At 41.6% G+C, this 62,024-nt stretch overlaps 1 protein-coding gene across 1 annotated transcript; it reads right to left on the bottom strand.

The window, feature by feature from the left end:
* Positions 1–6,398: 6,398 nt before the first annotated feature.
* IL11 (interleukin 11) lies at positions 6,399–29,782 on the bottom strand. The gene is made up of 5 exons (XM_069948797.1): positions 29,729–29,782; positions 14,885–15,048; positions 14,361–14,447; positions 7,756–7,914; positions 6,399–6,566 (listed from the first exon to the last, which is right to left on the bottom strand). The coding sequence occupies exons 1-5, from the start codon at positions 29,733–29,735 to the stop codon at positions 6,399–6,401; spliced, it is 585 nt and encodes a 194-aa protein (XP_069804898.1). The 5' UTR covers positions 29,736–29,782.
* Between the last annotated feature and the right edge of the window lie 32,242 nt (positions 29,783–62,024).

The raw sequence follows: 62,024 nt of genomic DNA, 5'->3' as shown, positions 1-62,024 counted from the left end.
CCAATCAACCCTTAAGGCCAATTTCAATTTTTGCGGTTTCGTTTTTTGCTTGTGTTTAAAAGGCCATAGCACTTGCATTTTTTTTTCACCTAGAAACCCACATGAGCCCTTATTTTTTGTGCCACTAATTGTACTTTGCAATGACAGGCTGTATTTTTTTTATAAAGTATACTGCAGAAGCAGGGAAAAATTCAATGTGTGGTGAAATTGAAAAAAAAAACAATTTTTTTTTATTTGGGGGATTTTGTTATTACGCCGTTTGCCCTGGGGTAATACTGTCTTGTTATATACTGTATGTTCCTCAAGTCGTTACGATTACAACAATATGTAACTTGTATAACTTTTATTTTATTTGATGGCTTGTAAAAAAATCAAACCATTGTTAATAAATATATGTTTCTTAAAGCGACTCTGTACCCCCAATCTGACCCCCTCAAACCACTTGTACCGTCAGATAGCTGCTTTTAATTCCAAGATCTGTCCTGCGGTCTGTTTGCCAGGTGATGCAGTTATTGTGCTAAAAAACTACTTTTAAACTGGCAGCCCCGTGCCCTACGGGAGTATCTGTGCCCTAACTTTGCACCACCCCTCCGTCCCTCCTCCCCACCCTCTTCATCATTAGGAATGCCACTGGAACATTTTCTCCATGCTGAACATTTGCACTGGTGTCTTAACGATCCAGCCCATGTTCCGGGCTTACGAATAGGAGGCAATCTGATTCCTAATTCCTAATGATGAGGAGGTTGGGGAGGAGGGACAGAGAGGTGGTGCCAGCCTAATGCATACACAGTGTAGGCCACTCCCGTAGGGCACGGAGCTGCCAGTTTAAAAGTGGTTTTTAGCGCAATAACTGCATCACCTGCCGAACGGACCCCAGGACAGATCTTGGATTAAAAGCAGCTATCTGAAGGTACAAGATGCTGAGAAATCTGGGTGACCTCCATTATTCTGACTACTATACAAGATGCTAGGAAAGCTGGGGGACCTCCCTTATTCTGACTACTATACTAAATGCTAGGAAAGCTGGGGGACCTCCATTATACTGACTACTATACAAGATGCTAGGAAAGCTGGGTGACCTCCATATACTGACTACTATACAAGATGCTAGGAAAGCTGGGTGACCTCCATATACTGACTACTATACAAGATGCTAGGAAAGCTGGGGGACCTCCATTATACTCACATACTAACATACATTATACAAGATGCTAGGAAAGTTGGATTATCTCCATTATTCTTACTACTATACTACTATATATTATACCTTCTATACAAGATGCTAGGGAAGCTGAGTGACCCCATTATACAAGATGCTAGGAAAGCTGAATGACCTCTTTATGCTTACTATACAAGAGGCTGGGTGACCTCCAACTGGCAGTGCCTTCCTGCTGTATAGCCCCCTTTCTCAACCTCAGGCCCTGTATCGTCAGGCTAATCCTACACCCACGGTCGATGCCCGGGGGCGTGTCGGGTGGGGGCAGGGCTTATCAGGACATACAGAGGGCCTTAATTTGCCGGTACAGTTCCAGCAAAACTGGGAACTGGGGGTGGAAGGCTTCACTCCACTGAGGTCTGGTTAACCGAGTAAGCCAGGTGCTGACGCCGGCCCTGTGTGTATATATATATATATATATATATATATATATATATACATATATACCGGAGATGTGACAGGTAAACTGCTGGAGGAGGTGCACTTCTCACCCAGGCTGCAAGACTGGATGAGGTGGTAAACTCTAGGAAAGTTGTATGGCTCAGCAGAGCTTTTCTGACCTTGTATTTTATTAGAATGGGGAAAGGTTGGCAGTGGGACCTGACATTCCCTCCCATTCCAGTAGGACTCTTGTCCACAGGTGTAATCACAAGCTAATTGCTTTAGTTTAAAAGTCCACAGAGAGGGCAGATTAGTGGTAATAACCTGAAAGCCACAGAAGTCTGCTGTAGATAAGCGAATTTCTAGTAATAACAAAGCGAATCGCTTCATTAGCTCAGCAATCAGCTTATCAGACCCGCTGCCTTTAAACTCTGCTGCTGCTCTGTGCCACTCCTCCCCGCGTGCCTGAAAAAGCTGGATCCAGTCCTGAGAAACATTTTCCCACTTTCCTAGGACTGGATCCAGCTTTTCCAATGCATACCGAATGCATATACAAGTCATAACGTCCGACTCTTATCAGAAAAAGGAAATCCTATTGACACATTACCTTTAAGTGATAGCTTTCCTACCAACAGGAGAAGTAAGTTTTTATATATGACAAGTTCGAATCATGTTGTCACGTTCTTTCCTCCTCACTATACAATTTAAAGGGATTATCCAGAATTAGATAAAAACTGTACGTAACAGCAAAAACATGACTTTTCTACTGTTCACATGACATACTTTTTCACCACAAATTTGGCCACAGTGAATCTAGTGCAAAGTCGGTATGTGTTACATGGATTTTGGATGCAGATTTGTATGGGGATTTGCCTCAGATGTGATGCAGATATAATGGTGAGTTTACAAAGAGAGATTTATCTGACAGATTTTGGAAGCCAAAGCCAGGAATGGATTTGAAAAGAGGAGAAATCTCAGTCTTTCCTTTATGACATGTTCCCTGTTTATAGCCCCTTCCTGGCTTTGGCTTCCAAAATCTGTCAGATAAATCTATCTGTGTAAACGCACCATAAGCCTTTGCAATGAAAGCTTGAAAACCACAAGTCAGCACCATGTAACACTAGCCTTCTTGCAGCCACAAAAAAAACAGTAAAAAATGACACTGTATCTGAATCTACCATAAATCTCTGTCATGTACCTGTATATATAATATTGTGATAAATAAAATGTATTACATGTTACTGTCTGATAAATAACAATGATAACCGTAGTGCTCAGCAAATGATTTTGGAATAGTTTTATTTAATAAGATATAAAAATTACAAAATACAAATTAATAAATAACTAGAATACAAAATATAATAAATAAATAATTTACAAAAGAATACAAAATGTTCAAATTTAAACACCCTTCCTGTTTTGGTGTATAGGAGTCCTGGTTATTTGCTCAAATGAAAACTTCCAAAATCCACATACCCATTAATTTAACACAGTTAAACTCAGAAAACACAATTTTAAAGCTATAAAAAAAAGTTGGTTGACATTCAGGCGTAAGCAAGTCAAATACGTAGAGAAAATTATAAAATAACTGTAGAATACAATAAATAGTATAGTGCTGAGTGATTGGATTTAGAGCTTTTCATATTAAATAAGCCTTTGGTCTTTACAGTAAATTTTGATGTGGCCACAAATTACACAAAACCTCTAAATCCTTATTCTAGTAAACATGGAATAGTAGACAACATAACCATATAAATAAACAAGTGAACTCATGTCAAAATAGGGAGACGGACCAGACCTTAAAATGTTGATTTTTAGTCATGTAGGTGGTATGGATGAAATATGTATTACATAAATAAATAGATAAATAAAATAAAATGGGGGACATGATATAAATATCTAATGCAAGAGAGGTATAAAGGAATTAAAATGACATTTCCCACACCTCAGGTTAGTTTATAAATAAAGTTGTAAATAACATGACTGAATGAGAACATTAAATATAAAAAAAAAAACAATGTGTGTGCAAACATTTTAAACAGTCTATAGACCTGTATTTTGCATTCAAATACCATATTTTCAAAGTACTATCACTGAAATGTAGTGGATTTGCATTGATGTAACAGTATTATAAATACCTCTTTATTTAACTTGACACAACCTATAAATGACATCATTGTTTGGTGAATTGCTTGGTGAGAAAATTACTGTGCATTCTGATTTTAGAAAGTTATCAAAGAAGCTACTTTGCAGAAACCACATATCTAAGGCCTAACCTAAGCCAGAGCCTGAAGGGTCAGCATTTACTATAGATACACTAATGTTATTCTCACATGGGTCTAGAAGAGTTGATTGTTGTTGCTGTTTTAGGTTCTATGTGACACAGAACTTACTACCTACTAATGCAAGTCTACTGATTAGGGCCAAAAAAGGGGGGGCATTTTAGTAACAAAGGAAGATTTAGACCCAAATAACGTTCTCTACCTTTACCTATGTTGAAAAATTAACCTAAATCACCCGCAGTAAAATAACAAATTTGCCACATATGTACCTTCCCCTACTTTCCTGTACTGCAACTGCCATACCGTACACCGCATCTGTGTTGCTTCTGTTCTTCCTTCTTCTGATGACATCCAGCAACTCGCTCGGCCAATCACAGAGCAGTGAGGGAGCAGGAAATCATCGTAAGAAGGAAGACACCACAGCTGCAGCACCGAGGGAGGTAAGTTTGCAGGTATTTTTATAGTACACAGGGAGCACGGGGGTAACTTTTCTCCTGGAAAACGTCTTTAACCTACAAGCATTTGCAATACATAATTGTGAAGTTACAAATGCAACCACTAGGGGTCCCTAAAACCTAATGAATTAGTGTTTGTACTGTAGCTATGTCATCCAGTCTAGTCAAGAAAAGCCAGTTTGTTATAACAAGACATAATATTTCTGCACATCTCTGAGTGGAAGGAGTGAGTGCTGGGATCCTTGGCGTGTCACACCCTTTCAGAACAGTCCACAAATGAGAAGGTGAACGAAAACAAGAGGAAAATCATAGAAATGCTGTGAACCAAATGTTAGGAGAATCATACAAGCATAAATATTAAAAATACTTTATGTAATGAACACTGAAATGTTGTATTGTACTGCACGGCATATTTTCCAGTAACCTGAGATTTATGTTTTAAACATGATTTAAAGGAACAGTAGAGACAAGTCATACTACTCAGTATAAAAGATGCTAAATTTCTACCACACTCGTCATCTTCGTACCTGGCTCAAACCCAAAAAATGCCATATGTAGCCTGTTTATACGTTTTATGGCAGAAACTAAAGTACATTGTTCCAGGTACAAGCTGACTGCAGTATACACAACTGATCCTTAATCATGGCTGGCAAGGGGAATCCAAACCACTTTTTTTTATCTAGAAAATTCCTTTGAAAGCAACTCTGCACATCGCTACAATACTTGCATTCATTGTGGCCCTCAATTTTCACACATTGTTAATAAAACAAGATTTATCTAAAGTTGTTTTAAAGCAAATCTGCCGCCCTAAGCTTGTATTGTAAGGATCACAACAAAAGTAAACCTATCATACTTCTTTTAGTAGCAGCCGTGTCTCTATTTCACTAAACAATGCTGTTTTATCCTCATTTTAAGTGTCAAAGAGGTGGGGCCTATGTTTTCTGTTGGCTTTTAAGCTTCGAATCCCAACCATCCTGCGCTTGAGACAGACAGGACTCATTCTGGTTTTAAACGTGCAGTGAGATACTTAAGGGGTGGTCGGATTAGGTGCACGGAGGCATTTCTGCCCTAGGGCACCGAAGACCCTAAGTCCCTGTCTCCTTGACACCTAAACAGGAAAAAATCTAGTTGTTGTTTTTGTTGTTTTTTTTTTTTAGCAAAATAGAGACACTACCAGCAGAGGTACAATGTGTATACAATTATTCTGGTCTTTGTATCAGTGCTGGCAGTTCACAAAACAAGTTCATGTTGACAGGTTTGCTTCATATCAAAGTGAATTTTGTTACATTTAGATTGATATTAAGAAGAAACATTTTGACAAATCAATTTAAAACATACATATTGCTGTTCTAGAGATTAAAAAAAACCTAATCAAAATGTTTCAACACTTTGAGTTTCAAGTATTTGTGTGGGCCCCTTTCACATCACATTTGGAAGATTCGTTTTCCTGTACATCTTTTCTAAATCAAAAAGAAGGTCAGAGACGAGCACAAAGGAGACAGGTTTCCCTTTACCTTGTGTCGGAATCCGATCATCTTTTTTATTTTTTTCAATCTAAAAGGATATATGGGAGAGAAGACCTCCAGTATGTCTTGTGGAGGGGTCACAATATGGTAAAAAAAGAATAAAGTTAACGGAATAATATTAACCTCCCTTAAAAATACAGTTTCTGACCGTCAAAGCTGTTATGTTTCCGATGTAAACAAAATGGTATCCATTTTCTTTTTAAATAAGCAATAATCCATAATTAAATATAATAAGAAAAACAACACATTATTACAACAATCCGTCAGATCATATATTATATCGACTTAAAAAATTAAATATTAATAAGGAAAATAAATAAATAAATAAACATTATAAATAGATAGGAGACGTCAGTGTACCATGTATGAAAAAGTATACAGTCATTATGTACCTGCTCCATACTTCAGGTACAAAAAGGAGACGATTGATTGTTTTCTGAAGGATTTCTAAAACTTTCAGAATCAAGGAATGTCCATTTCTGTCTCATAAAGGCACTTTTTTTTTCTTCTTCGATTGTTTGAGAGTTGAGAGTCCATTTCACAACTTATTTTTCATCAGAACTACAAGTCGTGTAGTGTAATCCAAGAAGAGGTGAAAGTGATGGAAAATGGCATGACCAGTTTGCACTACACCCCACTGGGTTGTTGTGTTGGGAAGCTGTGGCAAAGGTGGATCACTTACACGGGCTATGTTCATCTTTGTCATCTGAAAACCAATAAAAATATGAATTAGGTAAGTATAAATAATGGATATATGTCTAGTTTATTATCCTAAACGTTTCCAAAGGGTATAATAAGCCTGACATATGCCAAGTGTATCCTTAAACTGTATATGAGCTTTGCACCAGGAGCAATGTACATAGCCGTATGCCATACAGTTACATATTCTTATCTACAGAATATAAGGTAACTAAACAATTATTATTTTATTATAACTGCTGGGACCACTACAATCACGAAAGCAGAGGCCTTGACACCTTGGTCAACGGAGCAAAGCACACATAATTGGTCTTAGCTCCATGCATGCTTTATGAGAATTCTGGACATAGCAGAGTACTAGACTATTTTAAAAAAGTTCTATACAGAGTGAATAAACCAGTGGCCGAGCATGCGCACAGCCGTTCTGTGTCCCTTGGAATGCAATCATATACTGTAAGAACTTAAAAAAACAACTGTTTTCACTCCCATTAAAAGTAACTCTGTTCTTGCAGTGGGGTAGGAGTTGAGTGTTGATGGGCTCACAGAGAACCCCATCCCTCTGTCTGATCACCAAGATGCCCAAATCACTATTATTTGCGATCTCTAGGGGTTCAAATGGGTTGGGGCTAACTCCAATTTTGCCAGTTTACAGTTATGACAGTTAAAGGGGTATTCTGTGAAAAATTAACTTTTCCCCTATCCACAGGTTCAACCTCTGAACTCCTCAGTGATCTCCATAGTGGGCCCCACCGGCTCTGTTATGAATAGAGCCCAGGGCCGGCACGTGAACCGCAGCTCTCTTAATTTCTATGGAGCAATGTAAAGGGCTGAGTACATCGATCTTACACCATACTCGGATCTTTCCATCACTCCGCGGGACTGAATTGAAGTGTGGGTCTCGTGCTGACTCGGGGCTCTATTTATAACAGAGCTGGCAGGGCCAGCTACGGAGATCACCAGGGGGTTCACAGGTCAGACCCCCGCGACTTCCTACTTTTCCCCTATACTGTGGATAGGGGAAAAGTTAATTTTTCCTGGAATACCCCTTTAAGGACGAATAACATCTCAAAAACTGATCCCACACCATCTGAGTGCTGTCATGATGTGCATTATAAAAACCTACTGAAAATAAATGTATATATTTCTTTAGTGTTATTGTATATTAAACCAGTTGACTGCTGTAAGTATGTACTTACCAAGAAGTCAATTTTTTTCACCAGCTTCTCAATACGATTATGAATGCTGTTAAAGTCGTGATCTAAGGGGCGGACAACATGTGCAGCTTTTTTGAGCCAATCAAAGTGCTTCTGATATATGAACAGTTCTGAACTGAGCTTTGTTAAACCAGCTGGAATCTAAAATAAAATGAGAAAATGAAGTTATTTATTTTATTGGCTGACTAAACAAATATGCAGATGGTAATATTTGCATGAATTTCATATTTATTTTCTTTGATATTGATATTTGATATTCATATAGATAAGAAAAAGACGTGAATCATGAATGACCACATAATCAAACAAGAGGAAACAAAAAAAAAAAGGGAAGAAAGGATAAAGGTCGGAAAAAGATTCATTGTGGCACCTTCATCAAAGTATCTAAGAACGGAAATTCTGGAGATAAATACAAGGCACAATTTATCCTGCAGCTTGGTTTCAGGAACGATCGCTGTACCGTTCATGCAGCCATTCAAATACAGTGGTACCTCTGTTCTCGAACCTAATTGGTTTCGGAAGGCAGTTTGAGAACCGAGCTGTTTTTCCATATTAAGTAATGTAATTGTGTTAAATTTGTTCCAGCACCTATGAATAATTACCTACAGTACTATTTTATTACATTGATATGTGCCCAGTTTAATCAGTGCAGTACAGTACAGAACACTACTATACTGTACAGTACATTATACACAAGGAATGTTCCACAAAACCAGCAATTACAGTACAGTAGTCAGTAACTTCTCACTCATCCTTACTGTATAGTGTCCCCCCACCCCAGCACTGTACAGGATGGGAGATGGTGGTGCACTGATTGTACTACTACTGTACTGAATATGCACTCCAGCAGTCTTATACAATAAAAGATTGGAGATGGTGGTGCACTGTCTGTACTACTAGTGTACTGTACAGTATATGCACTCCAGTAATCTTATAGAGTACAGTACTGTATGTAAAGGGCTAAACTCACCAGGTACAATCTACGGTTCAGGCTCGAGAAAACATTCGGATACCGAGCAAAGTTCAAAATTTTTATTTGAATACTTAACAGTTTGAATTCAGAAGTGTTTTAACACCGAGGTATTGCTGCACATCGTTAGTGGCAAGACGGTGAGCTCTGGAAATTATTTTTTTAGGATGAACAAAAGACTAAATTATCTAAAGAGTGTAGGTTTGCTCAATTGGCTGATGGCTCATTAATTAATGATAATGGGCCTGTGTAATAAGGCTCTGAGCACTTCTTGTTCCAGCACAGAGTTTCTGCTAGCGATCAAGGACTCTTATAGCATTGGGTTGCTGTGAATCCCAAGTCTTCTTTCTGAATGGCTGAGACGTTTCAGATTGTGAGACCTGAACCCCTTGATGATTCTCCAGGTTAATATTTTCTAGGTTATAATTGTAATTTGTATTTTGGCTTCATCTTAGCTTTGACTCTGGATCAATTTTGATCTTGCTAACTTTAATCTGTGATGGGAAGTGGATGATTTTTTTAAACTTTTGTTAAAAAAAAATATGTGTATGTGTGTGTGTATATATATATATATATATGTTACAGCTATTACTTTCTATTTACAGTTTGTATACAGCAGTTCACTCGAGGATCATAGCGGGTTAAAAGTTGTGTTAATAGAGTACAGTTTTCAACAAGCCAATGTGTGAAACAATTTTAAATGCATTAAAAGTGATTGAAGTCAAGTTCTAAAGGCAATAACGTCTGTGTATTCAGGGCACTTATGGAAATTAAGCTTAGACAGTCATACAGTCATTTGCTGCAAATGACAAAACTGCTGGCAAATGAAGGGTTACCTTGTTTCGAGGATGAAGGAGAGACTGACTCAATCACATGGAAAATCTTAAGGCACAGGGCCTTATTTGAAAAAAAAAAAAAAAAAGGTTTTTCATTTCTCCATTGCTTGAACTAATGTGGGAAAAAATGGCACAGAATAAACTACTAGCAGGGCAGGCACTCGAAATCTGTTTTGAGACATCTTTGTTAGGCTCACTGTTAGTAGATTTAATTATTTTAACTCTAAGACTGGGCAAGCAACCTAACTATGAAATCTTGCTAAAAATGAGACTTCTGTTCCAGGAAGGAAATTAAGTAAAATGGATTTAGAAAAAAAAAAGAAAGAAGACAAAGTTTAAATTGTTTGCTGGAGTGTTTACTGTCTGAGTGCTGCCAGCCATACTGTGTGCTCCTAACAGCAGTCTGCAGAAAGTTTTAATTGTCCAACTCTAAACTGTGGATTGCTCATCCTTTCTTTTCATTGAAGTTTTATGGCTTGCCCTGAATTCCTATGATATGGCACCTAATTGTCTGACAAACACTTTACTATATTGGAATGCTAATGTTAGTGTAGAGTTTTACTTCTTAAAAATACAGAAGTTAGCACCACTGTTTACGTCACTTGCAGTAGATCCCTTCTCCTTAGCCTGGTTTAGAATGGATCATGGCTCAAGGGAGATTCCTAAATGACGTTTCTCTTTCCCTTGAACCATTTTTCAAAACTCCGTCTCATCTCAGAACGACATTTGGGAGAGTAAATCCTCTCTATGAAATGTAAAAAGGCCTGATTTTTTATATTTTTTTTTGGAACGTTAATTCTTGCATGATCACGTATCGACACGTCCATTTCTGCACACTGTTTCGGCAGATGGACCTGCCGGTAGGTGACAGGTGCTCAGGTCCTGAAGGCCAAAATCAGTTCAGTCCTGAAGGGGTTAAGGAACAGGCATACTATTGTGGGAACATCTGTCCTTTCCTAAACAGTCTGAAATAGTTTTGAAACATTACTGTTGTGTTGCATGCATATTTGAGGCCAAACTAGAATCCAGTAAAAGGGACCATGAACACCTTTTGGCCCAATGAAATTGACGTAGCTGATGCCACAATGATGTAGTTGGGACTTGGCTGTAGTCAGGGGCGGATTAACTTTACCATAGGCCCCGGGCTGTTCACCAAGCCTGGGCCCCACCCCCCACCCCACTGTAACTATGGCGGCACTAGCCTGGCTTTCATAGTACAGGACAGATAATGTCATGATGTCCTGATTTGTGCAAAATTGCCATAAAAAAACAGTGATTTTTTGCAAATCATGGCGGAAGTGTAGCCAGGAGACAGTACACCACTGAAAGTATAAGTCTTTTTGGGTGGTCATGGGCCCCCCAGGAGCTCAGGGCCCCGGGCTACCGCCCGAAACGCCCCTGTTATAATCCACTACTGGCTGTAGTCCCGATTTGTCAATGACTTACAAACTTTTTTACTTAGGGGGAGATTTATCAAACTGGTGTAAAGTAGAATTGTCTTAGTTGCCCCTAGCAACCAATCAGATTCCACTTTTCATTCTGTACAGATTCTTTGAGAAATGAAATGTGGAATCTGATTGGTTGCTAGGGGCAAATAAGTCAATTCTACTTTACACCATGTTTGATAAATCTCCCCCTTAAACTCATTGAACCTCCATGATGCCTGGGATAAACATATATCTATCTTAACATAATAATAAAGGAAATAATAGAAGGGCAGACTTTTTCTGCTGACAATCTTCTATGGCGTATGAACAGAAAGCAGTATATATTCATTTAAAGGGGTTCTTAGTAACGCAGTAAATGTTACTAAAATAACAGAGTACATTGAATATATACTGTGTTAAAAATTTGGATGTAGTAAGCAGGTCTTACGGACTGTGGCCACAAATGGAATAAGAGGTGGTGGAATTATTTGTTTACACGTCTCTTTGGTACAGGCAGCTCTATGGACAGAATGCTTCCATTGCTGTTTATAGACGCGTTCCATGTATACCACTTTGATGATGTTGGACTGGGGGCCTTTGTACATCTTGAGCATCGGCATACAGTTTTTTTTTTGTGCTTTGCAAGGAAAGTATTCCTCTACACCAAGCCCTATCTCTGACGGAACAAACCGGGCCAGTGTTCTAGATTGTCATAGAGTCCACACACACACACATGAAGAGCAGTATTTATACCCAATGAAATACTTTAAATACTTTGAAATACTTGTTTTTGCTTTGACTTCTTTAGACAAAAGAATTACGTGTGCTTTACCATTCTTTCTTCTGGCCATTGGGTGTCAGCACAGTTCACTGTCTGGGGAGAGTTTTACAGCTGTGCGTGTGTAGACAAAGTTCACATATTTTTTTGACCGCACTCTCCTTTTTAGTTGGGGCTGTGTTGTTTTGACTATTTTCCTGTTGTGACTTTAGATGTGCATTTGCCTAATACATCCAGTTACGACAGTGAACCGAGGCAGGAAATGATTCCTACTTCACTGCTTGCTTGGATGAACATTGCTTATGATTGTGGGAGTTTTGCTAAGCATTGATTTCCTGGGGTCAGGAATTGCGCAGGAAGCCTCATGTTTGCTAGTTGTTTCCAAAAGATTCCAGCTGTCTGTGACATGAATCCCTTTGAATATTACATTCCATGTAACATAAAGCTGGTATTATATCACATGGCCAGGTGACATCATCTATTTAAAAGGAACACATTGCCCCTAATGACAATTTGTTGTTATTCTTCAATGACACAACTTAATCTGTGTTTTTTCATTCTCTTGGAACATGATATCATTTCATATACATAATATTGATAAAAATAGAACTGGCATTTACAGTTCATGATTAATTACCCTGTAACTTCTATTTGTATTCAAACTGCGTCTCTTTCCAAATTGTAGATTTTCCCAGCACTCTGTTTATACTTCATGAGCTCATATTACTGATACTTGTGTCACTTACAGAATACACAGTTTAATCAGCATTTTCCAGGCTAGTTTTGCGATTCTACTTTGCAACAGTTTAGGCCTAACTAATGATCCAAGTCCATGCTTGTTAAAAAAAAAAGCAAAAAAAAAGCACATGTGCGTTGACCAATGGCCGCATGGTGAACTGGCAAAATCATGCTGCTATTGTCCATATCATTTGGTTAGGGTCTGCGGCAGAGAACACAGATAATATTCCCACTTGCCTGTCAACAATCCTGCAGAGCATGCTGACAAGCAGAGAGCAGTGACTAGTTACGGCCCAGATGACTAGTTCCTGCCTCTTTCCCTGCAGCGCACGCCGAAATAAAGTGTTTTCTCCTGTATTCTCCTGTATACCCCCTAGGAGGATGGCACACAAAGTATGTTGAGATAACACTGTTAGCAGCTCTAACAATGTGTGCTTTATAGTTGCGATTAGTTCCCTTTAAATAGACGACTGCTAATAAGGACCTTTATTAGCAGCCGACTATTTAATGAGATGATCAGATTCCCCCAATATGGGAACATAGCCTAAGGTTGTGATTGGACATAATAATAAAAAAAAAACATTTTCACTGTGATCCCATAATATCTATGCATTTAACAACCACTTACTGCCTGGGTGACAAACTAACCGCAACAGACCATGCAGTATTTAGAACAAAAGCTCGGTAAGGGTATGTTCATATCGCGTTTTTGTCCACACGTCGGGAATCATTTACCGGACGTACACGGCTTTTGTGCAGGACTCAAAAGCGTAGTCGACTACGCTTTTGAGTCCTGCACAAAAGCCGTGTACGTCCGGCAAATGAGCAGAACGTTGTCACATAATGACTCTCTCCTGCTCATTTAAGTCAATGTGGCCATCGGTCGCACGCGGGCTGCACGGCAGCATCCTTTTCTCACTGATTCCCGACGTGTGGACAAAAACGCGATATAAACATACCCTAAAAGCGGTAAAATAGTATTTTAATACAGGAAACTTGTAGCATTTCATTTTGAACATTTGTATGTATAAGGCCTAAAATGGTAGGGATCTAAGTCAGAAATAATAGACATACTGGGAGAGCAGGTATTCAGACCAGTATCTCACTCTAGGGTCTTAAATAGTTAATTAGTCCTTCCAGCTGGTGTAGATTTCAGCTATGATTTACACTAGCAGGTGTAAAGTATGGTAAATTCAGTGAAGAGGATGGCATGCCCCCTTAATGCCATGCCACACAACCTGCCAGCCCACCTGGCGAGCCAGACAAAAATCACGTTTCATAGTATGAAACTTTAGGCACTCTCAACAACCTCCTATGCACAGCTAAAGTAGGTGCTGGAGGCTTTAGATTTCTCTGTGCTTTCAGTCAGTGAATGTAAGCCAGACTGTTTTCATCCACAGACAAGTTAAGCTACAAAAAAAATCATGGGACAAGACCTAATACAGTAGAGTAGTATAGTGCTCTCCCCAATCACTCTCCCTTCCTATCTCCCTCCTCCTTCCACCTCTCTCCATAGACTTGTATGGACAGTATGTAACCTGATCCCTTGGTGAGCTGCTAGTCTGTCTTGTAAACACAAGATTTAAGTTGTTTTTTAGATGATAAGTGTAGGAGGGGAGGGGGGGGGGAGGCAGAGGGAAGGAGAAAGAGGACGTTTTCTCCAGTAAGATATAGTACAATGTTTCTTCCGTTTGCTTGTACCACTGATTTATGTAAAGCTTGTTGAAAGGACAGTGCTCATTTAAGAATGGACAGAGGGAGAGAGAAAGCAACAGTGAGAGAAAGAAAGATGAAAAAGAGAGAGGATTTAGGAAGATTTAAGAATAAATCCTTGATACCTGAATTGTAGACAGTTCTGCAGCATTTATAGATAGTACAGGCAAACTTTCTAACTTGTGCTCTCCTTCATAAGGATACTTGGTTTTCTGCAAGAAAAAAAAATAATATTAAAAATATTATATTTTTTCTTTTATAGGAATTGTTGCTTTTAAGGGTTTGTATAGAAATATTGTCATCAGTGCAAGGAGGTAACTGATCTGCACCCTTCAAAATGGGACTTGTATTCTATAACCGCATCTAGTTCTCCAGGAATAGCTAGGGATATGGCTGTATGGACTGCTTTCAGACATGAGTATAAAGACTTATTGAAGACCTGTGCTCCAAACACTGTTGAAAATGCTTAACTTTTTTTTTTTTTTGCAGCAATATTTTTTAGATAAACAAAATTCAATATTTTACTATATATTTTTTTGTATTGTAAAAACAAAATCATAACATACATAGCAATTTTACATGGCAATCTTTCTTTGCATAGCCCTATAAAACAGAGTAAAATGACTAAATAATACTAAATATGACTTACAAAGTTGTTGTACAGATGCTTAGTGTCACCTAAAAGGTGCTTTGCCATGTTCAATACACTGTCAAATTCTGCTTTAGGATCTGAAGGCTTTGGCTTCATAAGGGGAATCGACCATACTCCATCACATACACTCAGAACAGCGAGAACTAATTGGTAGAACCTGCCTGAAATAGAAGAAAGAAGAACTTTGTTGTAAACAACACATAAAAATCAATTCAGAAATGTTATATCGTGAGTTTATTATTTGGGATCCTAAAATCATATGATACGTTGATTGTGTCCCAAATCCAGAAGCAAAAACAAGTACGGACATGGAGAGAAAGGATGCTGCTGCACCTCACACCTATGGCTGACACTTATGCCTCTTGGCTACATTTAAAAACCAATGCCAGGATGTTGGTAAACAATTTGATCAAACCATATTGCTTCATGTACCGCGTGCAGGTCCCCTGGTTCACATGAGTCCCTACACTAAATCAACATTGTGTCGGTCAGCGACCGCCAACCCCGCAAGGCAACAACAGGGGAGGGGGGGCCTCAGAATAGCCCTGCAACCTCAGAATAGCCCTGCAACGTCAATGTCACAGGACCAAAGTGGCTGGCCCCCCCATGCCCTGCAGGCACCGCCGGTGGAGAAGGCGGCCGCCAAGCAACACGAATGTGAACAAGGTGTTACTACTCACCACTGCACCTGCAGGTAGAATGGGAAAAGGGGAGGTACTACTATAAAAACAAAAAAAAGAGATGTTTGTCGAAGTGTAAATATCAGTTGTCTATATTGTTGATATATATATTTAAATATATGACAGTTGTGCAAACAATGTAAAGCCTCATGCACATGTTATAGCTTGGAGTAGTATGGCATCCATAGAAGTATGTGAAACACTACTAAACCACTGGGTGCCTGTGATATCATATGACAATATACAGATATGTTGGATAGATATAAGGAGCAAAAGGCTTCACCCGTAACACACTGCAAATTTTAAAGGGGTACTCCAGCGGGGGGGGGGCACCCTTTTGCTGGGACCACATCGCGGCGCTCCGGTGCCTGGTTCCCGGCCGCTTACGTGTGTCTGACGCGGGCCCGAGACGTGACGTCTCAGGTCCGCTCAGCCACTCAGTGAAGGAGGTGGGTTCTGAGCGGACTTGAAATGGATCGATGCCGGACCCGCCGCTGGAATTGGGGAGGTGAGTGGACGTCTTTTCCCTTGGCCACCTCCTCCCCGGTCTCAGCAAAAAAGTAACATCCTTCCCCCGCCCCCCGCTGGAGTACCCCCTTAAAGCCCTATGCATTCTTACATCAGCTCTATAGCGCCATAGGGAGTCTATGTCTTCCTACAGCCTCCATGCACACAGCTTTTCAATGTCTATAAAGACTAATCCATTGCATAAAATACAAAAAAGGAACCCTTTAACTGCACCTTTTTGTGACATAAATGAAGCTTATTAAATTTAGGTCTGAAGAGTCATATAATCAGGATTCTCTCAGCATTGTTAAGTATAAGTCAGACAGACATCCGTACACGCTGTGAAACTTTAATTGGGCAGTAAACTTTAACTGTACAGAAAACAGCCATAAAAATGATCCTTTACTCTTTCTCATTTTATTAACCTTATTTCAGGATCTTTGAAGCTGCCTTCTATGGGCTATGTATCTCCCACCATATAGGAATATACCGCTTAAAAGGTGCGTAAAAAAGCTGGGGCTGCAAATCCACCGACTCAAGGCAGAATAACATTACCATATGTATTTTCATAACAATTTTTTTTTCAAAATGACTAGGGCAAATTAATATTGGAATATTCTGGTACAAGCCAATAAAAATCCAGCGGATATATGGTGGGAAAGTAACTTGATAAAGGAACCATGTTAGATTGAAAGTCTCACTTTGTCTGGGTTAACTAATAAGGGACCGGTGCCATAACCACTGTTGTAAACATGCCACCTAATTAAAAGAGAAGGAGGTGTGTGGGCCACGATGTTTATTTAAGTGGTCTAGAACAGCTGGATAACAGAATATTGGCCGTCATCCACCCAAAATGCAAAGTTTCTTCTACATACTGGGGAACACCAGAGAGGAAGAAAGTCATACAAATATGGAACATGGTAAATGCAAATTGCTTACTAGTAATGGCACATTTTCTTTCAATTACCAAGCAACTGCAGCTGTTCAGACAAGAAAATCCTTTCTGGTGTACGTATTCAGGAGAGGACACAAAGTCCCCTATTTAACATGTGGGCATCCCAGGCAACTGCCAGGGCCTCAAGCATTGAAATTATATTCCCATTTCTGAATTGTTACTCTCACAAAGTTATATGCACATTAGAAAATAAAGTATATAATGAATGTTACCCTATATAATACATGTGTTGCGTGTGTCCATCAATGATTGCTTCTTTACGTCACTTTTAGACCACTAACATTTATTTTGGAGAGCATGCTAATCATTAACCAGTTACTGCTCCCTACGGTAAAGTACGCTTCGCATTGTCCCGGAGCTCTGAAGCAACGGGAGTTCAAAAGTTTCTTCCCAGCCTCTGAACTAATAGGGAGATTTATGAATGGACAGTCTTTTGTTCTCAGCTCTCGCTGTCATTGTGACGTATATTCCTGGCATCATTGGCAGAACATTCAACCTCAGCTGCCAGATCAGTAACAGGAAACAAATGTGAAAATTCTACCCTGTTGTTCTTTTGTCTGTCTTTTTTTTTCCAGTTTGAAGTATTGTGAGAAATAGTAAAGTTAATAAAGGAAAGTAAGGAAATTAAAATGCAGAACCTCACGTTTGTTTTTCTTGAGTCTTTTAAGTTAATTCTGAATTCCCACTACTTAATGCAGGAAAAGAATATAAATAAGGAAAAAGTGAACATTGCCTCTTTCTTCTCTCCTTCCTTCTCACGTTCTTTCTTCTTCTTTTTTTTCACATTCTTTAGCAAGTTCCTAATTGTGCTTATTATTTGTAAATTAACACCAATTAGGAACAATTACAATTGTTGCATTCCACTCTTTGCACCCTACCCCTTCCCCCACATTGAAGGCCATGTGTGGTACATTGGGTATTATGTATGATAACTAGCAGAGACAAGGACTGTTGGTGGTACATATAAGAACAAATAAGACGTCAGCTTTAATTTTTTTTTTTCAAATACATTTTTAAATTAGATTTGATTAGATTGGTTATTATGGAAAAGATCTTTATTTTTTTTCTGCACTAAATTTAATACTTTAGGGTAGCTTCACACATACCCTATTGCAACGGATTTGATGGTGCAGATCCGCAGCAGATTTGATCTAAATAACTGAGCACAACATCAAATCTGCTGTGGATCCTGTACGTATTAATGCACCCTAAAGGGGTTTTCAGACTTAAAAAAAAAGGTTGTTTTTTTTCCCTAAAAAGAGTGCCACACCTGTCCTCAGGTTGTGTTGTGGTCTAAGAACTTGGTTCCACTTACATTCATGGACGTACAGTAAGCTGCAATACCAAACAGTAACTGAGTACAAGAGTGGCTATGCTCTTCTAATCCTGGATTACCAAGGTAGTCTACATAAAATACTCCATACAAGATGACTATATATGAGTATGATGACTATATGTGACCCACCAGTAGAATTGGACACAAATACATATTGTTATATTCTGTTTGGAGAGCCCACTTCATTATTAGGAATATTTTTAAGACTAAATACCTATGTGTAGCAAATGTAGTGAGTTCATTTCATTTACAGCTGTGAAGGTCACAGTGTTTACATTGAGTTACTATAGGAGTCTTGCATAGTTGACTGTTCAGGGTGTTTTTACACATCCGGTCATAATCAGGTTTTCTTCATGATGTGTGATGCCTGGATTGATAAATGAGTAGCTTCTATACATTCTCCCCCTTTTGGATCCACACCCTGATTGGCTCCATGCGTTGTAACATGCTTAAGAACATGTGTGGCCGGAACCATGCCCCATGTGTCCACCAATGGCTGACGGATAATTGGCAATGCCATTGGTGAGTGCATGGGGGCATGGTTTCAGGCCTTACAAAACCTGATCTTAAACCTGAACCTAAATTTTTAAAGGAGTTAACCAGCGCTACAAAAACATGGCCAATTTTTCACCACTCTTGTCTCCAGTTTGGGTGGAGTTTAAAACTCAGTTCCATTAAAGTAAATGGAGCTTAATTGCAAACCACACCTGAACTGGAGACAAGAGTAGGGGAAAAAGTGGACATGTTTTTGTAGCACTGGATAACCCCTTTAAATTGTGTATCAGCTAAAGGCAAACATGAAATAAGAACTGAATATAAATAACATTGTTCATCAATCACTTTTTTGTATTTGTATTTGAAATGTACAACATACTTAGAAAACCAATTTACCTTCTCAAAGTTATCACAGCATGAAATGTGTTTTCTCTGGTTGTTTCCCTAATTGGCCTTAGAGACTGCATGCACTTAATCTAAACCTGGTTTAAAGATCACTCAATCCCCTTTGGGCTATTTAAATCACTTGAACTCTGGAGCGAAGCCAGCTATTCATAAGTGTACACAGGGTAGACATTTACCAAGCTGTTACATACGCTTTCATAGTTTTTGCTCTTCCTAACAACTTTATGCACAAACTTTTCTCAGCTTTGAAGAGCAATTCCACACATATAGTTCTGGAATTTAGGACCATGATGTTTTACAGCAAGTTGCCTCTTTCGGATTTCTTGTAAACTAGCCAAAGTCATATAGTATTTATTGTTTCAGGCAAAACACTCTTTGAGAAGGGGGTATAATAATTTATTTTATTTATTTTTTATTTCCTTAGACATATAAAGTGACAGTATAGTTCCTTGTACAGCGTAGAGATTGTCACACATGGGTAAATTTTTGTGTACATTACCACACACATGGGTACATCACCATAGGCTTAACCCTTTCACGACCTTGGGTCATTGATGCCTCAATGCCTAGGTCATTTTAGGATATCAGCTTATGGGATCATAATGATCCCATAAGCTGATGTCCCTGTGTCTGCCCCCTCCCCTTTGTCCCCTGCCGCTGTTACAATCTTGTGACAGCGGCAGGAAAGAAAGGGGAGGGTGCAGAGCTCACGGCCGTGCGCCCGCAGCGCGCTCTGCCTTCCCTCCCTCTCTCCGCCGGCCTCCGTAGCCAGGAAACCGGAAGCCTTAGGCTTCCAGTTTCCATGGCTACCATCAGGGCTCTGCGATCACTTCGTAGAGCCCCGATGGACACCGGCAGAGAATTCTCCCTCTGTAGAGGGAGAATTCTCTGTCAGGAGCCCTTTAGATGCTGTAGTTGTGCTGACCACAGTATCTGCGCCTGTGTCATCCTGGATCGTAAATTAACGTCGCTGCAGCATCAGGCATAGGCTGCAGCGACGTTAATTTACTGTGGAGTGGCGGGAGGAGGTTAATGGGCCAAACTCAGAACCAGAACCACTTATAAATATGATAATATTCAAAACCCATGTCACATCCTCCAGAGCAAATCAGTATTAAATTAATCTAATTTATTCCAAAAAATTTAAAATGATTTATAGGTACTCATAAAATGGTACAATGGACAATATAATTTGGCCCACAAAAAAAGCCCTCATATGGCTGTACTGACATTAAAGTGTATCTATAATTTAAAAAAACTTCTGACATGTCATGGAGACAATTTAGAAGTTTGTATCGGTGGGGTCCATGTGTTGAGACCATAGCTGATCGCTAGAATAAAGGGGCAAACACGTTCATCAGAGTGCGCTCTGCCTGTTCATCTGCACTTTAAATTGCTATAACAAACAGCTGAGAGAATTATAATGGAAGTCTATAAGCTGCTGAACACATCTCCCCCTTAGTTCTGACATGTCAGAAGTTTGTTTAAATAATAGTTCCACTTAAAAATATAAGAAATGATTTGGCTAGTGAAATGCAATAATGAATAATTTAACGGTTTATCTCTTGTTTGTTATATATTTCACAACGCTGCAGGTAAATTGTAGTCATTTTTCCCTATCTCCCACAGGGCTTACCATCTATAATTTGGGTATGTCACACCTAGTAATTATGGGTTACATCCGCCAGTAGAGGCCAGTGGTATCCTTTATGTTTCTATAGCGTCTCTTTCTCTCTTCCTGTACTATAAGGTTGCCGTCTCAGTGTACATGGCAAACTTGCATAGTGTAAACGACATATTATGCTTGCTTGGCTTTTGGGAAAGGTAGTTTTCCAGTTTAAAATGGTCACAATCCAAAGGGCAGAATATTCCCATTTCCCTCACTGCACATAGGCAGACCAGAAGATGAACAAGAGGTCAAGTACACAGAAGAAACAATAATTGTACATTCATTTGTAACTATACGTATTCCAAACCTAGCGTCTAGGTGTACAAACAAACATTAGATTGGGATGACTCCTTCAAAGGGTTAAACGTTGCACTGCCTGCTGTATTTATGTCTAATAAATGCACTGCACTGTTTTGTACAGGAAAGTTTTTCGTGTGTTTGCATTGTACATGAAAGTACCACATTTCTTAGAATGTTTTTGGAAAGTTATCACAAGATTTTTATCACTTTAGAATTCTTTGGAAACTACACGTTCTTATTGCTGAATTGAGTCTTTGAGGTTTAGCTTACATTCCAAGTTTCATTTCATTCCCTAGTCTAGCCAAAAAGCCAGTGAGATAAAGCTCTCATCTGATGAACTCAGAAATGGCTAAGCCTTTGGCATTTAGAGCATTCTTTATAGTGCCTGCTGTCATTTTGACATGCAGTAATTAATAGGATTACATTCCAATTACCTCTGTGCTACATCCTGCCACTCACTAAATCCATCCGAGGAGCCTAATAAAAATGACTGCATCGTAACTATTAAATACTACTAAATCTGTCTATCATAGTTGCTGTAGCACTGTTGTCAAGAGTACTACTAGCATGTATTTCCCATAGTCCTTCTTTAAGTGCTAGTTGCCTTATACTGTTAGTAACACTTGCAAGAAAACTGAAATCCATGCTACCTGACCTGAAGGCTCACTGTGTTGTGTGTGGTTGTGACAACAAAGGTTAACTCCTGGCATAACAGGGATGGAGAGGAAGCCAAGATGCATATTGAAAGACTGTGTGTGGTCTCAGTAATGGGATGACTGACAGTAATGCTTACTAGCATTACAGCATAGAGCAATGTGTGAGGTCAAAAAACTAGAATTCCTCTTTAGTGTTTTATAGCTGCCGTGAATTTTCATCCTTTTATACTTTACACGATAGCATATAAAGTTGAGTTTACAATTTTTACTTTGTTTAATCACTGAACACTGTATACTGTACCATGCTAAGAAACAATAAATGGATGTTAATGATAAAATAAAGTTTATCCATTTTCTAAATTTCTGTTAAAAAGTATTCAATTTCAAAATTTTGAAAGCCAAAGACACTGGGGATTTTAGGTTATCCGTTAAAGGATAACTTATAGTCCCCTTCTAGGCTTCCAATAACAGCCGGTACTGGGGATGAGAGAAGCCAAACTCTGGTGATTACGGGGGTATCCACAAAGGTAATATTAATATTTAAAAATGGTGATGTGCCAGTCCAGCATAAAAAGACTGTACTCACCTGCCCCTGATCCCCTGCTAATATTCAGAGCTTCCTCTTCTGCATCCCAAGCAAGCAGGAAATTCCCTCTCAGTCAATCAGTGGCCTAGGTGGGTGTCAGGTCAGAGAGGAGGAAGTGTTGACAGAATGGGTAAAACATTGCTATAATACATATTTTGTTTGCACACATGAAAGCGTGCTTCTGATTGGGCTAGGGGCAAACTGCATTTGGCAACAATGTCTTGATTATATAACTGAACGCCTGTACAGTTGCATTCATATACCAATGTCCAAATAGAGCCGTGTCCCACTGCTGTCTTCTGAGCTCCCCTCCGGCTACGTCATGTCCCAATGACTGGGATGGGACATAGCTGAAGTCACTGATTGGCTGAGCAAGCTAAATCCCACCCGTCTTTGACGTCGAACACGGATTGTGACGTACCCAGAACCCAGGAGAAGATGACAGATGGTGGGGAACGGGAGCTTGGTGATGCGGTGTAGCGCGGGCACTGAAAGTGGTAGGCATATTGTATATTTTCTTTTTCCACCACCCCCTGCTTGTAATGATTTCTTACCCCCCCCCCCTGCCCCTTTCCCCGCCAGACATCTCCTTTAAGTGAAAAAAATAATAATTTATGTGTTTTTGACAAAAAGAATAAAGCAAAGATCAATTCATTTCTGCCAGTTTAACTGGCAGAGACATGCCTTTCAGGCAGTCATTCAACAAACCTATTAGAACAGACCCATGAGGACATCATTAGGCAGGGCGGGGTTGACCGGTGAATAGGTTTTGCATTCGAGTTGAGACGTCCAAAAAAATTTTTGCCATGTGAGAACATCTTATGTCTCCATAGCAATCCCTCCACGCCGTAAAAGAGGTAAAGCAATGTAGAAGAGGGAAAAAAGGACAGAGAAAGGCTAAAGTGAAATTCGGAAACACTGATGATGTTCAAGCTTTCCAAGGAGGCGAGGCTGGATGAAGTCAAATATTTTATGGAAAGTGGACTGTAAAGAGCAAGGAAAATGGCATTTAGAGAGAGGTGCCATTGAATGGGCCATTCTTTTTCCAACCAAACCAAAATCTTATTGGAACACTTCATGTTCTTCCAGTAGTAGAGACAGTAAGTCTGCGCCTAAATATGCTGCAATAGGCAAAATGCTTTTGCTTTTTAAGAGAATCCTATATTACACTGTGCTGTGTGAGTGCTGTGATAGTTAATCTGTTAGTATAATGAATGCTTTTATACAGAAGTTCACAGTGTAGGTGAAATCACTGTGGTAGGGTGGGCGGATCACAAATACCCAGACCAGCTGTGCAGTCTTTAGGGTTTTGCTTACTGTCATGTAAAATTAAGCAGAACCGAGAAGCAAAAAGAAAAATTACATTGCAAATAGTGAAGCACTTTCTACCAAAAGATATACTGTAGGTTATATACATGGAGTAAAGACATACTGTAGGTTATATACTTGGAGTAAAATGTAACGTAAAAAAGGTCAGACCTACAGTACAACACATATACTGTAGCACTGAAATAATTCAATGGTACTTAAAGCCCCAATCAGAACATAAAGCCAAAGAATGTACTTCTCCTTTTGATGATTATTTACTTTTTCTTACTTTTTTTGATAGATAATGCTTTCATATGATACCAAAACAGGAGACACATCTATGGGGGTAACGCACAAAGGCCAATGGTGCTCGGGAGTTTCTAAGACAAACACTTAGGGCGTTCAGCCGGCATTTGGGTTTTGGGACTATTATACTTTCTGTTTGATATAGATACCCCATCCCATGGGCTCACTTGATACAAAACAAGTCCATAGTTTCAGATTTTCTTAATAGTTTACTCATGATACCACTTCAGGCTGTACGTTAGTCATCCAAGACAGAGTAAAAAAGGCACGGATAAAGGTAATCCATGTTTTCACATTACAGGCAAAGGTCAACCCTGATGGAGGTCTGCTTCCAACTGCATCAGAGCTCTGGTAGGATTGACCTTTGACTGTGGGCCAGTCGGTGTTATTCAAAGTGGGAAACAAGTTAGGGAAACTACACAAATCCTAAGAAAAAGAACTAAAAATACCCCTGAACAGGAATCCTTATGGATTTTCCAAATGCAAAACTTTAGTCCGTATGGTCTAAATAAGGCCAAAGAAGAGACCTAAAATAATCTGCAGTGTCCTCTCATCTTCTGGAAGTACACATAGATATACCATTTTTTCCTCTCTTACTTCATCACTATTACTATTATAATTTGTGGTCAGGATGAAGCTTTGGTTAGCAATAGAGAGTGAGTTGTTCAAGATATCTCAATTCAGGGGTTTTAGGATAGTCATATTTCCTGCTTTATCACCTTTTTGTTTACCTAAAAAAAGTTTAGATTGGTTGGAGTGTGGGTGCTAAATAGCGATGAGCGAACATGTTTGTAAGTGTTCGTATGTTCGTATGAACATGACACTAATTGTTGATGTTCACCGATCACAAAGAATTTGTTCGATGTTCGGAATGGTTATAAAGATAATTTTCAAACATATTCGAACTTGTGAACGTACGCAACTGTGTAATTTACGCTCTGCGCCTGATAATGTCTACGCATGTGCGTAGACCTAAACATACACTTCTACTGTATGTTCGTTATTTGTTCGTGAATGTTCAACATACACGAACCGATCACGATCATTTTTGTTTATGTTCGAGTTAGGGATCCGAACCGAACATTAGGATGTTTGCTTATCACTATTGCTAAGACCCCCACTAGTCACTAGAATGAGTGGAGATAAGTGGTCAGCCAGGTCTCCCCTCGCTGCAGGAGATAGATTCTATAGAAAATCTATAGAGCCTGTAACCTGCAGTGCGGAAAGAGATGGGGAGAGAAGTTCTCAGCTGACAGCTTCTCCCTGCTCATTCAAGTGATCAGTAACAGTCCAAGCACCCAGACCCTAACTTAACAAAATGCTTGAGGACATGTAATCTCTAGGACATGTAGTAGTTTTTTTGTTTTTTTCTTAAATGACAGAAATACCTAAAGAGTTACTGTCACTTCAGAAAACTTTTGACATGTCAAAAGTTTTGATCGGTCCAGGTCCGAGTGTTCAGACCCCTACCGATTGGGAGATAGAGCTGCGAGAAGACGCAATCTAGCGCATCCTCTCCCAGCTCTGAGTCACGTGATCAGTCGGGCTCCATAGAGCTCCATTGTTAGATCATGTGACTCAGAGTCATTAGTGCATCTTATACTTTTATATTATTACTACCCAAAACCAGTTTTTAACTGCCTGCTTTATAGTGCACCCAATGTGTACACCGCAGTAATAAATAAACCTTAGATTAGTTATAGTGTATCTGTAATATCTTGTGAAAAAGTTAGAAGATGGAAAAAAGTTTTAACACTTGTCGGTTTGCAGTAGAACAGAGATATAAACTCTTTAATTCTGGCTGTAAGACGTCTACGAGCAGATCACATGTGAGTGAAAGCAAACATACTGGATGTGTGTATGTGTTCAGATTCTACAGTTGTGCTAGTACTATTTGCAGAGGTGGGCTCCACCTCCTCTGCTGCTTTTGGACAGAGAATTTCCTGTCCATCTCCAAGAGACGTCAATACAAGCCCATGAGAAGGTATGTAATGAATTAACGTAAGTGGGGCAAATTGGGTGTTTAGAGATGTCACCAGAGACTGGAAAAGTCAAGAAACTAATATATACAAACAAATATAATAGCTAAAATGAATGTAGCTGTTCTCCAGTCATGCTTACTTTATATACATGGAGTACTTGGAGCTGCTCTCCGAGCGGCATCTCACAAAACTCAGTGGGTGCAGGAGAGCATGCATCAACTAGTTTGAGGTTTGTTCTGGAGACATTTCATAGTAATATTATTTTCAGTCTGTCAGTGTTCAGACTGACTACAATATAAACTGTAATGTTCTGATAATACAAGCACTTGTGCAACTCAATTAAAACACAAACAATGCTTTTTGGAGTGTGTTCACACATTCAGGTTTCAAATTGCAATTATTAAATACCAAACAGAAGAGAAATGTCCTCCATTTTTGTGTCTTTGCCATCAATAATTACAATTAAAAAACGGGATCTGCGAACACACCTTTATGGCACCCCAAGTGGAGACTTTTTTTTTTTTTTTTACACATGAAACTCATTTTACACATCAGGTATAAAGCAAGATAAGAGTCATGTGAGAGCGTATATATGTTTGTCAACATATTTTATTTTCACAGGGTGTTTTTTTTTAAGAGGAGACAGAAGAGGTGAAAAGTCTCTGCAGAAAATCTTCAGCAAGATCTGCATGGGTTACATTCAGCTTTTTTTGCAGATTATGCTGCAGATTCACTAGGATTTTCACTCCTAGACATTAAATGGATGAAATCACAGAATCCATAGCATTTCCGCAATGGATAAAAAAAATATCTTGCCCTGAAATCTCTACAGCAAACCGACCATGTCTGAACTTAACCTGGTAATAAGCCTTGTAATTTTGCTACGGATGTGGTACACCACTGCACAAGGATTAGACCCATTGCTGCTTAGTGTGGCTAATACTCAGTCAGGTGGAATCCATAGAAATAAGTAGTATACTAATAGCCAGTGTAAATATTACCATTTTGGTGCAGCATCTCGGGGCTGCAGCTTGCCAGCTCATACTGCTCTACATAATATTTGTAGAGCTGTGTATGTGACCAATGATGCATCCACATGGTCAGTCACTTACATAATATATTCTGTAGTATGCAAACAGTGTAGCGCACCACAGAAAACTCTGTCCTTGGAGCAAATTTGGGTAAAATTTTACAGGAGTCCTCTGCTTCACGTATTTAACAGTAAGCTAGTGATGCTTAATGCATCACAGGCTTACAGTCAGTATATCACACACAAAATCCTCCTGTCCCTCTGTGCCATCCTGGTAAAAGAACTGCCTCTCTAGCTTTGAACAAAATGTTCAGGATTAAAGGTTCATTTTCAGGCTTACTGCTGAAGACCTAATAGGCCTAGAGCACTGCAACAGGCTCAGTGATTCTGTACAGCTCCAAAAATGTAAGCTAGTGATGCTTTATGCATTGCTGGCTCACTTTTAAGGACTGGCTGGAATGGGCATTCTGCAACCAGCTTGGTGGACCATTCTGGCTAGTAGCATACACTACTCCTAATGGGGTGCCACAGAAAGTACTGTATGCAAAGGAGTATGGACTCCTGCCAAACACAGGTGCCCCTACTTCTTTCAAAGCATGTTACTTTGGTGGCCTAGCATGTTTTTATATATATGTAGCTTGCAAGCTGCAACTGGATTTCCATGGTAGTAAAAATCTGCATGGAAACGTTTGGGTGTGAAATGAGATGTGGAAACCCTATTCCCATGCATGTGATATGGATTGTCGTTACATTTGTTGCAAGTTTTGCTGCAGCGTTTGTTCAGAAATCCATGTCAGACACACGTGAACATGGAATAAAAGTGTTCTTAGCTGCTTCTGTTGCATTCTTGCTGAACCCTGAAGGAGTGGAGAAATGAAACCCACATGTTTGTAGTTCTCTCCATTGTTTAGATTATGAGACTATAAGGAAAGAAGGATCTTATGTACAGAGGCCACTTCACCCACAACGTTAATCAATGATGCAAACACTAGCTGAACACATTCTAATGTTTAAAGTGAATCGGGGGTTTTAAGACAGGGCAGACAAATCTAATATCAACAATTTAACAGCAACTTGGGACTTACAGAACTACTTTTCCTACTTTTGTATTTCTCAAATTATTAAACTACCGCAGTAAAACAGTCCTGATTCTTAGTGTTAAATTTGAATGTAAAAGTGTTGTTTTAATGTCAGGCACTATACATTAGTCAGGTTTATGAAAAAACAACTGTGCCCTTGAATTAAGGGCTCCGCTAAGCCGATAGGCCTATGCCTGATGACAACCATAGAACAGTACTGGACAAATAGTGTAAATAGGGTATAGCACTGAATACTGTACTTGGTCAGAAATATATTTGCTAAGACCAATACATAAACATAGTTCTATGTTTCTCATCTTAGGTATAATCTAGCTACATAACTCTGTCTGGGTTGGGTCACGTGGGAATAGTTGCTTCACAACATTTATTTTCCAAAATGGCTTTATGCCCTGCGGTTAGAGTGTTCAGCCCTAGGACATTAAATACCACAATCCTAGCCATACACTGTTATTCTATGTGTGCTGCTTTGCTGCAAGACCTTACTGAGTGTGATCTACAACAGCCTACATTTGCTGATGAAAAAAATTAACACCATCTATTACTAGATCAACTAGATGCTGACTGTAGGTAAAATCCAAAATACAGTGGTGCAAAAGCTGTTTGATCTCAACAAGTGCACCCTCCGTGTGAACTTTATACAATGAAATGTGTGCACAAATTAAATATTTACAATATATTTAGTCAATATTATGCATTCAGTTATGCATCATAACAGTAACCGGACACATTGCCAGGCAGGAAACCACTAGCAATGAAAAAAGTTTGTTTTCTAGGAATTATATGCAAGCTACTTCTTTCAATACAATGGTGATAAGAGTTTTGTGTAGTACATTGAAAACGCAACGTGACTATTGCAAAATAGACAATGCTCATTTCTATCTAGTTTAACATGCTGAATAACATGAATTATGACTAATTATTACCCCGTGCCAAGCAATCTTTTATTCCTGTACATACAATACTGAACAAGTGCTGCTCTTACATGTTGGTTTAGCAATTCTAAATACCTCTTGATGGATTCGTCTTTTTCTTATCCTTATGTAACCAAGATTTTACATTTTATCCGTATACTGGGATTGTTTTGTATATAGAGGTAATATAACATTATAATTTTACCAGCACTGTAATGCATAGATTAACTTATAATAGACGGTTTATATAATAACAAACGTTGTTGAATTACTAGGGACAGAAATGAATTTTTTGGATTTGCTTTCTTGAAAAGTAGTACAAAAAGGAGTTTCATCTCTATACAGCAGGCGGCGCTATGAGCTCATGAAGCTTTGTTGTAAATTTGCTTCTACTGAGGCGATTTATCCAGAGGTGTCTCTGGGTACCAAGCATAAGAGTTCATAATGATGCACAACAAGTCACAACATCCCCTAGGTATAAAACTAATCTAAGGCACTGCATAAAATCCTGACATATAAAGAAGGTCACATAACAGCATAGTAACAACTATAGATCCAAAAAAATATGCAAAACTAAAACCTTAGAAAGCGTAAATTTAAAGTAGATATACTTACTTTTCATATTTCGTCTTGCTTCGGCAAGTTGTTTTCTGCTCTGTACGTGTTTGTCGTTCCTTATGTATCTTTTTGGGGGGAATCCCACAAGCTATATCCCTCCTTTATCAAGATTTGTCAGGGTTCCACTTTAATTCACCTGCTCCCAAGCTCTGAGGTAGAAAACAGCAAAGCAATCCCTGTATTTACTATTAACAGTGTCTGATAGAGGGAGAGAGTGAGTGTGACTAACTTAAGTGGATATATGTGTGAGCATTTGAACTCATACCACTACAAATTGGGGTTTATATACAGCACTCATGGAAGAAAGCAAGTCTAACTATGTCGATGAGTGTTTTTTTTTTTTTTTTTTTCAAAAGATGACACATCTTGACTCACATCTTTTCCATTGAGAAAAAAAATACCTCATACCCAAACCCCTCCTTCTAAAAGTTAAATTTGCATGGGCGTCATGCATTAAAGACTATGACACATTCTGCTGCAATTTATTTGCTCTCTTTAAAATGTAAGCTTAAAAGGAGTGGGTGCAGGATGCAGCAGGAAGAAAGGTTGATAAGGTCACCGAAGATACACTGCACTGTCCTTTTCCCACTTACTTTATTGTAGTCTGAAGAAATTGTGTCTGCTTCCAAACAAATGCTTTTTTCCCTCAGGGGCCATGCTGATGCTTTGTATTACTAATCAGGTTTACAAATATTAGCATACCTACCATAAAGCACATCAACATAAACAGCAGAAGTTTGTTTCTTTTTTCACATAGAAAAGAATAGAAAACTTCCGTTTCTTTGAGAAGTTTTATATGTTTTGGTGATAATATAAAACTGTGTCAAAATTGGGTTCAACCTGTGCCATAAAGTGACCTGTGCCTCATTGTGATTGAGTTTTATATGCTTTTTAGGTGTCCTTTAGATACAAATTTTGTTTCGAATTTTCCTGCCCTGAAAAAAACTCCCGGTCTCTTTTGTCCTCCATGATGCAGTTTTTGAAGCGCCCCCCCCCCCCCCCCCCAAATTAGTGTGCATTTTTTGTTTGTCTGTTTTGTCCTTTTTTTTCTTATTACATTCAATTACATGATCCTTTCATAGTGGGATTCAGATATTTCAACTGAGAAATGTAGGGGACAATACATGTACATATGTTTTTTTTTCTGGCATAGAGGTGTATGGGGGAGGGAAAAGAAATCGGCTGAACCAGGGTGCAATTTCCAAAAACTGTCTGTGACACAGAAAAGAACACTTAAGGGTGCAGAAATGGTACAAACAAAAACACCATGTAGTAGATATGGTATATCATATTTCCTCATTGCACCCCCCCAGCTAACATCTGGCCCAGGGCTTTTTCAACCCCCCCCCCCCCCCCCCCAAAAAAAAAACAAAAAAACTTATAGACTTTCAAAAACTGATGTAAAGCAGAATTGGCTCAGTTGTCCCTAGCAACCAATCAGATTCCACCATTTTCCAAAGAATCAGTGAGGAAAGAAAAATGAAATCTGATTGGTTGCTAGGGGCAACTGAGCCAGTTCTACTTTACACCAGTGTGATAAATCTCCCCCAATGTGGCTGGATCCCTCTTAAACACCCTTTCACCTTGCTCTATGAACAATAAAGGGCCAGGGCTTTAATGTGCAAAAAAGGCACCAAAATGCAACAAAAAATGCCAAGAAAAAAGGTACCCCCAACTTATAGAAGGTGCAAACAAACTAGGCAGTGAGAAAGATGTCCCAGATCAAACAGGCACTGTTATAAGCCTTGGGCATTCATAGACTGTCTAGTCTGAGCTTACGTTGTCTATACGTTTTTATTCCCATCCCCCATCCTATATATATATTTTATATTAAACCCCCCCCAGTAACACTATAGTAACCATCATGCAATGCTGAAGCTCCGTTACATTAGTATTTATTTTCTACTTCGTGCTTAGTATTTGTTTTCAACCATTGTATTTCCTTTTTAGCAAATAGTTTCTTCTCTGTATCTAAAGACAGTCGTGGCTCATGAGCGATTTAACATTATGTGTAAAGGTTAATGTAACATAGTGTAAGAAATGATTTGTCTGTCTGTTATAAAAGTTATATTGGTTTGAGGTCTGTGTTTGCAAATGATCGGGTACTCATTATGAATCATGTGATATTTGCTTTATCTCAGCATGACAGAATTTTAACTTTCAAGTTTGTTTTTATTACCTTAGATTTTTGTTTCGGAATACTTGCTGATTTATGTCATGTCTACAGGATCTACATGTGGAAGGAAAGTCTAAATTGTGGTTCTGGGTGTCTATCCCTACAGGGCTAGATAGATGTGCTGCAGAAATTTCTGCAACTGAAAAATACATGTCCTTTAACTGATTGGGATTATTTGTGCAGCTTGTATGTGGATTTGTGCAACCCTCATTTACAATCAGAGATTTTTGCAACAAATCTACAATTGGCCGGTTCAAAAAATATAGAAAGCAAAATACACAATACACACAACTTACCATGTTTAAAAGCTAATGTCAGTCTTGATATAAAAAGTAAAACATGTGAGTGGCTGCTATCGAATCATCTGGATGGCATACCAAAATCCTTTTTAGTTCTCTATTGCAGCCTGATATACTAACTACTGATGGAAACCATTGGGCTTGCAGTGATTGCCGCCATTAGAACTGATTAATTTACTCTCATAGGTTTGACACCTCTTAGTGCCTTCACATTTCATTATTATGGTTTTGAATCCACAGCAAAGCATGTCTTCGCACTCCATGACACATTTATGGAATAGGCGAACAGTATACCATACTGGTTAATTGTATGGTCAAAATTAAAATATACGCCTGACTAAAGATGAGTGAATTGGTCATCTAAACAAAGTAAATTGCCTTGTTTGATCAGCGCGCCGCTTGTGGAGCCGACTGCCTTTCAGCTCTGCTCCGCTCCCTGCCAATCCTCCCAGGATGCCAGGAAAAGCTGAATCAAATCCTGGGAAACTTCCCCCAGCATCAGGGAGCGGAGCAGCACTGAAAAGCAGTTGGCTCGATGAGCGGCGCGCTGATCTCTACTCCTGACTATCACACCTATATAAACATTTTGGAAATTCCATTTAAAAAACATGGATGTTTTAATGAAGGTTGCCCCCCTTTAAAAGACTCAACTTTTCCAAGGCTTTCCACAAGAAAATTTGTTGGCTACCAACTCCTGAAGTGCCAAAGAGACTGGTTCTTTGCCAGTGCCACCCTTCTGTTCCCAACATAGTAAGAGTCGGTAGGTAAGTGGCTTGGATCGGGGATTAGGTAGGTTCCCAAATTAAATAGGTAGGCCTGCATTAAGTAGAGACCTACCTATGTAATGGCGCTTACATAATTAAGTAGGTAGGTAGGTAGGGCCATGCAGGTAGTTCCAAAATTATTCCCAGTTATATACGTAGGTCCCTACATTAAGTAGGTAAATCTCTCAGTATGTTCGTAGGTCCTTCAGTAAGAATGCCAACACACACACACAGCAAGTAGCCAGATCTCCACAGTAGGTAGGTCTCCACGGCATGTTTCCATAATTGGTACCATGCTTTACCATTAAGATAGATCCCTCAGTTAGTAGGTAAACTGTATCAATAGCCAGTGAACCCCCAGTACATAGGTGGGTCCACCCAATAAGATAACCAACAAAAGTCTTTCTAGTAGATAGGCAGGTCCCAGCAGGGAGAAAGTTGTTTCCATTAAGTGTTAAGGTTTCACCAACAGGTAGGTAGATCCCCCCAGTAGGTAGCCCTACCCCCTGCACCAACATTAATTTTTTGAAAAATAAAGAAAAACTAATGTGTGTTTTGCACAGTCACAGTTTTGAACTTCATGTCCTAAGGATAAGCATGCACTTGAAAATAGTCCTTGTTCAACTGGGCATCCGGAACTGGTACGCTGGAATTCTTGGTGCTACCGACTGCCAGCAGTTGCCATCTTCCTTGGTCTGGTAGTCACCTACCCCACTTCACAGCCCTTATCCAGGCCAAATGTCAGGTGCCTAAGGACTCTTGTACATAAGTCAATTATCAGCAATGAGATTGGAAATGCTCATTCAAGGTGCGTTCACACATACAAGATCTGCAGCTGATTTGATATCAAAGTAACTAAATAACTGAGTAAAAAGTAGTCTTTTAGGCGGCACGTCTGTGTCAAGGTTGGTGCTCGTAGTAAGAAAAAATTCCCATAGCATTATAGAAGTTCATTCTCGGCACTCATCATTTCATGCTTCAAAAAATTTTATTGTAGAAAAAAATTCATCAAATGTATACAACAGGACGTTTTGGTGTCAAGCCTTCCTCAACTGTCTACTAAATACCTGAACACAGCATCAAATCTGCTGCTTATCCTGTACATGTGAACGCACCCTCTGACCATAAATCAGCTCATGTGAAAGTGACAGCAATCAGCTGATGAGTGGGAAAACGCCAACTCGTCAACAGGGCGCCTTGTTTGTGCGGGACTAAAATGTATTGTTATCAGCAGCACATCTCTGCGTCAACAGGAGATAGCAATGTTATTGGCCGCACAAACTATGGAGTGATTGTTTGTGTGGCCCAGCTGCACGCTTTATCGCACCATGTAAAGGCACTGCAAATAAGCAAGCGAGATCACCATCTGTTAGCAGCCACAGAAGAAGATTGTTTAATGTAAAAGGACCCTTAAGGCCCTATTACACGGGATGAATAAAATTGTTATATTGTTTGAATTTAAACGATAATCGTCCTGTGTAATTTCAGGCAACGATCGAAAAATCGTTCATGTGTCATTGATCTTCCATTTAGATCTGACCTTAAAATCATTGTTAATCGTTCGCTAATCGTTTGCTGTAGTTCCACATCCGTTTACTAATCGTTCAGTGTAATATCACATTGTTCATTCTTTCGCTGGGATCAGATGGAGTAATCATAGTAACTATTGTTGTTGTTACGATCATAAATAACGACTACGGTTTTGTATAATATGGTGAACGATTTCAGGTCAACGATAAACAATTTTGTTTATGATAGTTTATTGTCAATCATTAAAAATTGCTAAATTTAATAGGACCCTTAGCTCAATAGCCCCCCCCCCCCATTAACTGGCCCTGCTGGAGTACCGCTCTTTGTTTTTAGTAGAGGTGTCTGCACATAATCACATATTATAGATAAGATAAAGCAGTGATTCCTTTCTGTTTCTTTTACCTATGTAGCAACCCACATTTTTCTCTTGTGAAAAATGCGTTGTTTGCAATACATCAAAAAGGAAAGACCTCAGACACTGACCACTAACGTATTGTAGTGCGAGCTGGCATACAAGATGGACTGCAAATTTTCTGACTCATTCTGTATCACTCTGGACATTCCTACAGCAGAAATAATAAAGGTGAATTAATATACAGCATATTAGATGTGAGTATCTGTGCCGCTTACTAAGTGTAACATGTTGATATGGCTTAACATCTCATCGATGCTGTGGGTAATAGCTGTTCTGCTTAAAAGTAATTACGTTTGTGTTACACGGACCGGTCACAAAGCCAGAATGATTAAGTAAAATGACAAACCGATGCGGAAATTGTGAAATGTACTGTAGTATGAATGAAATCCTCGCTATTAGCATCATTTTGAAGAAAGAAGTATGAGCTAACTGTAATTTTAATCACTAACTGGAAGATATCCAACGAGGAAACATTTGTCTGTAAAGGCTTTCTTTTCAGCAACATGCTTCATGGGAATTTCTGTGAAGTGTAGTATATTTTTTCCAGAGCCGTAAAGCTTAACAGCGCTGTAACTAATATGGTTCTATGTTAAATTTAACCTTAATAGCAGACTATAAAAGCAAAAAAAAAAAAGTAAATAGTTATCCTTAATTTTTTTTAATTTTTTTAAGAGGACCTGTAGAGAGTCCCTAAAAATAGATTTTATTATTATTAAATAGCTTAGGAGACGCTTATTACACAGCTTTCCTATACCTTCTGCTCTTCCATTCCAGAGGTGAGTTTATAGTTTGTCTGACAATACAGGGAATAGTCAGATGGGCGTCAATGTAATGTTAAAATTGAGAGTATCAGGTTGGACATGATCAGTAATGTTTTTAGCACCAGGTGAAGAAGAAAGCAGACAGGGTGGGTAACCTGAAAGGTGGGTGGGGGGCTCTGCCATAAGGTAAGTTAGCAGAGTTATTGCGACAAGAAGTGCAGAAGAAATCTTTCTTCAGCCCAAGCTTCTTTACAAATGGAAAAACTTCCATAAGAGTCATTGTACTCGAACGCTGTTTGAAATATTTCTGCCCTTCCTCTTAGGATAACTACCTATGGGGGGTACCTTACTACTGAGATTGCTAACTACAGGGGGAAGTGGCCAATGTGGACATTTCTAAGGGGGAGGGGGGGGATAGGGAACTGTTGAAAAAGCCTCCAGGGGTGGGGGCTCTGGCTACTGGAGAAACAAACTACAAGGGGCGACTGGCTACTGGGGATACTGTCTACAGCAGTACTGGCTACCGGGAATACTGTCTACAGCAGTTCTTGCTATTGGGGATACTGTCTACAGCAGTACTGGCTACTGGGGATACTGTCTACAGCAGTACTGGCTACTGGGGATACTGTCTACAGCAGTACTGGCTACTGGGGATACTGTCTACAGCAGTACTGGCTACTGGGGATATTGTCTACAGCAGTACTGGCTACTGGGGATACTGTCTACAGCAGTACTGGCTACTGGGGATACTGTCTACAGCATTACTGGCTACTGGGGATACTGTCTACAGCAATACTGGCTACTGGGGATACTGTCTACAGCAATACTGGCTACTGGGGATACTGTCTACAGCAGTACTGGCTACTGGGGATACTGTCTACAGCAGTACTGGCTACTGGGGATATTGTCTACAGCAGTACTGGCTACTGGGGATACTGTCTACAGCAGTACTGGCTACTGGGGATACTGTCTACAGCAGTACTGGCTACTGGGGATATTGTCTACAGCAGTACTGGCTACTGGGGATACTGTCTACAGCAGTACTGGCTACTGGGGATACTGTCTACAGCAGTACTGGCTACTGGGGATACTGTCTACAGCAGTACTGGCTACTGGGGATACTGTCTACAGCAGTACTGGCTACTGGGGATACTGTCTACAGCAGTACTGGCTACTGGGGATACTGTCTACAGCAGTACTGGCTAATGGGTAAAATAGCTATAGGGGGCCCTTTCTAATCGGGCAGAATACTTACAGGATACCTAGCTAACAAAGGAAATTACCTATGGAGGGACCTGGCTCCTGGAACAATTTTCATATAGGAGAACTAGCTAATGGGGGAAATTACATATATTGGTACCTACCTTTTGGTGGGACATAACTACTTGCCTACTGGGGGTACCTATCTACTGTGTGATACACCAGGGGGAACATTATTACATTTTGGGTCACTATATGAGGGCAAAGGTGAGAAAGGGCTGGGAGCCTAAAATATTTGTCTGGCAGGTTTTGCAGAGCTATGTCCGTAAGTTATCATCATGTTGGTTCGGGCCAGCTGTAAAAGAAAGTGAACGATCACAGTAATCTCATGTAAGTCCTATATAGTGGAAATTCTGGAAAAATCTTAGAATGCAGGATCTTTTGGCTCAGCTGCAACATCTGTGGGCAAATATGAGCAGGATGCCATACGGTACCAGTATACCTCCATACTCGATCTTCTCTCATCTTGTATTCCTTGTATTCTGGCTAGACAATCATTTTCCATCAACCACCATTCACCACAATTCAGCTCCTACCTGATCTGTTCTGGGTGTGACCTTACAGAAGAGCAGACACCTTGGTTCTTTACTAACAACTCTGATAGATAATGATATATTTAATGCAATATGGCTTCCCCTTTAGCCTCACGGCCCAATGTGATAGACAACTAGCCCCTCTTTGCACCACTAAAGATTTGCAACATTTTAGCAACATATTTCCACTTCTACATTGCCTGACTGTGAACTTGTTCTTTCACCTCCTTCTTTTCCAGTATAGCAAAGGCATCCTACTGATTTCTTTACTTCATCTGACCCGTAATTTTTTACAGAGATGGGTACAGTTTTCAGTAAAGTCTTCCCCCTAGGTTTTTTCATTTCTTGTTGTATATCCTTGGCCTTTCTTGTAGGTCTTTATCAATAGCTCCTAAAGGGCCTGCAGTGTCCTAGTACCTGTGGCCCGGTTATTTAGTTATGTGGCTGAGGAATTTATCTCTATGTCTTAGTTTGCATCTGGGTATAATTATTAATTTTGTCTTATACATTGTCATTTCAGCATACACTGTGCTATTATGGATGTGCAATTTTCAATATATTGATCACTAATCACCACTATTGAGCTACGTTGGTAACAGTTGCATGGAGCTTTGGTCACATGACTTTCTTCAGACCTCTTTAGAAACTTCTTTTCTAAGGGAGGAGTCTTCTTGTTCAACACTTCTTTCCGGGTTAGAACCACTCATTGCAACCAAGTCCAACCCTTTTTTTCCATTGCCAGTGAATCTATATCCAGTTCCAGATGGTTAAGTCTAACCTGAGCCAGCTCTGGGTCAGTAGCAGTGATCACTGCTCCATATGGTGTTAAAGGAGATGTTACCCAAGACTGGGTTCAGTTCATGCTAAGAAGGCAGCCATCGCTAAAATCCTGTTCCTGCTGAGAGGAAAGTTGTCAGAAGAGGGAATAGCTAAACAAGGACTTCTCTGTCATCGTAGGGGTTCCCCTTCTTTTCCATAACCATCCAGGGAAGAACCAAACAGCAGCAGCCTAGAAACACCAGGGTAGGAAGAGCAATTTATTTTGGCTCTTTCCAGCCTAATAATACTGGCCTGCTACTGCTCCAGACTAGGATTGCCATTTTTGACACTCCAGGACTGATGGTACCCGGCTGTTCCCCAGCATAATAAAGAGAATAAGCTTATACCTACCGTGCCATTCCCCCTACCATGACGAGACCCCCCCCCCAATAGACAGCTGACAGCCTCCAGCATAGCCGCTGGCTTCGTCCTGTGCTGTGACCTTCCCCCAGCAAACAGTTGACAACCTCCTGCACAATCATAGGCTCCTTCCTGTGCTGCAACCCAGCCGATCCCCTCCTCCCCTCGGACACAGCTGCTGAGAGGTGTTACAGGCGTATTGCCAGTAGATGTTGCATGAATAATGCCAGTCAGTGTTGCATGATTAATACCAGGAGGTATTGCATGAGTTATGCCAGGAGGTGTTGCAGAAGTATTGCCAGTAGGTTTTGTATTAATAATGCCAGTAAGTGTTCCATGAATAATACCAGAACGTAATGCATGAGTTATGCCAGGAGGTGTTGCAGGAGTATTGCCACGAGGTGTTGCATGAATAATGCCAGGAGGTGTTGCAAGAGTTGTGCCAGGATGTGTTGCAGGAGTATTGCCAGTAGGTGTTGCCTGAGTAATGACAGTAGATGCTGCATGAGTATTGCCAGAAAGTGTTATAGGAGTATAATGCCAGGAGGTGTTTGAATTCTTTGAAGGTATATAACACTATACATTCACCGACCACTTTATTAGGTACACTTGTCCAACTGCACGTTACCACTTAATTTCTAATCAGCCAATCACATGGCGGCAACTCAGTGCATTTAGGCATGTAGACATGGTCAAGACAATCTCCTGCAATTCAAACTGAGCATCAGTATGAGGAAGAAAGGTGATTTGAGTGCCTTTGAACGTGGCATGGTTGTTGGTGCCAGAAGGGCTGGTCTGAGTTTTTCAGAAACTGCTGATCTACTGGGATTTTCACGCACAACCATCTCTAGGGTTTACAGAGAATGGTCCGAAAAAGAAAAAACATCCAGTGAGCGGCAGTTCTGTGGGCGGAAATGCCTTGTTGATGCCAGAGGTCAGAGGAGAATGGGCAGACTGGTTCGAGCTGATAGAAAGGCAACAGTGACTCAAATAGCCAACCGTTACAACCAAGGTAGGCAGAAGAGCATCTCTGAACGCACAGTACGTCCAACTTTGAGGCAGATGGGCTACAGCAGCAGAAGACCACACCGGGTGCCACTCCTTTCAGCTAAGAACAGGAAACTGAGGCTACAATTTGCACAAGCTCATCGAAATTGGACAGTAGAAGATTGGAAAAACGTTGCCTGGTCTGATGAGTCTCGATTTTTGCTGCGACATTCGGATGGTAGGGTCAGAATTTGGCGTCAACAACATGAAAGCATGGATCAATCCTGCCTTGTATCAACGGTTCAGGCTGGTGGTGGTGGTGTCTTGGTGTGGGGAATATTTTCTTGGCACTCTTGGGGCCCCTTGGTACCAATTGAGCATTGTTGCAACGCCACAGCCTACCTGAGTATTGTTGCTGACCATGTCCATCCCTTTATGACCACAATGTACCCAACATCTGATGGCTACTTTCAGAAGGATAATGCGCCATGTCATAAAGCTGGAATCATCTCAGACTGGTTTCTTGAACATGACTATGAGTTCACTGTACTCAAATGGCCTCCACAGTCACCAGATCTCAATCCAATAGAGCATCTTTGGGATGTGGTGGAACGGGAGATTTGCATCATGGATGTGCAGCCGACAAATCTGCGGCAACTGTGTGATGCCATCATGTCAATATGGACCAAAATCTCTGAGGAATGCTTCCAGCACCTTGTTGAATCTATGCCACGAAGAATTGAGGCAGTTCTGAAGGCAAAAGGGGGTCCAACCCGTTACTAGCATGGTGTACCTAATAAAGTGGTCGGTGAGTGTATTTTATATTGAATTCACTAATTACTATTGTCAGGGATCCGTCTGCTCTGTCAGGACCTCTCTCTTTCAGTTGCAGCTTCAGTTGCACAGTCCTGTGTTTACTGTGCAATGTAGTGTGTAAACTGACCAATCAAGGAAAAGCACTGCATAAAGGGAAATGTAGTTTCCTGGCTGGCGCCATCTTGGATGTAAACCAGCTTTTAGAAAAACTTGCAACTCAGGAATGGCGACAGCATGAAATGGGAGCATTTAATTTTTTAGCTCTTGGGTGAAATTGCCCTTTAAGTCACCCAACCACTTTCTGATTGGTCAGTGAAGGGGAGAGTAAGCACCTACAATGTCGTACCTGGTGACTGCTTTACCAACTGTCACTGTTAATCGTTACTGTGCTGTAAGTTTTCCATCGTACATTGCATTTAAATAAAGTGATCACTAGCTTATAACTTGTTTCTTAGTGATTTTTCATACCTGTACTTACTTTTTAACCCCTTCACATCAGCAATCTGTATATATACTTCCTACTGCACATACCCCGTGCAGTAGGAATGTATATATACGTTCCTCACTGACAGGGTTATTGATGTGAACGGGAGCGCTGCAGGGAGAGAGATCCCACTCACATCATTGAGTCCGGGGCCGGAGGTAATGAGAGTCAGCTGTGATTCCGCATGCATCTGTCACTGAGTGATCGCATGTGCCGACAGGCGGGGGTAAACTCTTTACCTCCGTCCTGTTGGTTCGTCGATCCATGTATAGAGTCTGCTATCAGGCAGGCTCTATACATAGATCGTCGATAACACTGATCTATGCTATGATTTATGATTGCATCTAATGATTGCATCTTTTACAGTGATAAAAGTGTAAAAAAAGAAAACTGTAATAAAAAAAGTTTTATACAAGTATTAAATTGTACGATCTATTAAAATATAACATTATTGTTCCCGCACAGTGAACAACGTAAACAGAAAAAGAAAAAAAAAGCTCCAGGATTGCTGATTTTATTAAATTATATATCACAAAAAATTCATAAAAAGCAATCAAAATTTTTCTGTTACACCAATATGATATTATTAAAAACTAGAGATCATGGCGCAAAAAATGACTCCTTAGCCAGCCCTGTAGGTGAAAAAATAAAAGCGCCATGGCTCTTAGAAGGCGGAGAGGAACATTGCATTAATTTGACCTGTACTTTTGTGCATTAAAGGGCTCTGTCTTGAAGGGGTTAATCCATGATGCAGCCATGTTTCTGTGTACTTTATTCTCGGTTGAGTTGAAACTTACATAAAGATATATAAGAATTGTAATTATACTTGAGTTCAGTGGGGATTTGTTACAGAATTGCTAGTGCCATCAAACCTAATTTTGCTCAGCAGCACAGTTTTTTTTCCAAACAGCACATACAGTACGCATAGCAATAAAATAAATTGCATGTATAGCTATATTCAGTAGGAATTAGTTACTCAATCCGTTTGGACAATAAATCAAATGAACTGATGCAGTTTTGAGCAGTATTATGACATTTACAGTCTATGGGGGAGATTTATCAAACATGGTGTAAAGTAAAACTGGCTCAGTTGCCCCTAGCAACCAATCAGATTCCACCTTTCATTCCTCACAGACTCTTTGGAAAATGAAAGGTGGAATCTGATTGGTTGCTAGGGGCAACTGAGACAGTTTCACTTTACTCCAGCTTGATAAATCTCCCACTATGTGATTAAAAAAGTGTGCCTATCAGGGCCGGACTGGGACTGAAAATCAGCCCTGCCATTTCAGAGCACACAGGCCCACTCGCCGCGCGGTGAAACGTTATGAGACGATGTTGTGAGCGCAGCATGGCTACATGTTGTATCATCATGGCCATCACTGGAATTACTGATAATAACACAGTTAATGGGATCAGAAGCTTTTGTCTCTGTTCTGTGTAGCTGAGCTGTATCCCCTATATAGTATATGGCCCCTTGTTCAGTCTTCCATATAGATGGCTCCATGTGCATCTACTTGAGAGCCCCCCCCTCTGTGTAGTCCCCCTATAGTGGATGACATCCTCTGTGCATCTCCTATAGTATATGGCCCTCCTCTCTGTAGCCCCTCTGTGGCCCCTCTGTGTAGTCCACTATAGTAGATGCCCCTCTCTATGCATGCCCTATTATATAGGCCCCCCCTGTAGTCCCCATTATAGATGGCCCCTCTACCCCTATGTTGTCCCCCCTTATAGATGGCCCCCTCACCCTATGTTTCCCCCCTTATAGATGGCCCTCTCTCCCCCCTATAGATGGCTCCTCCCCCTTTATAGATGGCCCCCTCTCCCCCCCTTTATAGATGGCCCCCCTCTCCTCCCCTTTATAGATGGTCCCCTCCCCCCTTTATAGATGGTCCCCTCCCCCCTTTATAGATGGTCCCCTTCCCCCCTTTATAGATGTCCCCCTCTCCCCCCTTATAGATGGCCCCCTCTCCCCTCATTTATATATGGCCCCCTTTCCCCCCTCTTTATAGATGGCCCCTCTCTCCCCACCCCCCCTCCCCTGCAAAGCAGATACAAAGAAAAAAAAACTCACCTAACAACGCGCTCCCCCGTCGATCCTCTCTCCTCCTGCAGTGTCAGACTGTCCTCCGGCTGATGCACGGCTGCCTTGGGTGTCGAGTCCTATCCCCGGCAGCACGCGCATCATAGAGATCCCTGTGCGCCGGGGCTGGGACTTCCAGTACAGGGAGCGTCTCTTACGTGCGCTCCCTGTACCGGAAGTCTCAGGCGCACAGAGAGCTCTATGATGCACGTGCTGCCGGGGATAGGACGCAACACCCCAGGCGGCCACGCATCAGCCAGGGGCCAGACGGAGCGCTGTGGGCCGGTCCCGTCTTCCTCCTGGCCCCGTGACTCCTTTTACCTATGGTAGGGGAAAGGAGTCGCCAGGTCAGGAGGAGCACAGGACTGGCCCCCGGAGGCCATCGGCCCCTCTGGCATTTGCCAGAAGTGCCCTATGGCAAGTCCGGCTCTGGTGCCTATAGGTATGGTAATTCGTTACAGGTTTTTTTTTTTTTTTGCTCAGAAGCGAGATTTTTGGAAAGTACAGTAGCATCATTTACCATCCAAATGGTGATTTAAAAAATAAGCTCACTGTGAATTTGTAACAGAATCACTCTTGCCACAGAACCTGTTACTGTTCAGCCTCATGCACACATTTACAAGGTGCAGTGGTATGCCAAACACTCTCCAACTTGAAGTTTAAACACTGTTTTCAAGTCAAAGAAAGTTCCAAGGAACCAGTTAAACTGACAAGCATAAATTCCGCATTGGACATTCCATTCATATCACGGTCCTTTGAGTTTTATCTTGAGAAGATTTGTACTGGGACAACCTTATTGAGGAAAGTCATACCTCAGTGTGGAATGATTTGGGAGAGCACCATAGTTGCATTTGGGTTCCTTTGGACTGTTAGAAAGGAGAATTCACCACCCTGATGAACAGATAGCCCTTATTTGTGTTAGGGAGTAGTTAAAGGGGTATTCCACGCCCATGGTGAGACTAACAATTCCTTGAATACTTGTTATTATCTATTCAATCTCCTTCCCCCAGTTCTCAGCTGCTCCTTTCTGCTGAAGACCCAAAAATCTGTGTGAGCCTTTCTGTCCGTCTCCCCCCTCCCTTCTGAGACAGCTGTAGGAAACAAGTCCCTGACTGGCTTTATCTGCAACATTGTTGTCAGCTTCTTTGTAATGCTGCAAGGGTTATTCTAAAGGTCAAGTTTCTAATGAACTCACTATGGTAAATCCTCCCAGCATTACAAAGTTGTTACAATGTTGCAGATAAAGCCATTCAGGGACTTGTTTAACTCAGCTGTCTCAAAAGGGAGGGGGGGGGGAGACAGAGAGAAAAGCTCACACACAGATTTTTGTGTTTTCAGCAGAAAGCAGCAGCTGAGAACTGGAGGAAGGAGAAATGATGATAATAGGTGTGGAAGGAATTGTTAGTCTCACCATGGGCAGCAACATATCGAAAGATATATTTGAGTGTAAGACCCCTTTAAGCGAGCACTAAATTGCTTGAGTGCTCATTATTCGAGTCAAGCATTTTTCAATGCTCCAGTGCTCGACTCGAGTAACAAACCCCACTGAAAACAATGGGAGGCTCAAGCATTTAATCAAGTGCCCCCAGCTGAGCAGAGAGTGCCTGCTTGACCTGAAATCTTACAAATCTTACCCCCTGCCCTCAGGGGGTTAAGTTGTGCTTCGTTGGGTGGGTGGGAAGGTGGGTGGAATTCCAAATACTGCTCCAGACTTCTATTTGTCTTCACTATCACCGCTTAGCCAATCATCAACTGAGGCGGGACAATGCGGTTTAAGGGCCCTATTCCACCGGACGATTATCGTTCAGATAATCGTTAAATCGTTCGAATCTAAACGATAATCGTTCGGTTGAAATGCAGGTAACGATTAACGACTGAACGAGAAATCGTTGATCGCTTTATAAGACCTGGACCTATTTTTATCGTTGCTCGTTCGCACAACGTTCGCAAATTGTTCGCATTGAATAAGACATTGTTCGGTCGTTCACAATAGATACGAACGCAATAGCGAATAAATAGCGAAGAAAAAACTATCGCACTTACGATCATAAGTAACGATTATCGTTCCATGGAAATGAGTGAACGTTTTCAGGTCTTTCGCAATAGCGGTCGTTTGAGATTGTTAATCGTTAACGATTATGCAAACGATAATCGTCCGGTGGAATAGGGCCCTAAGGCTCTGAAAACGCATTTTGCATTTCAACAGCTTTAAAGCTTAGTGATTTCTGGCGATTGCTTGCTCAGCGGCCTTTTAACAAGCAATGAGCTTGATAGCGCACCCCAATGGAGCTCAACACTACCTGGGAGCTCAAACACCTCGAAGCTCAAATCTGAATCTCATTGCCTTGCTCTTTAAGTCTCATAATACTCTCCCTCTCTGTTTCTTTTTGCACTTAAATCCTTGTTACATTTGTTACATTTGTATTGTTTTTCTTATTTCATCTTGTTTCTCTAATTCTCAGATCTTACACCTGGCAGAACAGAAGGGGTGCCCTGCTCAAGAATAATGTCCATCTGAGTCAACGCTCAAGATGTGCTCGCTGCAGCTCTGTGACTGGGGCATAAAATGGGTCGATAACTTCCATTTTGTGTTTATCAAGGCCCTCTGGCGAATTTAGAATAAATATATATCCTGGCTAACCCCACTTACCACCATACTTGGTCTCCAACTCTTATTTATTGTTCATGTTTAAGCAATGTGCATTTTAATTATGGGCTTGTAAACAACACCACTCCTGTCCTCAGATTTTATATGGTACTAAAACGCAGCTCCATTCACTTAAATGGAACTGAGTTGCAAAACCCACACCCAAATTGAGGTCAAGAGTGGTGCTGTTTCTTTAAGAAAGTGGCCATGTTTTGGAAAGCTGCATAACCCTTTTAAACGACCAACATATATGCATAGTTACGTTGCTTGTTACAGGCTCCTTCCTGCACATATGCTGTAAAAAGCAGCCTTACCATGCATATATGAATATGCATAGTTGGCAGGCCGGGAGGGGGCAGGCTAGGCGGGACAAGCGGGTGCTCCGGGAGCATGGGGAACACCCCAAATTCTCCGAGCACGCGAATTAGCATAATGGGAATTAGGAGAAAACGCAGCTATACCGGACCGCACAGCCATAACAAGTACAGCCCGGGAATCCTCAGATAAAGAGCGGCTGGCTCAGATCAGCATGTTCACTGGCCCGAACCTGCTGATAGTGCCGCTTTAAAGCGACTCTGTACCCACAATCTGACCCCCCCCCCCCCCAAACCGCTTGTACCTTCAGATAGCTGCTTTTAATCCAAGATCTGTCCTGGGGTCCGTTGCGCAGGTGATGCAGTTATTGTCCTAAAAACAACTTTTAATCCTGCAGCGCTGTGTCTAACGGCCAGGGCTTACATTTGTATATGCATTAGGCTGGCACAACCTCTCTGTCCCTCCTCCCCGCCCTCCTCATTCTTAGGAATGCTCCAGGCAGATTACTTCCTATTCCCCACCTGTGTGCATAATGAACATGGGCTGGATCGTTAAGACACCTGTGCAAAGCTCAAACAGCAGTAAATGTTCCTGGATCATTTTTAATGATGAGGAGGGTGTGGAGGAAGGACGGAGAGGTGGTGCCAGCCGAATGCATATACAAATGTAAGCCCCGGCCATTAGACACAGTGCTGCCGGATTAAAAGTTGTTTTTAGGACAATAACTGCATCACCTGCCGAACGGACCCCAGGACAGGTCTTGGATTAAAAGCAGCTATCTGAAGGTACAAGTGGTTTGGGGGGGGTCAGATTGTGGGTACAGAGTCGCTTTAAGGCTGGTCCTGAATATGTATGATTATACTGTGTAGCTGACATTTTTGTTGGACTGCCATGTTTTATATCAGTCTTTAACTAGCAATCAGAGGCAATCTCAGCACTTATGTTCCTTTTACACGGAACGATTGATCGTTCGTTTTTGCACGATAACGGTCGAATTCGAATGATAATCGTACGTGTAAACGCAGCGAACAATCAAACGACGAGCAAAAAATCGTTCATTTCGATCTTTCAACATGTTCTCAAATCATCGTTGGTCGTTCGCAAAAAATTCGCAGATTGTTCAGTGTAAACAATCTTTCAGCAATTTCACCTATGTGTGAGATAGGCTTAAACGATCGCAAAACGATCGCATAGCGAATTTTCCGTACGATGTATCGTTCCGTCTAAACGCTGATGGTTCTAAAAAAAAAATTGTTCATTCAAAATCGTTAATCGTGCGATCGGGCGAATTATCGCTCCGTGTAAAAGTACCATTAGACCTCAATGAAACCTAGAGGTTTTCCACTAATATCAGTAGAAAAAGGGCAGGGTGCTGATATCATTGATATCAGTAGCTAATTGGCAGGGTGCTAACACCTGTCTGCCCTGCCAATCAGCTGAACAGAGACGGAGCAGTTGGCTTTGGTCCCTGTGTAGCCTTTATTGAAGTTAATAGGAGCCCAGGCTGCAGTACAACAGCATTGCTGCTACACAGAGAACATTATTATACAGTGTCTTAACTGAAGAAGCATGTAGGAAAATCCATTGGTTTATTCCAGGCAGATATCTTGTAACTATACTTACAACAGTAGATGAAATTGTGATTTGCCAGGAGGTAAATAGGGTGCACTACATAAGACACAAGGAAGAAAAGAAGTATGGAGAGGAGAGGGGGTACTTAGATAAGATCTTGGAAATAGGGAGCCGGTATGGACAAACTTACAATAATAAGGCAAACAGAGATTAACATAAATGCAACAGAAACAAAGCAATGAATAAGGCTGAGGAAAATAGGCAGAATCCCCGCCACGGACTCTGCTGGGAATTCCGCCTGCCTCAGTGTCTCAATGTTAAGTATAGGGCGCCTTTGCTCTCTGCGGCTTTCTGCTGAAAGAATTGACAGTAGGCTAGTAAGGGGATTGCCTACTGCATGGAGATGCCACTTATTGGGGGGCCAGCAGTGCGATTACTTAGAGGGGTATGCCTACTACATGGGGAGATACTACCTATTTGGGGGGCTAACAACCAGTGGTATTACCAACAATCTGACTCCTAAGATGGGGAAACTATCTACTGGTGGGCTGAAATCCAGAGGGAATACCTACGACCGACAAGAAGGTACTACCGACTGGGAGGGGGGTGCTGTGGGGTGTTATTTATCTTCAGAGTGATACCTACATGGGGGTAATATCAGCTCAGAGATCCCTAACTACTATAGGGATGCACTGAAGGGCACATAACTACTATATGGATTCACAAAGGGGCACATAACTACTATATGCATGCACAGAAGGGCAAGTGTAGGGCATTCTGGGAGTTGTAGTTCGACTAAGATCTTGTTATTCACAAGGCAGTTGTGAACACAGATACAAATGACTCCAGGATCGGGTCAGCATGTTACTTCTCATTATTTCTTAATTGGTGGGCCCCCAGGATCAGTTCCTCTGGTTGCGCCAAGTACCCCAGTGCGACACTGGGTAAGAGACCTCCCGCAGTCCGGCAGAGCGATCAGGACCCCTGCAGTCACACAGGGGTCCTGATCATTAAGTGACAGGAGCTGCTTCTGTCACTTACATTTAAACTCCACGATTGCACCGTGATCGCGTCGTTTAAGGAGTTAATGACAGTGAGATCGGTGCAGCCTGTCATTAACGATGAGGGCCCGGCTGCTGCTTGGAGTGCACTTCATAGCGGGATATAAACCCAGGACGTACCTGTACGGCCAGGATCGTCGGGTGACAGGCAGCCAGGGCATACAGGTACATCCAAGGTCGTCTAGGGGTCAAAGGAGAAGTCTTGTGAAACTAACAAATGTCAGGCAGGGGTGTATGGGAAGATAATAAAGAAACAATACTCATCAGTCCCCGTGCCCCTGCACTGCTCTCTCTCCCACAGCCGCTGGAGTCTATTTTCAGTCATTTTTGTCACAGCCCCAGCTCCTTTAGCTGCAATGTCACATACTCGATTGATGGATTGCCTGCTCAGCCAATCAATGACTGCAGCAGTGTCCATCCCCAGCCAATGACTGCAGCGGTGTCCATCCCCAGTCAATGACTGCAGTGGTGTCCATCCCCAGCCAATGACTGCAGCGGTGTCCATCCCCAGCCAATGACTGCAGCGGTGTCCATCCCCAGTCAATGACTGCAGCGGTGTCCATCCCCAGCCAATGACTGCAGCGGTGTCCATCCCCAGCCAATGACTGCAGCGGTGTCCATCCCCAGCCAATGACTGCAGCGGTGTCCATCCCCAGCCAATGACAGCAGCGGTGTCCATCCCCAGCCAATGACAGCAGCGGTGTCCATCCCCAGCCAATGACTGCAGCGGTGTCCATCCCCAGCCAATGACTGCAGCGGTGTCCATCCCCAGCCAATGACAGTAGCGGTGTCCATCCCCAGCCAATGACTGCAGCGGTGACCATCCCCAGCCAATAACTGCAGCTGTGTCCATCCCCAGCCAATGACAGCAGCAGTGTCCATCCCCAGTCAATGACTGCAGCGGTGTCCATCCCCAGCCAATGACTGCAGCGGTGTCCATCCCCAGCCAATGACAGCAGCGGTGTCCATCCCCAGCCAATGACTGCAGCGGTGTCCATCCCCAGCCAATAACTGCAGCGGTGTCCATCCCCAGTCAATGACAGCAGCGGTGTCCATCCCCAGTCAATGACTGCAGCGGTGTCCATCCCCAGCCAATGACTGCAGCGGTGTCCATCCTCAGCCAATGACTGCAGCGGTGTCCATCCCCAGCCAATGACTGCAGTGGTGTCCATCCCCAGCCAATGACTGCAGCGGTGACCATCCCCAGCCAATGACTGCAGCGGTGTCCATCCCCAGCCAATGACTGCAGCTGTGTCCATCCCCAGCCAATGACAGCAGCGGTGTCCATCCCCAGTCAATGACAGCAGCTGTGTCCATCCCCAGCCAATGACAGCAGCGGTGTCCATTCCCAGTCAATGATTGGGCGATCCATCAGCCGAGTATGTGACGTTGCAGCTGGAGGAGCTGCAGGAGGCCGGTGGCTATTGGATATCACTAAGGACTGACTACCCTATAGACAGGAGTGGAGCTGTTTCTGGGAGAAGGCTGTGTTCACACAATGCATATATCTGTTGCTTTTTTAACATGCATTTTGACATTTTGATTGGAGAATTTATTCAGAGACTTGGGAGTTCACCAACCAAATGGCATCATAAATGCACAGTGTGACCCCAGCCGAAAGCTGCCAAGTCTAATCATGTAGCCGCGGGAAGTCAAACGCTGAGTGTTTGAGTCCAAATAACGTTTCTAAATCCAAAATTTTGACAGATCCGCTCAACCCAACTCCTCAGCAATACGCTTAGAATATGTGACATTTCAGCTTCCTTATATAATATATATCAAAATATGTAGTGTGAACTGTGGAGTGTATTGTAAAGCATACATCACATACATTTTTAGCGCATATTTTGATGTGTAATAGTTGAGAAGTATTTTTTTCTAATATATATTTTATAACATTTGCTGCTCCTTACTTTTTTTTTATTTATAAAGAACTCCGTTAAACCTTAAATGGGTACTCCAGCGGAAAAAAAAATACTTTCAAATCAACTGGTGTCAGAAAGTTATATAGATTAGTAACTTACTTCTATTAAAAGCCCTCAAGCCTTCCAGTACTTATCAGCTGCTGTATGCCCTGCAGAAAGTGATGGATTCTTTCCAGTCTGACACAGTGCTCTACCTATGTCCATGTCAAGAACTTGCTCTGAACAGTTCCTGACATGCAGCAGAGATGACTGTGTCAGAATGGAAAGAATACACTACTTCTTGCAGGATTTACAGCAGTTGATAAGTACTGGAAGACTGGTGTGTTTTTTACTAGAAGCAAATTACAAATATCTGACACCACTTGGTTTGAAAGAATTATTATTTTTTGCTGGAGTACCCCTTTAATAGTGTGGACTATTTAAACAACTAGACAGCCCCAGTGATCAACTGATCGGGGTGATCACCGATAAAAGCCTGGGAAATGTAGTGTTACATGCCCCCCATACTGCTTGTCTTTAATCTGGAGGATTTCCAGGTAGGGATCCCCTCCTTCTCTATTCATTTCTGCAGCTTGATGTATAATACTCTTTGTCAGCCCTTTCCACATACAATTACATCAGATTGTCAGCCGTCTCCTTCATGTTAACAAATCCTCCGTATATATATCCGTATACCAGTGGATGCTAAACTGAGTGACCAGAAATGCTGGGAATTGTAGTGTATAGAAATGTCTGTGAACTACAAGTGTCCCTCCAAAACCTTGGGAGGTATGGAGGAAGGGCTGACTGCAAAGCATTATTTTCTGTCATCATCATCATAAACTTTACAGCAATGGAGCAGCTTTATCACAGTCTGATTTTCCCATGGCAACCAATCACAGCTCACCTTTCATATCTTAACAAGCTCTTAGAAAATTTAAGCTAAGCTTTGATTGGTTGCTATAGGCAAGTTAGACTGCCAAGTTTCTCATGGCAACCAATCATGATTCAGATTTTATTTTACCAGTGTAATTTGAGAAATGAAAGCTGTGCTGTGATTGGTTGCTATGGGCCACATGAAACCATGTTATTTAGTGTTCTTAGTGCGGCCTAACCATAAGCTGTTTGCTTGGTCACAAGTGTGTTTAGTGACCTCTGCAGTAAAGTGCATCACCAGTCATTAATGGGTTAATGCTTCAGATGTGTTTACCTGCAGTAACCATGGCAACCATGCAACTATGTCATAAAGAAGGTTCTATAAAGCAATGCACCGCACCCTGATCATTGCCATCTTGGATGCGCCAGAGGACCTTGAGCTTGACTACTGTACTGCCCCCTACCCTTGATGTAATTTGGAGGTTCTAGCAGAGGAAAAGGGGTGGTCTGCTTTAGACTACCCCTTCATCGAGTCCCCACCTTCTTGAAAAGTGGACCTGGATCTGTGCGGGAGAAGGGAAACATCCGCCTAGCCATCAATAAGGTGACATGTATTGCAGACAGATTTCTCTCCCATCCAGTTTATTATAGTACGGTGTTACCCTCTATGCCCAGGGGAGGGGAAACTCTCCAGCCATGGCTCCCTCGAGGTTTCCCCCACAGGGGTTTTTTCCTCGCCTGAGTGCTGGAGGGTGACTCTTTGTGAGTCGGGGGTCTGCCATTTTCAGTGTCATGTAATTTAAAATAAAATTGGCACCCTTTGAGACCTGATTACAATGTGTTGTGTCTTTTTTTTGCGTTCTTTGGTTTAACTTATTATGCTTGGAAGTTGGGGGTCCATACCATATTGCAGAGTCATAAAGCTGGACATCTGCCTGCTGCACAGATCTATCACCTGCACAATGACCGCAAGTAGGATGGAGCAGTGGATATAAGAACTCCTGCATGTATGTGCATATCCCTGGATTAAAGAGACACTCAAATCTTGAAGAAAAAACATGCATAACAAGGTTTATACTCACGTCTGGAAGGTTTGTCAGAAGTTTTTTTCAAGTGACAGGGTCACACCAGTCATAGCATAGCAGCATGGACACCACCATAAATATACATCGTATATACACAACCCAGTGGCTCTTGTGTGTGTGGGCAGCATCAATGGCAAGGCAAACTATTATGCCTCCATCCAGGTGTGGCCTAGGTAGCTGCCCCCCCCCCCCAAATCCACAAGATATGGGAAATCAAGCTGATTGGTAGGGGTCCCAGTGGTCACAAGAAGGTGGGAAACGTGTCCCCATCAAACAGTGGGTATGGTGCTCCATTAATTCTCTACAGGTCTTGTTAGCCCTTATCCTGTCAATAACCTGAACCCACCAACTGTCCCTACCTACTTGCCTCAATCGTCCCTAGGCGGCCGTGGACAACCACAAAGACGTTCCCTATACTGAGTATGTGAAACACAGACATACAAACACAATATAGAATAGTCGAACAGGTAAAGTCAAAAACCAAGCAGGCAGCGCAGTACAAAACAAGTAGCAGTCGGATAGTCAAAAGTCAAAACCAGAGTTCAGGTAACACAGACGAGCAAGCTGAGGGATTTAGGATGGGGATCGCAGGAATAGACAGGGGGAGCTGGGATCAGGATGTTAATCTAAATAGCCAGTGCTGGGCCTCAGCTTTGATTTATGCTGACCAAGAGCCCTGTCTGGATCCCCATTGGACCAGCGCTCTGATCTTTCAGGTTACAGACAGGCAGAGAGACCCATCAATCACAGAGACCAGACAGGTGCAAAATCAAGTCCAGAAGCTTCTCAGCTTAACTCCTGCATTGCCGGAAGCTGAGAAGCAATCGGGTGTGGCACACAAAAGCAAAACACGAGGCCCAGTTCAGACCACGCTACTGCACATTCCTGACAGTACTGGAAGACTTTGAAATAGAAGTAATTTACAAATTTATATATAAATCTAAAAACCTTTTGCCAGAGTACCTTTTTAAATTAAATAAAAAAGTCAATGAGGAATTAGCTTGACAGTGGAAACTTAAGAGTTGAAAGTGTAAAAATGTGCCATATTAAGGTCTGGTTTCAGGCTGCCTCCATCTGCTCCATGTGCTGCTGTTGGGACACAGGGGGAAAGGCAGGAAAGGGTCTGCAGCCTGCACAGTGTGGCCTTGGAGCAGCAGATATGACAGCATGTGAGCTGTACCTGGTGATTTCCTGTAAATCTGAGGACATAAAGTATGTATGTGAGTCTGTGTGTATGTGTGTGTTATCTATGCATATATGTAATGTGCATTTGTTATTATCTGTATATGATGTGTGTATGTATCGTGCATGTGTGTGTGTACTATCTTTGTGTGCGGACCCAGGAACTGGGGTTTTTGACTTCACTGCTGGGTCAGCTGGCACGATGGTGTGGTAGCTGAGTGGGTCTAGGATCACTTGGGCACTTGTCACAGTAGCCTGGTATAGGACCCACCCTGGACAGTTTGGCGCCCTGCCTGCAAAAGGTTTAACCCAAGTGTAGGTGTGTATAGGTGCAGGTGTGCGCAAAGATAGGCCAGAGTCCAGCACTTGAAAAGTAGAATAGTTAACTTGCAGAAATTAAGTGCAATGCAGGTGTTCTTTTGCAATGCAAAAAATACTTGAGGTTACTCAGGTGTTTGTGGTTGAGGTAGAAACAAGGTGCTTGTAAGCAAAGGTTTTGCAGAAGAGAGAATAGAGGACAGAGGGTGCCTGGAGGGCCTTGTCCAATTAGTAAAAAATCTGACTGCTTTCTGCCCTACAGTTGCGGGCTACCCATCCTGCAGGGTAGTACGAGCCCCATGCCAAGTTATGTGGGCTAAGCAGACTTTTCAAGACTTCCCGATTGTTTTGCCATGTGCAGTGGAATGCATCGACTTATAGTAACTTTGTTCCACTGGGGTCAGTACCTGTGACTCCTTAGGAAACTGCCCTGCACGTTTAAGAGAGGTTCCTTGGGTGGACAAGGTGATCCTTCTTTTGGCTGGTCTCCCCCTTTGTACCATCTAGCACTGCATAGTTGTGGCTATGACTAACATAAGAGAATCTTTAATTGTAGGCCCTGGCTTAACTTCAGCAGAGACTTGGTTCTTTGCTGCCTCCTCACACACTGGCTAAAACCAACTCCTCCCATCAGGAATTAACTCCTTCCTACAGGGGTCTAACCAAACCGATACTGTGATTGGTGGGGCTGTGTGTGCAGAAAGAGAGAAAGAAAGAGGACATAGGATAGAAACTGGAGGGAAAGCACCTGCGCCTTATAAATGGACAAAACTTTATATGTGAAATAAAACAGTTAACCCATAAGTGTTCTTTATCCGTGCTTCACATATGACATATAATACAGAGCAGCACCTAGTGAGGAAAGCACTAACTACAGTGAATATTTCATCCCCATCTGTGTGAACCCAAGGGAGTTACCTTACTTAGGTGCAACAGAACTTAGGGGCCCGTAGCAGGTCACTACATATGCACATAGGTAAAATGCATTTCTTTATCTCTGTGTATGATGTGTGTATATATTGTGCATATTTATATGTAATATGTATGTACACGTTATGTTCACTTCTTTGTAACTCCCCCTTCCATACCTAAACCTGCTGGGGACTCAGCTTCCAAGTGTCAATAAAGCAGGGAGAAGCCTCTTTGACTCTGTTTCAAAGAATAAAAACGATTGCTATGCTATGGAAGCACAGACAAATATATATAAGGTACCATGTGTTTTTTTGACCTAGCAGCATCTAACAGTGTCAGCAGTTTGGAACATGAATTACAGCTGACAGATTCTCTAAAGGAGAAGTCTTGTGAAACTACCAAATGACAGGGAGGCAAGGGGGTGCGTGAAAAAGCTAAAGAAATTATACTTACCAGTCCCTGTGCCCTGTAGAGCTGCTTTCTCAGGTCTCTCTCACAGCCTCCAGAAGTAATTTTCGCCGGGTTCGGTGTACGTCTCAGCCCTGGCCCTTCTAGCTGCAATGTCATGGAGCAGCTGACGTTGTAACGGAGGAGCAATCTCTGCATCTGGTGCCGGCCGGGGTCTGCCCCGTAATGGCAGCAGCCAAAAGCAATAGAACACTGATCTCATCGATCTATGCTGTATATCTATACAGCATAGATCTCTATGAGAGATCAATGTGCATATACTAGAAGTCCCCCAGGGGGGCTTCTAGATTATGAGTAAAAAAAAAAAGAAAGTGTTATTATTAATAAAAAGTCCCCTCCCCTACTAAAAGTTTGAATCACTCCCCTTTTCCCATGTTATAAATAAAAATAAATAAACATGTTTGTTATTGCTACGTGCGTAATCGGCCGAACTATTAATTAATCACATTCCTGATCTCGCACGGTAAACGGCGCAAACGGCGCAAAATTGCACATTTTTGGTTGCATCAAATCCAGAAAAACTGTAATAAAAAGCAATCAAAAAGTCGCATAGGCGCAATCAAGGTACCGATAGAAAGAACACAAAAAAATGCCCCATAGACCAAAGGATGAAAACGCTATAAGCAAAAAGCATGAAAATAGAGCGATTTTAAGGAACATATATTTGTTAACATGTATTTGTTTTAATTTTTTACAAGCCACCAAATAAAATAAAAGTTATACATGTTACATATCATTTTAATTGTACCGACTTGAGGAACATATATTACATGTAAGTTTTTCCATAGGACACACGACATAAAAATGAGTGTCCCCCCCCCCAAGAAAAAGAATTGCGTTTAAAAAAAAATAAAATAAATTTTTACTGCGCATATAGTTTTTTTCTGGTTTCGCAGCATATTTATGCAAAAATTCAGCCTGTCATTGCAAAGTACAATTAGTGACGCAAAAAATAAGGGCTCATGTGGGTCTCTAGGTGTAAAAATGCAAGTGCTATGGCCTTTTAAGCACAAGGAGGATAAAACGCAAAAATGAAAATTAGCCCGTCCAGAAAGGGTTAAGTTTACTTTTATCAGAACTATGTCATTGTATAGCAGAGAGGTCTTGTAGGTCTTGTGCTAGTAGGACAGCTAAGGAAGTAAGTATTGTGTGTACAAGTGACAAACCCATCTATGACCCTGTTGGTGACATCATTGTGACATAAGAATCTGAGGTCGTTTCTATTGTCTTCTCTAACAATGAAGCATAAAAATTTTTTTTTTATGTTGGTCATTACTGCAACTGGTTCTCTACAACAAATTAGAACCTCCATGAGGCTGTTGTTTAGGACTAGTGGGTAGCTGTGGTGGGAGAATCATACAGAGTACTGGATTTAAAACTATTCTGATTTGATTAGGATTGACAAAGAATGGAAAATTCCAGCATTCCTCCTTCCTTTCGTGGTGGTGCAAGTTCCGCATTATCTCTGTCAAATACTTTCTGCATGAAGTCTACAAAATATTTTTCCATTTGCAATTTTCTTTATAGGTGTGTTTTAAAATGGCAAATATAGTGACTGCTTGCTGCAAATAGTTTGGTAGTTTTGTTCTTTGAGAGGTGAAAAGTAGGTGCCAACTAGTTGTTGATATCATCCTGAGTGAATTCCTTATCCATATGTTTCCTGAGCAAGGTGTACACAAACACAATGGGGCTGAGGTAGAGGCCAGTGGACCAAGAAAGGCAAGGAAACAAGGGAAAGGGAGGATACTTATGGGACCTGGAGTCCCAGCCCCAGGCGCGATTGGGGCTGAGACTCCAGCCCCAAGGCAATATTGATCTCTTACTGGTGGTGCCTGCCGTCAGTCAGAAACAATTAATTAAGCAACACCTAATGGCGATCGGCCAGGGTTGGTGAAGCCCCGTCAACATCAAACAGAAGCACTAATGCGCCCCCAGCAACCCAGACAGCTGCTATAGATGGTGTCAGCGCACTCCCAGCTATTGGCCGGGCCCGTCACCAGGGATGCCGTCGGCACTGTCAGAGAGCCAGCCACATGCTCCGGCAGTGCGGGCAGCTGAGCGCGTGGTCCGGCTCCTGACAAGTGTTGAGTGAACATTAAAATGCTCAAGCGTTCGTTACTCAAGTCAAGCATTTTCAGTGCTCAAGTGCTTATTACTCAAGATATACTCAGGATTACTGATATACAAATTGTTAAATAATTATGTAACCCCCAGTATATGTCTATCTGCATACCATGTATTATCTTTCCCATGTTCCATCTGGCCGCTTCCCTTCCACATTAATTTGTTTTTAAAGAGTACCTGTCATTAGAAAAATCAATCAATAATCTTCACATTTTACTGCAAATCCAAAAACATAACAGTATGGCCCTATTGGCCATAGTATAAGATTTTGCTGAGAAACTCGCCGCGTGAAATCTGCTCCTTCGGATAGCTGCTTTTAATCCAAGATCTGTCCTGAGGTCCGTTCAGCAGGTGATGCAGTTATTGTCCTAAAAAACAACTTTTAAACTGGCGGCCATGTGCCCAACAGCCGGGGCTTAGAATATCTATGCATTAGGCTGGCACAACCTTTCTGTCCCTCCTCCCCGCCCTCCTCATCATTAGGAATGCTCCAGGCAGATTGTCTCCTATTCATCAGCTGTGTGAATACTGAACATTGGCTAGATCGTTAAGGCACCTGTGCAATGTTCAGACAGGAGAAAATGTTCCAGTGGCATTCCTAACGATGAAGAGAGTGGGGAGGAGGGAAGGAGGGGTGGTGCAAAGTTAGGGCACAGATATTCTAAGCCACGGCCGTTGGGCACGGGGCTGCAAGTTTAAAAGTTATTTTTTAGGACAATAACTGCATCACCTGCCGAACGCACCCCTGGACAGATCTTGGATTAAAAGCAGCTATCCGAAGGTACAAGTGGTTTGAGGGGGGGGGGGGTCAGATTGTGGGTACAGAGTCGCTTTAACATTAGATTGTTAGCTCACTTCCTCTCCACCTTCCTAGACTTGAGGAGACAGGTGTATATCTCAATCACACACAATGCCCAATATATTTATAATGTCACTGATGTAAAAAGAAGTAAAACATTTAAGAAAAGGAGACTTGTATATCTCTTTTGTATCTTGACCTAAATGTAGTTCACTTTTCTTGAAACTACTTGGTTTATCTCATGAACATGGTCCAGGTAACTAAGGCCAAGTAGGTGAGTGTCTGCCTTGGCAAGCTAGAGCTTAAAGAGTAGGTTACTGAGCTTTTGGAATTTCTCATTGACCTTGCCAGATATTTTTGGAAAATCTTTTAGCCATTTGAACAAAGCATTCTCTATTCCTTAAGGAGTGCCGAAGCTTCGTTCAAGTCTCTCCCAAGCAGCATTGAAGCCTGCTGCTGGATTATCAATGTGGACATTTCTGAGACTCTTTACACATTCTGTAGACTATGGGCCAAGCCACAGGATCAGCAGATTTAGCTCTTCAGCAGCATTAATGTCAAGGTCACTAATTGTGGTTTTGAAGGCTCATTTCCAGCCTCTGTAGTTCTCAGGCTGGTCATCACATTTTGTGAGGCCAGTCTTAGTTCAGAGAGAACCATGTATCTTGCAGACTCTGACATGTCTGTTTTCTCTGACTTTAGCAGGGTATTGCTGGCTGAGTAATGCTGATCACATTGTGGTGTTCTGGCTAAGAGACATAGGCAAATATGGAGCTGCATAGGCATTCATCCTAGAAGCTGGTTTAGTGTCCATAGACCTAGCCACAAATAGATATAGAACTGTGTGGTCAGAGGGGGTTGCTGGCATATTGGATTGCACCCAAGTATCTGTATTGAGCTCGCTGATGTGCCGGCCTTGCTGCCCTGTGGTGTATGAAGAAGGGTCAGGGTGACGAATGAGCAGTGCATTGTACTGACTGCGGATGAGGGGTGCTATGCCCTGTTGTTCTGGAATAATGTCTGTACTGTCCAGACCATTTGCGGCAACTGTTTTAGCCATGATGCCACACAGAATGGATGAGAATGATACTAAAGAGGGGTTACTAGTCTGCTAGAAAGACCTATGCTGTGAGAGTCAGAGCTGCAGCTGCCAATACTCACTGATGATTATGCTATCCTTGAATATTTCTCCTTAGGATGTTCCAATGATCTATGGGAAGATTTAAGTCAAGCATGGAATTTGCAACGAGCAGCACAGTGAACTCAAGCTGTCTAGAAGACAGAAGGCCAGCATTCACTTGATAAGCCTATCAATGTGACAGTTTTCAATGTTACAGCTTTCCTCTTGGTAAGACAGTAGAGAGAGTAAAGCAAGACTTAAACAATACTCCTGTGGTAACCTTAAAGGGGTGCTCTAGCGTGGGGGCACTTTTTTTTAGGGACCGGGGAGGAGGTGGCTGAAATAAAAGACGTCCACTTACCTCCCCGATTCCAGCGGTGAGTCCCGCATCACGTCGCTCCGGTCCACGGTTCCCGGCCGCTTCCGGGTGTCTGACGCCGCCCGAGACGCTACGTCTCAGGGCCGCTCAGCCACTCAGTGAAGGAGGCGGGATCCGAGCGGACTTCAAACGGATCCCGCCACCTTCACTGAGTGGCTGAGCGGACCTGAGACGTCACATCTCGGGCCCGCGTCAGACACCCGGAAGCGGACGGGAACCGGGCACCGGAGCGCAGTGATGTGGGACCGGCCGCTGGAACCAGGGAGGTAAGTGGACGTCTTTTATTTCAGCCACCTCCTCCCTGGTCCCCAAAAAAAAGTGCCCCCACGCCAGAGCACCCTTTTAATTTTAATCCCTAGACGACCCTGGACGTACAGTTACGTCATGGAAGTCTGTCACCAGACGACCCTGGACGTAACTGTACGTCCTGGGTGGTTCTCCCGCTGTGAAGCGCTCTCCGCGCTGCCATGTGTCATTAACTCCTTAAACGCTGCGGCGTTTAAGTGTAAGTAACAGGGGGAGTCCCCTGTCACTTACCGATCGGGACCCCCGCAGTGTGACTGCGGGGGTCACGATCGTTGAAACGGACCTCCGGAGGTCTCTCACCTGCCTCCGTGCGGTCTGATCGGCGATCTGCTACACGCCGATCACACTGATCAATGCTATGCCTATGGCATAGCATTGTACAGTGTGAGCAATCAAAGTAATGTATGTACAAGTCCCCTAAAGGGACTTCAAATGTGTAAAAAAAAACAAAGTTCAAAACACTATTACACTACCCCAAAACCCCTCCCCCAATAAAAGCTGAAATCACCCCCCATCCCATTATATAAATAAAATATATAAAAATAAATAAATAGATAAACATTTAATAAACCGTAGCATGCGTAATTGTCCGATCTATTAAAATATAACAAGCGTCATTGTGATCGGCGAACGGCGTACATGAAAAGAGGGAAAAAACTGCACGGATTACCGATTTTATGTTACATTATATATAAAAAAAAAATCAATAAAAAGTGATCAAAACGTCCGATCTTCACAAATATGGTATTAATAAAAACTAGAAATCATGGCGGAAAAAATGAAACCCCAAACAGCCCCGTAGGTGAAAAAAATAAAACTGTTATAAGCGTCACAATAGGGCTATTTTATTAATAATTAATTGCCAAAAAAATGGATTTCATTTTTAAAAATTTATATAACATTAGAGAATCTGTATAACCTGCATATGGTTGTGTTCGGACTGACCTATAGAATAACGGTATCATGTCGCTTTTACCATATAGTGCATTACGTAGACACAGGAACCCCCCAAAGGTTACCATATTGCATTCTTTTTTACGATTTGACTAATTTATATCTTCATAAATAATAATTTTGGAATTCCGTCATACATGTTATGGTAAAATGAAAGACGCCATTACAAAGTACAACTATTTCTGTAAAAAACAAGCCATTGCATGGCCCTGTAGATAGAAAACTGAAAGTGCTAGATCTCTTAGAAAAGAAGGAGGAAAAAACGGAAACACTAAGATCAAAATTTGCGCGGTCCACTGGGTCATTTTGGGCCTGGGCCTCAAAGGGTTAATGTTAGAGTTAATGTTAATGTTATGTTTTGAGACACAATGCACACTACAAAAGACACAATCTTTAAAGAAATAAAAAAACTGAGCAAAATCTGTAATTCCTGCAGTGTAATTTATTATTATTTTTTTTTAAGGAATAAGTGGTTGTAGGGGATTCTATAATCAGGAAGGTGGAGGAAATAATTTTTCATCAAGACCATCTTAACCCAGTGTTTTGCTATCTTGCATGTGGTGGAGCAGATAGATAAATTACTTAGTTCTTTTGGGTACCAACAACAGAATACATAAATACTTTCCTAGAGTCCAATACTTGAAGGGGTTATAGAACGTTAGCTATATGGCTGCGGTCATATAGAAAATAAAAAGCCCATGCTTATTTCTTTCCGCTCCCCTAGTGTCCTGATGTAGCAACACAGAAAATCACCTTGGCCAGTGATTGGCTTAGCTGACTGTCGCTCCTGAGACGAGTCCATCTCAGAAGTGGAGGGGCTACAGTCAGCAGGGGTCACCAGAGATGCAGCATCCATATAGCAAACGTTTGCTAACGCTGGCTAACAATATGGATGCAAGTTTAGAAAAATCTTCTTTTGTATGATTACAAAAATGCTTCTGTAACTTGTATAGATATATAAAATAGTAAGCCAAGGTGTAAATGTCA

This window comes from Dendropsophus ebraccatus, chromosome 12, assembly GCF_027789765.1.
Source record: "Dendropsophus ebraccatus isolate aDenEbr1 chromosome 12, aDenEbr1.pat, whole genome shotgun sequence".
NCBI classification, from domain to species: Eukaryota; Metazoa; Chordata; class Amphibia; order Anura; family Hylidae; genus Dendropsophus; species Dendropsophus ebraccatus.
The sequence above is the reverse complement of the archived record's forward strand: the minus strand, read 5'-3'. Positions and strand labels throughout refer to the sequence as shown.

Coding starts and splice junctions, on each gene's coding strand:
- IL11 (XM_069948797.1), bottom strand. Junction 7,915..14,360: donor CAGAACTGTCTACAATTCAG/GTATCAAGGATT, acceptor ATTTTATTTTAG/ATTCCAGCTGGTTTAACAAA. Junction 6,567..7,755: donor TGAAAAAAATTGACTTCTTG/GTAAGTACATAC, acceptor ATTGGTTTTCAG/ATGACAAAGATGAACATAGC.